At 39.4% G+C, this 72,089-nt stretch overlaps 2 protein-coding genes across 4 annotated transcripts; one reads left to right on the top strand and one right to left on the bottom strand.

Annotated features, from left to right (window-relative positions):
- The first annotated feature begins 36,569 nt into the window (after window positions 1–36,569).
- On the top strand, window positions 36,570–39,643 carry LOC133818123 (nodulation receptor kinase-like). Of its 3 annotated transcripts, XM_062250834.1 has the most exons (8): window positions 36,581–37,555; window positions 37,640–37,684; window positions 37,772–37,882; window positions 37,984–38,097; window positions 38,242–38,460; window positions 38,553–38,668; window positions 38,806–39,066; window positions 39,147–39,643. In XM_062250834.1, the coding sequence occupies exons 1-8, from the start codon at window positions 36,871–36,873 to the stop codon at window positions 39,378–39,380; spliced, it is 1,785 nt and encodes a 594-aa protein (XP_062106818.1). In that variant the 5' UTR covers window positions 36,581–36,870; the 3' UTR covers window positions 39,381–39,643. The 3 variants fall into 3 exon arrangements, with proteins under 3 accessions (XP_062106817.1, XP_062106818.1, XP_062106819.1); XM_062250833.1 differs by having other exon boundaries at window positions 36,570–37,684; XM_062250835.1 differs by lacking the exon at window positions 37,640–37,684 and having other exon boundaries at window positions 36,582–37,555.
- Window positions 39,644–39,771: 128 nt separating this feature from the next.
- On the bottom strand, window positions 39,772–43,172 carry LOC133816149 (cyclic nucleotide-gated ion channel 18). Its single transcript, XM_062248800.1, has 6 exons — window positions 42,506–43,172; window positions 42,198–42,410; window positions 41,807–42,117; window positions 41,567–41,678; window positions 41,169–41,405; window positions 39,772–41,068 (listed from the first exon to the last, which is right to left on the bottom strand). The coding sequence occupies exons 1-6, from the start codon at window positions 42,971–42,973 to the stop codon at window positions 40,295–40,297; spliced, it is 2,115 nt and encodes a 704-aa protein (XP_062104784.1). The 5' UTR covers window positions 42,974–43,172; the 3' UTR covers window positions 39,772–40,294.
- Between the last annotated feature and the right edge of the window lie 28,917 nt (window positions 43,173–72,089).

Genomic DNA, 72,089 nt, shown 5'->3' with positions numbered 1-72,089 from the left:
GAAATTTTAATAGAGTAAAAAAAGCTTGAATCCATCAATGAACAATGGCGATGGGTGCATTGGTCTTCTCTTTTGTTGTCGCTTTGTCCTTAAGTTTGTTGTCTACAATTCAAAAACCAAATTTAAACACTTGTTGAAAATAAAAAACAATAAAGTAAGGACATTATTAAGAAGTCATTTTGTTTTCCTTCTTCAAGAAATTCATAAGCTTGTATATCATCCAAATACTCTCTTGTTTGAATCCCTTCATGACTCCCCTTCAACCAATTTTGAGTGCAAACTAGTGCCTCCACCATTTTTGGGCTCAAAGAACTCCTAAATGAGTCTAAAATACGTCCACTAGTACTAAAGGCAAATTCAGAAGCCACAATAGACACATGTATAGCAAGAACATCTTTAGCAATCATAGACAGAATCTTAAACCTTTGAGAATTATCCTTCCACCAAAGTAGGATATCAAATGAGGAAGTCATTGGATTGATAGTTTCTTCAGCCAAGTACTTATCAACATCATTGATTTTCTCAGTCACAAACATCTGTTATTGTTGCAAATAATTTTCCAATAATCTTCTCCTAATAGTTTATTTGACACCACCCTTTGGTGGTGAGTCACTTTTACTTACCTAAACATATAAACAAAAAGAAACACAAAGTTAGGGTTAGAATACAATAACATATATAAACAAATCGTAATAAATAAAAAACCAGCAGCTAACCTTGTCACCATGGCTCTCACCCTCAACATTATAAGAATTGTACAGTCGTTGAAGGATTTGTTCCACCTTGACAACAATCTTGGCAACAGTTTCAGCATCATAAACAGTCTCAAAACAATACTTCAAATACTTCAACTTGTATCTTGGATCAAGCACAACAGCAAAAAACAATATGGGATTGATGTTCTCTGCACTGCCCCAATATTTGTCATATTTCATTTTCATACTAGCAGCCATGGTGGATAGCAAAGGATCACTACTACTAGCCAAGTCACTCAATTGTGTATGAATCTCACAAATCTCATGATAGAAATTGTTTGATGTTACATGCAATGTGCATCTAAACTTTAGAGTAACTTCATAAAAAGTTAAGAGAAATTTGACAAATATAGTAGCACTCTCCCAATCACTAGAAGTTGGCGGCCCAACCCTCTTCTTCCCATGTTCATTTTCCATGAAGAAACTCACAAATTTGTCATCTTCCTCCTCATATCTTGCAAAAGCTTTTTCAAATTTAAGAGCCACATATAACATCATGAAAGTGGAGTTCCACCTTGTAGGCACATCTAAAACCAATCCCCCCTTGTAATCAATTCTTTCCCTATCCACACAAGCCTTGAATTTTAGCAACCTTGCAGGAGATGACCAGATGTATCTTAAACAGTTGCGAATGGCAGCGATTGAATCCTGCATTTCTTTCAACCCCTCATTCACAATTAGATTGACTATGTGCACACCACACCTTAAATGCATGAACTCGCCATCAAGAACAAATCCATTCCATGCATTCACCCTCCTCTTGACGAAACCAATAGCCACATCATTAGCTGATGCATTATCAACAATCATAGTAAAAACCTTTTCTATTCCCCATCCCAACAAACAAGCCTCAATCACCTTATCGAGTGTCTCTCCTTTGTGATTGGAAATTTGAAAAAAATTTATAATTCTTTTTTGCAAATGCCAATCACTGTGAACATAATGTGCAGTGAGACACATATAAGTCATTTGGGTGGAAGAGGTCCAACAATCAGTGGTAAAGCATACAATTTGCCCAGCTCTAGTTAACTCTTCTTTTAATTTAACCCTCTCATCACAAAATAATTGATATATATCCCTAGTCACAGTCCTTCTACTAGGGATAACAAATTTTGGTTGCAAATCCTGAACAAACTCTTTAAAGCCTTCACCCTCTACAACACTAAAGGCTTGCTCATCCTTGACCACAAACTTAGCTAAGGCTTTCCGACATCTATCCTTATTAAAGGTCACAACCAACAAATTTCCCCTACCATCATTACCACTTTGAAAGCTAAGCAATTTCTATTTTTTATCAGCCACCCTATAAGGATACTTCTTACATTGATTATTCAAATGTACCCATAAAGTACTTGTTCCAACTCTCCTATTATCACAAGCATAGTCTTTCCCACAATAGTTACAAGTGCATCTAGGATCTTTTGGATTCCCATCCTTCACTTTTGTAAAGTGATCCCAAACTGTAGAGTTCCTAGTAGGATTTTTCCTAGTTGTGGGTGGTTCACCGTCAACTTCTTTTTTGGGTGACTTAAGATCAATAGGAGTAGTGTTTGGAATTGTGTTTGGAGTGGGTTTTAGGGTAGTGTTTGGGGTGGTGTCTACGACATCATGCACTTCACCTAGTTGGGTGGAAGTTGGGCTAAGAAACTTTTCCATCACTCCTACATTACACATAGTAAAAACAATTACTTATTTCATCACTAATTTATTTAAGCAAATATCAAAATATTTCAGCACTTGTATAAGTTGTATTGTATGATTTTGAGCAAATATCATAATATTTAACACTTATTTCAGCACTTAACAAATAAACAATTTTAAAATATGACAAATATATGCACAAATAATCACATGTATGTTTAGAACTTACGTTGTGTTTAATAAAAAAAATGAGACTCTGTTTAATTATATGAAAGTCTACTCATCATCATGATATCATTTTATTTGCCTAATATATATGATCTCTATTTAATTATATGAGTTTGAAATTTATTATTAATCAACCAATCTCAGTTTTAGTAAAGGCTTTCTTTACAAAAGAGCTTTGAGACCACAGTAATTAACTTATTATGATTGACACTTTAGGAATTTAATTAAAGAGATCTCATGAGTCAATGTGTCATTTTTACTTTGTCACAGTTCAAAATTTTCACAATAATAATTGAGCTAATAGTGACATGAATAAGCTATATGTATCTTTGAAGTATTCAGAGCTGACAATGTCATATTTGATCGAAATGGGAACTGTAGTTTTTTTTTGTTTGTTTGTTAAAATCTGAGTGTACTTGTATCATCAGTTTCTTCATTCTTGTTCTATTATGGTGCTATGGTATATATTTTCCCAATTATAGTTTGTCTCTCCTTTTATATGTTAACTTATAATAGGGTATAGTGTACCACAGAAAATATGTGAGGATATGTTAGTTTTATATATACTAATAGTAATAAATATATATACTTATAATATATATATTCAGTTAAGATAATACGTTAGTTTATATATACTTATATATAGATAATATATATTCCTTAGTTTTATATATATATATATATTAAGATAATATATTACATAATATATATATACCTGAAGCTGGAGCTGGAGCTTCGCGCCACCGAGGAGCTTCGCCGAGGAGCTTCACCGTGTTAGCTTCACTGACGACATGAGCTTCGCTTCGCCTCGCCTGCTGGACTGGAGCTGACGATGATGTGAGTCGCCTGCTACTGGAATAGAGAACCAGTGGACCGACGACGACGTGAGCTCGCCTGCTAGACTGGAGAACCAATGGACCGACGACTTGAGCTTCACCTACTGGTGGAGCTTTGCCGAGGAGTGGACCGATGTGAACTCTGTTCTGGAGTGCTGGTGGTGTAGCCGTAGAGAAGAGAAGGCAAGGCAGACAGGGGGTAATGTCTAATGTGTTTATCTATTATATGTAATATGTATTATATTTTTAGGGTTTAGTTTACGGTAGGTTGTCGGGCCGAGTTGGGTAGTATGGGTTAGGAATATATTGGGCCGTGGCCGGCCCAATTAAAACCGGGTTGTTATATTAATTGACCGAATGGGCTTCGGCCTGTAATTGTTAGGCTTGGTCGGCCCATTTTCAGGTTGGGTTGGTTGGTTTGGTCGGCCCAATCTCAAAAATGCCCAGCCCTAAAGCACGGGGTGTTGGGCACAGAGATTTCAAAAAAAAAATTATTCAAAAAAACTTTAAATAATCGGATCCATTAACATGCAAAACATTAATCATAGAGAAATAAAAATATGAAAATTTACCAGTTGAAGTACTATCATGAATCATCGCTATCTTTTTGTATTTCCAACGAACATCCAATCCAAAGTAGTCTTTGAAAGATACTCAGACCAAGATCTTTCAAGATGTGTCTCTACACCTCAAGACATGTGTGGGCACATAGAGTAGTGGTAGGAAAATTTCTGATTCACAAGATATTCTCAACACATAAGATCTTGGAATATTAGGTCTGAGAAAAATTTGAGGGATTGGAAAATATTACAATATATTTTCTTTCTCTTTTGAATATTATTAAAATATTACGTCTCTTGTAAAACTATATTCCTGGTAGATTTATAAAAGAATTACTTACATTCAAATTTTAAAATTCAAACTATAAATATATTATTAAATAAACAAATAAATAAAAGAAAAATGTCAAGATCCAATATTGATATTGTTATTGTTGTACAAGCCAACTATAGTCCCTGGACTGTGGTTTGCGTGTAGCATCCCTATTTTTAGGGATGTGTTACAACCAATTTTATTTTAATATATATTTAATAATTTATTTATTCAAAAATACCTAAACTTGATCATTTATCTTATCATATTAATTAAAGAATAAATATTAATTCAAATTCAAGACTAATTTGAATTATCAGAATTATCAAAAATATCTTTTCACAATATTTAAATAGTAAAACTAATTAATTCAAAATTAATTATTTTAGATTATTTAAATTCTATTTTCGAAATTGCCATTTTATTTTTAAAAAAAAATTCAAAAATTACTTTAATTAAAATGTCAATTTTGAAAATTGCCAAATTAATTAAATAATTTGTCTCAATAGCATATTTGACCCCGTAGAACAAATTTATTCCAAATATGTCATTTTCTTGATTTTTCCCAATTAAAACTCTTACCTGAAATAGTGTTGATAGAGCCATCTCGGGGACCTATGGACCTATATTTTCAAGCTCCAATAAATTTAGATTATTAATTAAAACTCTTTAATATAATAACCTTAATTTATTAATCTCAATATTATTCAACTAAAAATATGAGATTGCACTATTGTAATTATAGACATTTATTTATTGAGTACTTTTAAATATATAAAAAGTGTCCATCGATTTAATCACTACATACAATTCAATCCTCTATTAATGGTTCATAATTAAAGTAGGAATTAATCTCCATTTAACATCTTTAATTATGTTTACGCGGTTCTTCGCCAACAGATAAGTATACGAATAAACAGAATGGATTAGTGCTAAATAGTGAACCGTAATATGAAAATATCGTAACTCTAAATTGGCGAAATTAGTATCATGGGAATGTTATCACTCCTTTCCTCTTAGGTGGTTCGAAGGTTAAAATCCCTCTGGTACACCAGTCAATATTATTGATCTCTCTTGACAATTCCTTACAGGGTGTTTCTTTACAAAAAATATGCCAACCCTTTGCAACGCCCAGGGTCTTGGTATTTATAGGGAGAGGATACCTGGGCGTTGGTAAAGGGGGTCATCCCATGACCTTCTTACCCATCATGTCATCTCTGTGACACTGATGATTAATTCCTAAAACCTGACAATGAGGTGTTGTCTAATCAATAGGTAAGGGGGGATAATGGGCCGCATGGCCCAAACCAGTCGTGGGGTGCCTGAACACGCACGTTTATACCGCGTGTCTGAGAATTCAGGAATGGAATAGACACGTCGTGTCTGATATGTGTACGTTTACATTGCATGGTAGCCTTTACAAGGATTCGAGTGTCAGATCTATGGCGCACCTCGAGCTTGATGTAGCGCTAGCTTGTGATATCCATACTGCTGATCCGCTGCCTTCGAGTAGACTGCTAACTCTCTGATCAGCTCGGGCTAGGGAGGCGGAGATGTGACAGCAGCTCCGGGTGGATGATTTACACTTGGCAGACTGAATTATGCCCTTTTCCAGCTCACTAATAACTCGCAGATATTCAGGGCGTACATTTGCCCCCCAAGCCCCTGCTCATGACACATGACGTCATCTATGACCATAGCGGGGGCTTTTAGGTTTCTTTTTTGACTCTTCATGTCCCATCCACTGCGCAGGTATCAGACATGTGGAGCACCGTGGTTGGCGACGGTCTGACTTCCGAGAATAGCATTAAATGGCCTAGCCTATCTTCGGCCGTCGTTTTGTCTCTCGAGTTATGACCCTCGTATCTCGCATTAATGCGATCGAACGGTCCTCATTCCTTTGCCTTTTAAGTATATATAAGGTTGGCCACCTTTTGCATGAGCCACCCTTCATTTGAAAAAAAATTCCTCATCTTTTCTCCTTTTTAATCTCAGAAGTCTTTCTTCTTCTAGTTATCGTCCCAGAGGCCTCTACGTTCCGGCCACAAGAGTTTCTCCGTGACTCCAGTTCTAAAGGCTCCACCAAGACTCCGACCCCTATGCTCCTTGCAACTTTCACACGGCAAAAACACTGTAAGTCCTCTGCCTGTTGCACGTTTTGATGTTTCTCTTGTTAGGTAAACTTCTTTCTTAGTCGCACACTATAGGTTGTTTTTTGGCTGGTGTTTTGTGCGTAGAATTTTATCATAGGGGGATCAATCATATGAGAACATGTTTAGGAATGTGATGTATAGGTCAAGATAATTTCTGGGTAGCTTTTCGGAATGCCTGTTTGGAAAGGGGAAGGCGATAGGTTTTTGGGGTGCAAAACCGGGTAGCTTAGGGGTCACGCTTCCCAGGCGGTTTTGCTTTTTGAAACTTTTCCTCCAAGGCAGGCATTATCCTGACCCTCCTGACACACAGATCTCGAGCAATCGGGGTTCCGTTGGGAACATATGCGTGTGATCACAACATCGCGTGGCCTCATGCACCGCAGGCTGAGATTACCTCAGCTCGTGTACGAACATCATTTCTCGTTCTAGATTCCTTTTTCTATTTTTAGGTTACCTATCTAAACTTTCTTCATATTTGTTCGCCAGGCGACCAAATGGGACCTAGGAAGAACATGCCCAAAAAGAGCGCCGCTGACTCGTCATCCCAGCAGGCCAGGCCAACAAGGGGAAATAGATAGTTGTTGAATCCCCAATCCCCCACTTTGGTCCCACCATGGAGAAAGAGGTCGAGGTGGGACCTGACGCCTTCTTCGAGGCTGAGAGGATAGTCTCGAAGGTTACGACTCAAGGGAAGGTCAACAAGATCTTGCTATCCCATAACATCAAAATTGGGGTAGGCACTCTTGTTGCCTGACCTCCCTTCGAGGGCGAGAGGAGCTGCATGCCCCTCGATGAGGAGTTCGCAGCCTGGAGCGACGAACACCTCAAGGCCGGGGCCTTCCTTCCTTTGGATCAGTACTTCGCGGACTTTCTGAACTATGTGAGGCTGGCTCCTTTCCAACTGCCCCCTAACTCCTATCGTCTACTGGCGGGGCTGAGGTACCTCTTCCTGAAGCCCGAATGAGAGGTCCCTACACCAGCGGACATCCTTTATTTTTTCTGCCTCAAAGCCAGCCCGGACCAATGGGGGTGAGGCGACGGGTTCTACTACTTGACTCGCTTTCCCAACTTTGCCGCAGTCATCGAGCTGCCTAGCCACCCCAACGACTTCAAGGACCAGTTCTTTATGTCGACAGGGTTTCGCAACTGCGATCACCACTACTTCAACCGTTCTTGTAAGTTCTTTCTATCCTCAGTTTGCAAAATAGTCACTGATTTGTTTCTGTCCATGTGTATTAACTTGAATACCATCGTGCAGCCATTTTTGCAAGGACGGCCAAATCAGTGACCCTTGGCAGGGCTCCCACCAAGCGAAAAAGACTACCACCAAATCGTGTCTGATGAGACGATGCTGGCGTGCAAGTTAATTTCTCCGGGCCAGACCCTAGCCTTGAGGAGGCTGCAGGCCATCCCAGCAGCTTGCGAGTTGGTGCCCATTCCCGAGGGGGGTGCTGCGGTGAACGACGAGCAGGACGAGGAAGACGAGGTGTCGCTCGTGCGCCGAAAGCGAGCCCTCGAGGTTGTTCGGGACCCTGACGCAGATCAGATCCAGTCTGGGGCAGCATCTGGCCCCTCCGGCCAAGGTAACCCATACCTGTTTAGGGACCTAGATAGGGCTGCCGTAGACCTTCAGCTCGCTAGGTTTAACCCAAGCCAGCTCGTACATCATCACCAAGATGACCCATAGCTTAACACAACCCTACTCCAGTGTGTAGATCAACTAGTGCTACCCTAGGACATGAGCCGCCCTAGGAGCACTGTAGCAGTAGACAACACCCTGGCATTTATGTAACGCCCTGCATAGCCAAGACCGCTACACTGTGTACTTTTAAAGGTGCAAGACTTGCTAATCAAGTCATTAATTTGAAAACGTGTCATTAACCATGTAAGAACTAGGGTTAAAAAGGTTTTGGTCATAAAAGACTCCTTTTGTATGATTAAACTGTTATATACACGGGATCCCAAAAGAAACAGAGTTGAAAGTTGATTTACGGACTTCCAAAAGTATATAAACAAAAGTAAGCCATACTAAGGCAAAATAGACAATCTCTGGGTTTCGCGTCCCTGCCTAAACCTCAACCATGGCGGCTGAGCAGCTGGTCATGTACATTCCGCCCGCTGAGCTCTCCTATCAAGGCTGATCCAACTTGCCCTTGCCTTTACCTGCACCACGTAGCACCCGTGAGCCAAGGCCCAACAAGAAAACATTTGCAACACAAACAGTAGAAACAGATAACAAACTCACTAAGCATGAACTCTCATCAAATAATCCACAATATCAACATATATATTCAGAGTCATGGATGCAATCAAACACTTATAACATTTATATCACATAATAATAATCAGGGCCGACAACTTAGGCCGCACCCTCTGTTTACCCCACTGACTCCGGCCTGCTTAAACCGAGCTCAGTGCATGTTAAGTTGTCCTTGGCTACCAGTGGCTAAGCCGTGCCCTGTGCGCTAGTGTAACCCTTGGCACCCTTAGGCCGTTGGTTCACTAATTAGCTTGCATGGCATAATACCATCTTTTCAAGCATACATAATAGGGAACCCTTAGTCCCATCACAGATGTTCAACCAGGTGCAATTTTCTTACCTTTAGTCTTTACGGTTATTGTTTATGAGCAACACTCCTCAAGCACGATCCGTTCCCGAGCCTAAGCTTTTATCACCTAATCACAACCAATGTATAAGGTCCCATTAATATTCAAATAAGGGTTTCCGGTTACAAAACTAACTTCTGAGAATCCGATTTCCACCAAGCACGGTGGTGAAATCAATCTCGAGCATACTAGACCACATTCCCATGCCTAAAATCCCCAAAAGTTCAAGTGCATAACCAAGGGCTGCGGCCCTTGAAGCTTAGCCGCGGCCCTAGCCTCAAAACATAACCAAGGCCACACTGGGCAAAAACACGCACTGCGGCCCTTGATTTGGGCGCCGCGGCGCCCACCCTTGGCCGAGCCTCCTTGGCTTTTCTTCATCCTAGGGCCGCAACGCTCTAGAACAAAGCTGCAACCCTTCCCTTTGTGCCCAGAAAACCCACCATTTCAAAGCTCAAAACCTCAACCAAAACCAACCCTAAGCTCCCTACTTCAACACCCAACATTACCAAAACTCATAGACCAACTTAAGCCACATAACTCAACATAAAATTCAACTCAAAGCTCCTAGAAATCCCACTCTTAATCACTGAAACTTTAAGAACACAACCACTCAAACTAACCAGTCAAAAACCCAAACTCAAACCACTAATTCATAAATTTATGCTTACCTTGTTAATGGAATCCTTCCTCTAACCAAAAACCCAGCTGATTCCCAATGTTTTCCAGCTCAAGTTCCACCCCAAACATCAATTGGACAATTACCTCAACAACCTACTGAAAACTCAAGGTTAAACTTCAAAAAACACAGGGTTTAAATTCTTGCCTTAACCTTGATTTGATTCCCCTGAATAAGTCTTGAACTAAGCCTCAAAAATCCAGCTCAATTCTCATAAATTCCCAGCTTGTTTCCCTTAAGATTTTAGTGTTCCTTTTTCCCTTGTTTTTCCTTGAGAGAGAGAAAAAGAGAAGAGCTGAGAAAGAGTCGGTCTAATATTTCTTTCTACAGGTTTCCTTAAGTCTATCTTACTTGTCAAGTTAATCCCAAGGCTCGGGGTGCCGGAACCGTCCCCGAGGGCAAAACGGTAAAATCCCCCAATATTCCCGCCTAGACTTCCTAACCTCAAATATATCTCCATATATTTATTTTCATAACCCGATAGTCTAAATAGCTACCTAATACCTAAAATACTCCTGACTTATCCAAAGTCAACTGCTAAGCCCCATTGTGACTTTCCCCCGCTAACTAGCTCTAGGATCGCCTTGAGTCGTGCTCTGCTGATCTATCCACATAATAATGTGGTTCTCATATATATCACATATGTATATCACATTATAATCAATATAATCATACAAGCATTATTAATCATATAATTATGCATTTAAGTCAATATATTCATGAAAACCATATTTAATCCAATTATGCCCTCCCGGCACACTAATCAAGGCCCTTAAGCCTCATTAGAAAATTTGGGTCGTTACAGTTTAGGTCAGCCTTTTTTGAGGAGTACGGAACCAACCTTAGGTCGTGGCGCTCCCTTCTGGAGGGTGTAGTCTCTCTGGGGCTTAGGCAATATGTAGAGGAGTCCAGTCCTGAGGCTGATACGGACCCCAAGACCCTCTCATTCGCGAAGTTATAAACCTAGAGTCCCCCATAGAAGCTGTGGGGCCGGAGGTCGTGGCAATAGATTCCTCCTCCAGCTCGGAGGGTAGGACCTTTTCAATATATCCTTAGATTTTTTTTTATAATCAAATAACCTTACATGTGTCCTAATGCTTCCTTCTTTTTGTTTTAGGTGAAGAGATGGCATAGCCCGGAGACAACGTCCTGCGGTCCATCTTCTAGGGGGGAATCCTCCCTCCGGATCGTCCGAGCCACTGGTCAAGAAGCCTTGGTTTACTAAGAAGACTCCTCCCGGGCCCGTCAACAAGTCTCCCGCCAAGGGGAGCCAGGGCCCTGCAGTATTGGAGAACATGCATCCACCTCCTCCATGACCTCCTGTCCCTGGTCGGGACCAGGAGACATCAAATGGAACCTCGCTAGCTCCCATTCCCACCGTGCGTATACCAGTTAACACTCAGGCTCTGGAGAAACTCCCCGAGGCCTTTTGAGGGACGGTCTACGAGGCCGCGAGCTATACGGTGGAGCATTACTACAACGCCACCCCGAGGGACTTGCAGAAGATCAAGACAAGGAGCCCCGAGAATGTCATGGAGTCTTTGCTGGGGATGAACCTCACGGTAAGGTTACCTAGTTAACTTAGTCGATTTTCTCTGCTCTCTCTTTAGCACATGCCTTACTATATTTTCCTTTGTAGGAAGATTTGGCTATACACCGCAGCATAGCTCGGTCCAGGGCCAGGTTTGACGAGATCAAGGGCGAGTTCTAGACTGCTCAGGCCGCTCTTGCATCTACACTACAGCAAGAGCGAGATGCCAAGGTTGCCCTGACGGCTGTGAAGGAAAGCGAAAAGGCCGCACACGTCGCACTGGACGCTGCGAAGGCCGATCTGGGAGCCGCACAGTGGGCCTTGGCCGCGGCGAAAACCGATCTCGAGGCTGCACAGGCCGCCTTGGCCATTGCGAAGGCCGAGCTTAAGGAGGCCAAGGCTGCCCTTGTTGCAGAGAGGGCATCTTCCAGTTCCTCCATGGAAGCCATGCTCTATCACTGCCGGGCCTTCAACCAGGATGGCGATTTCTCCTTCCTGGCGCTGGAGGTATGGGAGCCCTTCCTCGAGAAGTTCAAGGCTCGTCTTCAACAGGAGGTGCCCTCTGAGACCGGGGAGACTTCCGCTGCAGGCGAGCAGGAGACCGAAGGGGTGACCTCAACAGAACGGCCTGGGGAGGCCTAGAATTTTTATTTGTAATTTTTTACCACGAGGTTTTTCTCCTCGAGACAATCGGTTTTCCCGAGTTTTCATTATAATCTACTTTTACCATTATTGTTATTTACTTTTAGCGCATTTAGTAAAAACTTAGTTTGTGTTAATTTATTATTGATATTTCGTGCTTTTTAAGAAAAACATCGATTAATCAATTTAAATCAACTTCTAAGTTTGGGACCTGGTTGTGTCCAGGAAGTTGATTCTAAAAACTTAGTTTGCGTTAATTCTTTATTGATATCTCGTGCTTTTTCAGAAAACCATCGATTAATCAATTTGAATTAACTTCTAAGTTTAGGACCTGGTTATTTCCAGGATATTGATTCTAAAAACTTAGTTCGCGTTAATTCTTTATTGATATCTCGTGCTTTTTAAGAAAAACATCGATTAATCAATTTGAATCAACTTCTAAGTTTAGGACCTAGTTATTTCCAAGATATTGATTCTAAAAACTTAGTTCGCATCAATTCTTTATTCCTCTAGTAGTGACCTGATCTTATCGGGGTTCGCCTCTATTCCTCTGGTGTTGACAATGAAACCCAGAAATTTTCCTGATGCAACCCCGAAAGTACACTTTTGGGGATTTAGCCTCATGTCGTATTCTCTTAAAATCTTAAAGCATTCCTTTAGATCAGAGACATGGTTATCGACAGTTTTTTACTTGACCAACGTGTCGTCAACATACACTTCCATATTTTTCCCAATCTGATTGGTAAACATCCTATTTACCAACCTCTGGTATGTAGCTCCTGCGTTTTTCAGCCCGGAAGGCATGACCTTGTAGTAATAAACGTTAGTTGGGGTCATGAAGCTAATGTGCTCCTGGTCCGCCGGATTCATGGCGATTTGGTTATAGCCCGAGTATGCATCCATAAAAGACATGAGCTCGTGCCCCGCCATGGCATCCACCAAGTGGTCAATCCTTGGCAAAGGGAAGCAATATTTGGGGCAGGCTTTATTTAGATCGGAAAAGTCGATGCAAGTCTGCCACTTCCCGTTGGGCTTCGGGACCAAAACGGGATTGGTGACCTAGATCGGGTACTTTTCCTCGCGGATAAAGCCGCACTTTAAGAGTCGGGCTACTTCCTCCTCTAGGGCCTCAGCTCGGGTCATGCCCAGGCGCCTTTGTTTCTGGGACTTCATAGGCACGTTCTTGTCCAAGTTGAGGGTGTGCATGATGACGGTTGGGCTGATCCCTACTATGTCCCCATGAGACCAGGCGAACACATCTAGATTTTCTTGTAGAAATCTAATCAGCTCCGCCTTCCTTTTGCTACACAGGTTTTTCCCGAGCTTTACCACCTTCGAGGGGTCTTGTGGGTCGATATTCACCTCCTCGAGCTCTTTGATGGCCTGGAGCTTGGATCTATCCTCACCTATTCTGGGGTCGATATCATTATTCAAGATGATACTCTCCCCCCTGGCATTCTGAGGTTTTTCTATCTCCGGAGTAAATCCTACTTCCTAAGATTCCTCGTCCCCACCCTGGATGGTCATCATCTGTTGCCCGGGTCGTGGCTTTCCCTTCATGGAAATGCTATAGCATTCCCTGGCAGTGAGCTGATCACCTCAGACCGTGCATATCTCCATGGAAGAGGGGAATTTGATTGCGAGGTGGCGGATGGAGGTTACGACCTCAAATGCTATCAACGTAGGTTGACCCAGAATGGAGTTGTAGGCGGCAGGACAATCGATGACCATGAATTCAAGGAGTTTAGAGATAGTCCGGGGCCCCTCTCCCAAGGTAATTACCAGCTCGATTGTACCTATCGCCGCTGATCCTTCTTCGGAAAATCCATACAGCATCATGGAGGTGGCTTTCAACTCGGTGACAGATAAACCTATCTTTTCCAGCATAGACCAGAATAGCAGGTTCACCGAACTCCCATTATCAACCAGTATCCTCCTAACTCTCCAGTTGGCGAGTTGGGCGGTTATGACCAGAGGATCGTTATGGGGGAACTGGACGTGACCAGCATCTTCCTTGGTGAATATGATTGGTTGCCTCTCCAGCCGTTGCTGTTTGGGTAGATGTTGCTCTGGGATGAACTCCACTCCGTTGTGAGCCTTCAACTCATTGACATATCTCTTCTGGGCACCCTTGCTTGTGCTGGCCAAATGGGGGCCTCCGGAGATTGTGGATATCTCTCCTCCTATCACAGGAGGAGGGGTGTCCTGATTTATCTGGGGCCCGAGCTGACTCACCGGAGCTTCCGGAGCTGGTTGACTTGTGGGAACTCTGTTTTGCGCATACTGAGCCAAAGGTCCAGCTCTGATGAGAGTCTCGATCTCATCCTTCAGATGTCTGCAATCGTCAGTGTTGTGGCCAATGTCGTTGAGGAATCGACAGAACTTGGAAGGGTCTCTCTTGGCCTTCTGGTGCTTCAAAGGCTCCGGTTTCTTCCAGGGAAGGCGGGCAGAGTTGGCTAGGAAAATGTGTTCCCTAGTGTTTGTGAGCTCGGTGTAAGTCGCGTAAACTGGCTTAAATTTTTCCATGAGCTTGTTCTTCTTCGGACCGTGCTGACCGCCCTCGCTGCTCCCTTTTCTCTTGCCTCCACCCACTTGGTTATTCGGTGTAACGGTTTGAGTCATTTTCACGACATCCGTTCCCACTCCAACGGGCTGATTAGGGGCTTGGCTGGTTCCTGCGACCGATGCTCGCGCCTCTTCCAAGTTTATCCATCCCTGGGCCTTGTTTAGGAATTCATCCACGGTGCTAACACCTTTTCTCTGTATCTCTTTCCATAGCCCGGCTCCAACAAGGATTCTAGTCCTCAAGGCCATAAGCTTGGAACTATTGCCCGCGTCCTTGGCTCGAGCCGCGACGTTTGCGAACCTGCTCAGGTAAGCTTTCAAAGGTTCCTCGGGCTGCTGCTTCATGTTTGCCAGGGTGTCGGCTTTGATGCGGGCAGCTTGAGAAGCTCGGAATGCCCTCTTGAAGTCAGCAAAAAATGTCTTCCACGAGCTGATGGCTGCTTTTTACTCTGCTTGAACCATTGCCTGGCCAGTCCAGTCAAGGTGGAAGGAAATATCAAACACCTTAGCTCGGGGCCGATGTTGTGGGCCATCATCAGGGTGTTGAACATACCCAAATGATCCAATGGGTCTCCGTCTCCATCGAACTTGGACAAGTGGGGCATCCGGAAACCCGGTGGATACGCCGTAGCCGCTATGCTAGGGGCGAAGAGCTCGAGTTCGTCCCCTGAGTCGTACTCGTCTTTTTCCTTGTCTGACAAGAGCTTCTTCATCAGCTTCTCCATCTGAGCCAAACGCTCTAGGGTTTGGTCTTTACTTCCTTGGTTGTTATGGGGTTGTTCAACAGCTCCAGTTCCATTGTAAGCGTTAGGCAGGTTATTGTCCCTTCAAGCTTGAGCTTGGTTAGGTGGGACACTCCCGCTGTCACGTACTTCTGAAAGACCATCCCCTCGGCGAGCACGATTACCATTTCTAGCCAGATCTCCCCTCTGTGAATTGAGGTGATCTCGAAGGTTGGCCCTCGGGGTGCCTTAAGGGCTTTGCGCCGAACTCAAACGATTGCGCAGATCTTCACTGGACCTGCCACTTTGGTGGCTCCCAGTCCAATAACTCCTGTTTGAAAAACTCAGAGCCCGATGCTAAGGGTGAGGGTCCGAGACCTCCCTGCGCTCTCGGCTGCGATGGGAGGGACCGACGGAAGGAGGATTTCTCCTGCTGCTCCCATGAGCCACAATGTCCCGAACTGGACAGGGAGGAGATGGGTATCTTATTGGCGACGGGGGATGCCTAACTGGTGACGCGATCCTAGTCCCGTTCGGTCGGATTAAGCTAGGTCGCGGCCGCTCCACTCTACCATTCCCCGCGTCCTGCGCTCGGCGGTCTGACCGTGGTGCAGAATGGCTGGCCGGAGCAGGGTGTCTTCGCGAGCCCTCCCCAGATCTCCAACGCGAGCTGCCTCGGGCCCTTCTGGGTGCGCTCGATGGTGGAATCGAGCTAGGAGTTGAGGTTCAGACTGATCGGCTGAATTGCTGATTGGCCCTAGGAAACTCCTCAAACACAGTTTCCTGGTGGTGGTGTGAGGTGGCGGTAGAACTTGGAGTCGAGGATCTAACCGATCGGCTGGGCCTGGACCAGTTATCCCAGTGGGACTTACGAGTCCCACTATGTCTCTTTCCGACGTTAGCATCGGTTGTAAGAGGGGGTAACTGGGCCAAGACCTCTTAGATTTGCTTGTTTGCTCTTGACAGCTGACTCATCAACTGTATGTTCTCCATCTCTATCGCCGTTAGGAAATCCGGGTTCGGATTTGGCGGCCGGGATGCCGAACTCCCGGTGTCGCCCTGGCCCAAAGGCTGATTTCCCGATCGCTGCTGGACCTCAGGGTTTTGTTCATTGGATATGGCGGCATGGTGGGCCTCCTGCCCATCATGCTGATCCGCTTCATTACCATGTCTTGAACGAGTAACCACCATGGTCAGGTTTCTGCAATAGCACCAATCTAAATCCTCTCAATGAAAGCACCAAACTGTTGACACGGTTCTTCGACAATAGATAATTATACGAATAAACAGAATGGATTAGTGCTAAATAGTGAACCATAATATGAAAATATCATAACTCTAAACTGGCGAAATTAGTATCGTGGGAAGGTTATCACTCCTTTCCTTTTAGGTGGTTCGAAGGTTAAAATCCCTCTAGTCCACCATTCAATATTATTGATCTCTCTTGACAATTCCTTATAGGGTGTTTCTTTACAAAAAATATGCCAACCCCTTGCAACGCCCAGGGTCTTGGTATTTATAGGGAGAGGATACCCGGGCGTTGGTAAAGGGGGTCATCCCGTGACCTTCTTACCCATCATGTCATCTCTGTGACACTGATGATTAATTCCTAAAACCTGACAATGAGGTGTTGTCTAATCAATAGGTAAGGGGGGATAATGGGCCGCATGGCCCAAACCAGTCGTGGGGTGCCTGAACACGCACGTTTATACTGCGTGTCCGAGAATTCAGGAATGGAATAGACACGTGATGTCTGATATGTGCACGTTTACATTTCGTGGTAGCCTTTACAAGGATTCGAGTGTCAGATCTATGCCGCACCTCGAGCTTGATGTAGCGCCAGCTTGTGATATCGATACTGTTGATCCGCTGCCTTCGAGTAGACTTCTTACTCTCTGATCAGCTCGGGCTAGGGAGGTGGAGACTCGTGACAGCAGCTCCGGGTGGACGATTTACACATGGCAGACTGAATTATGCCCTTTTCCAGCTCGCTAATAACTCGCGGATATTCAGGGCGTACAAATTATATCTTGTTTCCTTAAGTACCATTAACTTTACTAGTGAAGGTTAATTCTTAAACTGATTTATGAATTTGAGCTTAATAACCTTTTAGTTCCAAAAGTCAACCCTTAAGAGAACCATTATTCAATTCTTCTCGGAAAGGTATAGATTCCATATCTGTATAATATGTCCCCAGCCATCTACATCAATGAGTTCCAAAAACAAAAGTTTTCACCGTGATCATTCTGACAAACCATAACGAGTGAATCAAAGAACTCATATGACAAAAACATGAGTTCATAATTACTCCAGGATTAAGATCGATTTGTATATGATCATCTTATTGATGTGTTAAATTAATACTTATAAAGTAAACAGTATTATTAAGTAATAATAACATTTTGGGTCTCGTTCATGTATAATCACTTTATACAAAGTACCTTCACTAGGATGTCCTACTACATCAGTAATCCAGATCTAGATTACATGTATTCATAATACTAGTGAACCGTACTTACAGTATTTAATCCAAAGATTCCATATATCTTTTTTTTACTGAGAACTGTTTAAGTTCGTTTCCTACAATCTTAATCCTATCGTACCAATACAAGATTGCAGTCACAATAACGAATTTGGGAATTTTTTGATATCATATAATATTATTCTAATAATAATAATAAACAAACAATATATGCAAACATTAATTTAAATTATTTATTTCATAAAAAATTGTTCAAAACATATGCTTTAAAAGGCATTCATCCCAACATCTTAATGATCTTGAGTTTGAGACTTCTTTGAATAATAAAAGTGCAAGTGGACGTAGGTCATTACCAACTCTCGAGGTTGAACCACTATAAAGTTCTTTGTCTCATTTACGTGATTTTAGTGCATTTAATTCTTATTATGTTGTATACATTGACTCAGTGTCATTGACCAAAACATTGTTCAACATTTTGGTGCTTTCATTGAGAGCTGAAATCCAAGATCCTATTTTACTAGATCCATCTGAAGCAATGACTATCACAACTAGAAGCCAGAGTCAAGAGCCACAAGGGGGAACCCTAACGCTGCTCATCCTGACCGCCCCTCGAGTAATCATATCCCTCCTTTGCGCCCTGCTCATCCATTTCCTCCTCTTGGAAACCTGCCTCCACCAGCCACATTTGGGCATGATGAGCCCTATGTGGACTTAGGACAAGATCTGCACCCCGGCCTTCAACAACTAAAAAGGATCGTGGGGCAGATGCATGAGAAATTTGTTGCCATGCATGTTAGGCAGCCGCTCAAGAGGCTATATCTAAAGCCCTCAACAAACAATGGCAATATTTTCAAGCCTGGTTGAATCAAAGACAGCGAACCCTTGAAGCTCTCCAAGAAGAAGCTGACCATTGCAATGCTAAGGCGACAAGGTTGCTTGAGGTCTTCTTGTCACAGAATCAAGCAGTGAGATCCCGACCAGTGGATCCTTAACTTGAGAACATTGGTCAGGCAAATCCTGAAGCCTAGCGACCAATTGGTCAAGCTCCAGGACCTGCCCAGTGATTGCGGTCTCGTGACCTCGTGGTCCTTCCTAGACCTGCTAGGAGTCATTACTCCCATAGGGGAGCTTAGCCAAGGGTCCAGCGATCGCTCCACCAAGATGAACATGTGCTTCCTAATAGAGAGCAAGGTTGTGCCAGACAAGTGTATGGAGCTAGAAGACCTGCTAATGTGCACCCTAGGCAAGCAACCTCGAGAGGTGGGCAATCCTAAAATTCTGAAGCTGACCCTCAGTTCTGACAACTAAGGAATGAGAGACCCGCTAGCTAGAATCAAGGCCAACCACCTCACTTTGTTGGACACAACTGTGGTCATTATCGTAGAAGAAACAGAAGGATAAATGACCAAGAGGCTATCAGTAGTTATAAAAAAAACTTATAGATATGGTTATGATGATGACGAGGGGGATAGTTGGTACTACCAACCCCATGACCATCAACAGTATAATGACCATTGACAAGATGAAAATCCAAGAGGATAGTTTGCTCCGCCAAGGCCCCAAGATATCCCACCTAGGGAGAATGTACAGCCTGAAGGACTGTTTGTCCCACCAAGGTAGCAAGAGCCAGTGAACTGTCCCACAAGACCACCTCCTGGTCCTCCTCGAGAAGATAGTTAAAATGATGGGGGGTGACCAAGAGGGGGAAGTGTTTTTAATAGGTTGAGAAATAGAGAGTCTGACCTCCGAGATGTCCTTAATCAGCATAGGGAAGGCAACACGTCCAATGTTGTTGGACTCATTGCATCGATAATCCTACATGCACCCCAAGTAGGGGCTAATGCAATCCCAGTTGCAGCATCGGTTGTTGTGCCACTAGTTACTCCTGCAATCCAGACACAATTGGATGCTCTTACTTAAATGGTACGAGAGCTAACAACCCCAAATCTTACTAACATCGACCTGGAAAGAAGGAAATGGTTTCATATCTTTGATCAGATCAATGCTCTGATAGTACCAACCAAGTTCAAGATGCCAACTTGGAAGATGTATACTGGAAGGGAAGATGCCGTCTCACATGTTAACAATTTTGAGATACAAATTGTAACATCCCAAAACTCATAATAAGGCTTAGTGTCTCGATTAGGGGGGCAAGAGAGCATTATGGGAATATTATGTGCTTATATGTGAATTAATTGAATATTTATGGGATTGTGTGAATTGCATAGGTTATATTATTATATGACTGATATGTATGTTTAAGTGTATTAAATATGCAAAATAACTTTTATTTAAAGGGGCATATTTGTAATTTTTACTAGTTGAGGGTCTAATTGTGATTATATGATTGAGACCAAACTATTATGTGGATATATTTGAGATATTCGACAGGAGTTGGTCCTTTAGATCAAGATGGCGATTTAGTCACAACAGGGGGACCTATACCCGACTTGGGGTGAGCCAAGGGGTATTTCGGTAATTCGGTGAGCTACCGGGATTCATTAGAGCATGAGTCATTTTTTGGAGAAAAATAGTGATATTCGGGGTTTAGCAGAATTAATTGATTTTATAAGTATAGTGTGAGATGGGAGTGTAAATGACATTTTTTTACCTTTGGGCTTAAAGGAAAGGACTTACTTGGTAGGGGCAGTTTGGTCATTTTGAAGCAACTATGTGAGACATGCCAAGATAACGGGTTTACTCATAAAAATACACACTCTCTCCCCCCTTCTCCTATTTTCTCTCTCTTTCTCTCTCTATTTAGAAGAGAATTTGAATTTTAAAAAGATTTGGGGCAAGTTGGAAGCTGTTAAAGCTTAAGGAGTATAGTTGGATTCGAATCCTATAAGAGGTAACTCAATTATTTTAGTTTTGGTTTTTATAGATTTTGAAAGTTGTATTGAATTGTAAAGTTTAAAAGAGTTTTGATTGAGTTTAAGGTTTTTTTAATGTTTATGAGATGTTGGGACCCTTATTATGGTCGAAATTGGTTAAAATCATGTTTTGGAATGATTTTTGGGAGGTTGGTGATTATGAAAATCACTGTAAATTCAAGTTTGCAGGGTTGCACCACGGCCCTTATGAACTCAAAGAGACAAAGAGGTGCCTCGAACCGCCTTGGCGCCACAACACTAGGTGGGTTGCGTCCCAGCGCATGCCTTGTGGTTTTGGGCTCGGGGCTCTCTAACTTGTTGCATCGTGGCCCTTAATGAGGGGCGCTGTGACTCTAATTGGGGGAAAATTTAGAAATAATGTTTTGGGTTATAGGAACCCAAACCTAGGTGCTCGGGAATGTTTTTACTACCTGGGTTAGTAGAATTCAGGGTGCCAGAGCCCAGGACTCGATCCAGAAGCCTATATTAGTTCGTTTTCCAATAATTATTCCTTGATATGGTTGTGACTAGGGCGAACTGTTAGGCTCAGGAGGAAATGACCGTACTCGGGGACATCATACACTAATTACTCAGGACCAGAGGTAAGAAAATTGCACCTGGTTTGTGTTTAGGGCGTGGCCTGGTCATATAACATGGTTATAACCATGCTTAGAATGTTCTGTTAAACATGTTGATTGTGTTGTGCTTAACTGTGTTAATTAATGAATGTTTATCTGTATATCTGATTGAAAGGCTTGGCTTATAAGTTGAGGCTTATTTGTTATATCTGATCAAAATGATTGACTTATAAGTTGAGGGTTTTCTATGATATATGATTGAAAGGCTCGACTTATGAGTCGAGGGTGGCAATAGCGTGCTGAACGCTGACCGATGTGGTTAAGCTAACCTGGAAGTGTGATATACGCTTGAACGACCCAATGGCCACCTGAAATAATAAGCGCCAAGTACGCTTGGCCAGCCATAAGGCTGGTTATACAGGGAATTGGGAAATATGCCTTGGCGTTGCTTTATAGTCACTTATCTAGAATGATTGCATGCATGAGTAGGTTTGTTGCTGCTAGGCATGTTATTTATAATTGTGTGATGAATTACTGCTTATGAGCATGATTATGTTTTCTTTCTGAGCCTTGGCTCATGGGTGATAAATGGTGCAGGTAAAGGAAAATAAAAGTTGGACTAGCCATGAGTTGGAGAGATTCAAGGGCAGGGTGTACATATGCGGCCTGCTTGACCGCCATGGCCAAGGTTATCAGTTGGAACTAGGGTTGGATCCTGATTTTTGCCGCTTAGGTTGGCTTTTGTATTCATTTTGAGTTTGTAACATTTTGAGTTCAATCAGATAAAGATAGTCAAAATTCGACATCTGGATCAGTTTTCACACTTGGTGAAGGTGGTGTGGTCTAGAGAAGCATTAAACAATCCAACATTGCAGATTCCACCATGGAAGCCAGATATATAGTAGCTTGTGAAGTAGCTAAAGAGGTTGTGTGGCTTAGGAAGTTCTATACTTATCTAGAAGTAGCTCCAGACATGGATAAGCCACTAGTTCTATACTATGATAATAGTGGGGCAGTAGCTAAGTCAAAGGAACCCATAAGTCACAAGAGGGAAAAGCACATCGAGAGGAAATATCACTTAATCCGAGAAATAGTCAATTGTGGAGATGTCACTGTTTTGAAGATAGCCTCTGAGAATAATCTTGCAGGTCCATTTACAAAGACTTTACCTGTTAAATCTCTTCAAGATCATGTAAGAAACATGGGAATGAGAGAGATGCCTTATCTGCTTTAGGAAAATGGGAGAATGTTGGGAATAGTGCCCTGAAAGCATTTGTATTGGACAATATTTTTAATAGAAATAAATAAATGGATTGAATTGTTATGTATATCTTTAATGTCCTATGTTATTCTTGATAATATTATGTAAATATCATAAAATTCCCAAGTTCGTCTAGGTGGTCTCAATCTCATATTGGTATGGGAGGATCGTGATTGAGATAACGAACTTAAAACAGTTCGCAACGAAATAAAGTTATGGAATCTTTAGATTAAATACTGCTAGTATGGTTCACTAGTATTATGAATACATGTGATCTAGATCCGGGTCACTAGTGTAGTAGCACATTTTAGTGGATGTACTTTATATATTGAGAAAATATAGAACTAGAGCAAATGTGTTAATTAATACATAATTAAATAATGTTTCATAGTATTAATTAAACACATCAATCGATGATCATATACAAGCTGATCTTAATCCTGAGGTTGCTATGAACTCCTATATATGTCATTTGATCATTTGATTCATGCGTTAGGGTTTGTCAAAATGACCAGGCTTAAAACTATTGTTTTGGGGATTCAATGATATATGTGGCTGGGGACATAATAAATAGATATGTAATCTATACCTTCTTATAGATTGAATAATGGTTCCTTAATGGGTTGACTTTTGGAATTGAAAGGTTATTGACGTCAAATTCATAAACATGTTATGAATTATCCTTCACTAGTAAAGCCAATGGTATTCTAGGAAACAAGAAATAATTAAAAAGGTAAAGCAGTAATTTTATTCCCGCTTAATTATGAACCAATAATAGAGGATTACTTTGTATGTAATGATTATTTCAATGGACAATTTATGATTACAATAAAGTACTCAGTAAATATATGTTTATAATTGCAAGAGTGAAATCTCATATTTTTAGTGGAATAATCATGAGATTAATAAATTATGATAATTGGATTAAAGATATTTGATCAATAATCTAAATTTATTGGAGCTTGGAATTATAGGTCCATAAGTTCCCAAGGCGGCTCTATCAACACTATTCAAGGGAAGCGTTGATACAAGGATGAAAATGAAAAAGGCTATTTGAGAGAAAATTTGTTCTTCGGGACAAATATACAATCATATGATAATTGAGGTTGAACAATTAATTAAGAATTACTTAGTGTAATTTTGAATAATTAAGTTAAATTAATTTTTGAAATTAATTTATACACTAAATTTCAAAATATATGGTAAATAAATATGGAATTTATTTTTGAAATCAATTATTTTATTTAGTGGGTGTAAATAAATATGGCAAGACAAAATAGTTTTGAATTATTATATTTATTTAATGAATAATAATGTGGTAATAATGAATTCAAAATTGAATTTTGGTTGTTATCTTCTTTTCCTTAAAAAGATAATATCTTAGTTATTTGCATTTACTTTATTTAATTAAATAAAAGTTGAAAAAATCAAATCCCACAAATTAGGGGAATGCTACACGCATAGAACAGTACTAGGATTGCACCATGTGTTAGGCTAAGTTTAGCCTACTTTTTAAGTGTCTTGATCATTGTCTTTTTAATGGTTTATGTGTTTTTGGAGCAGATTTATGCTTGTTTTGCTTGATTTCAGGTTTAAGCATATGTTTTGGGCATTTGGAGTGGATTGTGGAGAAAATATGCTAAACTGAAGGGTTATTCAAGTTTTGCTGAAATTGTATTAGGGCCGCAGCGCTAGTGCAAGTTAGAGCCGCGGCGAGCCCTTTTCCAGAAACTCAAGATTTCACAATTTCCGAGTAGGGCCGCGGCGCAGGAATTGGCGCCGCGGCGCTGACGTCCGTACGCCTCAGAATTTTAAGGGCAATTTCGTCATTTTGGGAAAGATATAGAATGAGGTCTTCATTTTGAAAAGGGGATCGCGATTTTGACAGGGGAGATAGACAAAAAGAGGGGAAAAACAAGAGAAGACGAACCTTGGAGCAAGCGTGGGCGATCTGTGACAATTCCCCATCTAGTTTCATTCTCTTTTTCTTTGATTTCCTATGTTATTGTTTACATTCAGTTTGATTATGGATATGAATATTGAGATTATGAGCTAAACTCCTATTAGGGATTTGATGGATATTGACTGAGATTCATCCCATGGTTAATGCTATTTGATTATTTCTTCTTGCTTGTTTATGAGATTTGTTCATTTTTGTGCTTAATGTATGCTTGAGATTGATCACCTTAAGCATGATTCATGATCCTAATGTGAAATCTGAAAAGTGAATATTAGGAATGCTCTAAATGAATGAACATAGGTTTTGATGCGAAACGAAAGTATTCGCATAGCTTATGTGACTTGTAGATTATTACTTAATGCGAATTGTTTGTTGTGCTATCTCAGAAATGCAATAGTTGACAATGCAATTTAGAACCTAAATGATCTGAAAAGAGTTTAGGTGATTTTATAATCTGTCATCTCATTGAAAGAAGAAGAATAGTTAACTAGTGTTAACAATTGGGTAATCGAAGCAATTGAAATCATATCCCTATCTTCACATCCATTGTTAAACCCTTAATTTCTTATTTGTTGATTTAGCTTGTTGTGTTTTCTGCAATTTAATTTAAAAACCAATTTTTATTGTTGCCAAATAGAAATATAAATCCAATTTGGTTAGTACTTGGCTGCAATTCCCTTGGGTTCGACCTCACCTGTGTGAGTACTACTTGTACGATACGTGCACTTGCGTGTATTAAAATTTAAGCAACACTATGCATGTACCACTACTAACTTAGTCAGTTTTTGGATTATTCATTTTATTTTTTAATAAATTAATAAATCAATTATGTAAGGAAAAATTTGACTTTGTCTTAATTGGTTTCCACCACCACCATCATCATCATCATTATGAGAATAAAATGAACAATTCAGTTTTCCTCCTCACAGTCTCAAATCAAAAAGAAAGAAAAACAAGCTTTTCTCTCTAGCCTAAAATCCAAAATCTCATGAGTTGAGAACATCTTGTGATTTAGAAAATTAATCCTTGTTCGCTATGTGCCCACACACATCTTGAGGTGTAGAGAACATCTCAGAAAATCGTGGTTTGAGTATTCAAAGCAAGGATAGGAATATCATTGATTTTATGTAAAGATTCAAAGACACTTGATAGGCTACAAGAGGTGGGTCCTTTAATCTTGCTTTTATACATATATTCATATATATATATATATATATACTATTTGTTGATTAACATATTGCATATTGATAGATTCGCAAATAAAAGAGTTTATATGAAATCTTTTGTTATATACCCGTGTCACCATTCCGCAATTTTCGTTGCGCACTAGGAACTGTTACTTACACCCTATACTCCTAGACTCTATTGGTGACAAGGAAAGGAGGAGAAGGGTATTCAGGTACGAGAATATGTGGTTCAGGGATCAACATTGAATTTGGGCGGTCCTTAAGGCATGGAATTCAGTGTACCATCAAAATCCAATGCATAGCGTTGAATTGAAATGGCAACAGACTAGCGTGATTTGAGCAAGTGGAACTCTAGTCATTTTAAGAGTTACTAATTAGATTGTTGCAGCAAATTCTAGACTCAAACAAGTTGAACCTGGCTGCATAGCAGACCCGACAAAAGAGAGTGAGGCAAGGGCTTGTCTTAATGAGAGATTGAGAAGGGAAGAAATCCGCAAGCGCTAGAAATCTAGAGTCACGTGGCTTAAGGATGGAGACAAGGGCACTAAGTTTTTCCATGCATCCACCATAGTCAGGCGAAGACGTAATTTCATCCATACCATCAAAAATTTACAAGGAGAGTGATTATGCTTAAGGAATAGCATTGGCAACTAGTTCTTGGATAAATTCAAGGAAACTTTCATAGCTTCAGCAACTCAATTCCCTGCGGATTTAGATGGCTTGATTCTGCTAACTATATCAAGTGCTCAAAATGTTGCATTGGTGAAATTTCCTAGTGAGAATGAGATTCTTGAAACCTTCTAAGAAATACATCCGGACAAGGCTCCGGGACCAAATGGTATGCCAACTTCATTCTATTGGCACCATTGGGATACAGTGGGTGGTGATGTTCTGGCGATGGTCAAGCATTTCTTTCTCAACTCAGAACTCCCAAGGGTCCACAACAAAACAAACTTAGTGTTGTTGCCTAAAAAAGACCATCCAACCTCAGTGAACGACTTTAGGCCAATAGCTCTCTTCAACGTAGCTTACAAGATAATCTCCAAGCTCCTGGCGAATAGATTGAGGCCTATCATCTCTGACTTAGTGCCGCCAATGCAAACAACATTTGTTCAAGGAAGAATCATCTAGGATAACTCAATGTTAGTCCAGGAAATACTCCACTCTATGCAGACAAAATGAAGTAGAGGTGTTCATATGCTAATTAAAGTGGATATGGAAAAGGCCTATGATAGGTTGGATTGGAAATTTTTAGAAACAATGCTACTAAAATGGGGCTTTCACTATACTTTTGTTCAATGGGTAATGAAATGTGTAACCTCCTCGACATTCGATTACTGCTTAATTTTGACTATTTTGGATCTTTGAATCTAACCAGAGGTTTAAGATAGGGTGACCCTCTCTCACCAGTCTTCTTCATCATAGCTATTGATTTACCGTCTCGTTTGCTGTTTCAGGCGGAAGAACAAAAGAAATTATGAGGTATCAAGTTGCTCGGCAAGTACCAACCATTAGCCACTTATTTTTTGTGGATGATATTATTCTTGTGGGGAGGGCATCCAAGAAGGAGGCTAAAACCTTCTTGGATTGCCTTGATAAGTTATGTGGTTGGTCGGGTCATAAGATCAGTAGACAGAGATCTGTAATCCACTTCTCCACAAGATTTACCGCTTTGAAATTGGAGCTTGCTGACATGCTCCAAATGACTAGAGTGAAAAAGGATTCTATCCTCCTTGGTGTACTGATATCGCCCAATAAACTCCTAAGCGGTCGCAGTAGTAATCGGGCTATGTCGTATCCACAGAGAGGTAAAATACAAAATTAAAAGAAAGATTAGTAAATTAAAAATAATAAACTTTGGAAAAATGTGAATTTGAAAAAGAATATAAACATTAAATGAATAAAATCGAGAAATTAGAATCAGAAAGAAAGTATGGAAGGCATAAGTTTCATTCATGCAAACACATATATATTTTAATAAAATTGATTCATTATACTCAACTATAATTCTACACCATTATTTATAGTTGGAAAATATATATAATAAAGCTCACTTTACAATATGTTCTTTAATTAAATTATATTAACTTCTAATTTTAAAAACTTATCATATTATATACTTTAGAGCGACAAAATACCAATGGCAGAATGCAGTAAAAAGCATATAATATAACAAATATTCTAAATTAAATTAAAAACCTAAATTACATAAGAAGAGCATGACTAGACTTATGTAAAAGATAATAATAAATTTAGAATAAAAATTAGAAGAAAATAAATTTAATTGTAACAAATATATAGAAATGAAGAACAAAATAAAAAATCAATATATTAAAAATATAATATTAAACATGAACTCCACTCTAGCCTTTCCACAAGAAAATTTAGCCTAAAATAGGCATTGTTTTCACTCACAAAAATGTAAAAGAAAAATAGACAAACTAAGTGTTTTTCTCTCCAATACTCTCTACTATTCCCTTGCACAATCTGATGATATTTTACCCCATTTGGTCTTCTATTTATAGTGTAAATAGAGCTCAAAAACGTGTAAAACCGTGTATAAAATAGTGGGGAAATGGCTGAAAAATAGGTGCAAAGTGGGGAAAATGGTGCTCAGTCGTGGGAGACAGGGGCTGATTGTGGCAGCTGATAAGTCGGGGCATGGGGGAGCAGCAGGTGATGTGGCGTGCTTGGGTTGGATGATGGGATGGAGGCGTCAGTCGTGGTCGGCCGTGGGGGAACATGGGCTGCCGCAGGGGGACAGGTGTCAGCGAGGCAGGCTGTCGGCGTCAGGTGCGGCGTCAGAATGTCAGAACGTGGCAGATGGCGGCTGGCGGCTTGGCGGCTGGCGACTTGACGGCTGGGAGTCTGCCACGTGGTAGCGTGGAGAACAGCCATAGGCTGAGTTTGGGCTCCATTTTGGGCTTGATTTTGGGCCTATTTCTCCTTCAAAAATACCATTTTCTTCATTATTTCTTCAATTTTAATTCTTTCTTTCTCATTTCTTTTTCTTTGTGTCAAAAATATATTTTATTTCCTGAAAATTAAACACAAATTAAATTAAAATTAATATTTTCAAATATAAAATATATGACAATAAATCCATGAAAATATTAATTAAAACTTAATTAATTTTACACTTTTAAGACTAATAAAATGATATTTTTGAACACTAATCATCTACCATTGCTGACTTCGAGATCTAAGACTCAAGACATGGCGTTTATCTTGAATAGAGTTAATGCTAGAGTTCAAGGGTAGAAGGAACAACTCATCTCTAAAGTAGGCATATCAACTCTAGTCCAAGTCGTGGGTTCCTCTCTAATCTCGTATGTAGCTGCATCAGGGCACATGCCTCAGTAGACTATGGACAAGATTGACAAGTCCCTAAAGACCTTCTAGTGGGGGGATACAGACTCAAAGCGAACAATCCATACTATATCTTGGGGCCATTTATGCAGACCTAAACTCTTTGGAGGCCTGGGTTTTCGAACTACAAGAGCTATTAACAATGCTTTCTTGGTTGAATGAGAATGGGAGATTTTTTTCCAACAAAAAAGGTTTGTGGCATGATGTGATCCGTTCGAAATATCTAAAAAATGGTGATATCATCTCTTATGAATGTAATTCGATCGACTTTTTGACTTGGAAGTCAATAGTCAAAACAGTGGACTTCTTAAAAAAGGTTTCAGTAGGAGGATTGGTGATGGGAGATCAATATCGATATGGTTTGATAAATGACTTCCTACCCCACCCCATATGCCTACTCCACTATTGGACGACACACATGGTATACGATGTGTGAGTCGGTTCATAAAGAACAATGCATGGTGTGTCCCTTATTAGGATTACTGAGATTAACAAAGCTCTACTTAGTGACCATGAGATTAGTAAACATAAATCTCATTGCCATTCTGTTGTAACCACTATCACGTGAAGTTAGTTATCTCTAACTTTCTTGTAACAGAACGGTTGTAACGGTCTATTGAGCTGTGATCTTCTACAGCTACAACCTTGTAATCTTTTTTAGATATATATATATAGATATTATTTGCCAGACTCATCACTGAGTCTTGAGCTTCTCGTATTCATTTCTTACACAGTTTTCATTTTCTCTGTTTTGCTTGCATTCTTTTATGGTATCAAGAGCTATGGCATCCAATACTGGAAGTGCATCGTCTCCCTTAACTCACGTTGAAGCTCAAGTTGATCCTCCTAATGGTGCTGCAGCTCCAGTTACCACTGCTCCAACTGGTGCTCCGGCTGCTCCCCCACCGGCTCCACATGTTGTTCTTCCCAACAACAACCTCCTTCTACTGAATCTCCGTCTTGATCGAACGAATTACACCTACTGGAGATCTTTGTTTCTCTCTGCCATTCATGTGTACAATCTTGAAGGTTACGTGCTCGGCACAATTCCTCCTCCACCTACTACTCTTGCAGGTAGCATTCCTAATCCATAGTACCTCATGTGGATTCTCTTTGATCAATTCCTTATGCACTGGATGATGAACTCTGTTTCTGATTCGATGCTTGGTTATTTGATTCACTATCACACTTCTGCTGACATCTGGACTGTGTTTGCACAACTGTTTGCAACAAATTCCAAGGCCAGTTTACTCTATATCCGAGCTCTACTTCAATCCACAAAGATAGGATCATCCTCCATTGATGAATACATCTTAAAGATGAAGCACTATGTCGATGCTCTTGCTGCTGCAGGTCATCTTGTTTCAGATGGTGATCTTGTTATGTACATTCTTGGTGGGTTAGGTGCTGATTATAAAGCAGTGGTTGTTAATCTCACCTCCCGCATCGAGCCGCTTACACTCTCGAAAGTCCAATACATTTTGCAAAGCCAAGAAATGTGCATTGAAGGTGTTCAAGCAAACTTCGTTGGAATCTCACTGCGTGGTGGACGTGGTGGATCATAAGCTTCGACTGGTCGTGGAAATCGAGGCTCCTCTAGAGCAATCGTGGAAATTACTCAGGCCGTGGTGGTGGTGGTCGTGGAAACAAATCTATATGCCAACTTTGTGGCAGAGCTGGTCACACAATACTTAAATGCTTTCATAGGTTTGACATCACCTATCATGGTTCTCAGACTCAGAATGCTACCACCAATTCATCTGCCTCTGATTCTCCTCATGCTTATATCTTTGAACCTCCTCTGTGTGCTGATAAATCTGGAGCATGGTACCTAGACAGTGGAGCCACACATCACATGACCAATGATTTTCAAAATCTGAACACCAAGTCTGACTACAAAGGCAAATCCAAAGTTATTGTTGGTAATGGATCCTCTTTACCTATATTACATATTGGTTCTAACTCAGTTCACTCTCCTTGTTCTAATGAGTCCTTAATCTTGAAAGATATTCTCCATGTTCCTAATCTCACTAAAAACTTGTTGAGTATATCTCAATTCACTAATGATAAAATTGTCACTCTCGAGTTTGACTCTGTTTGTTGTCTTATTAAGGACAAGATGACAAAGCATGTCCTTCTTCAGGGTACCCTCAGTAACAGTTTGTACCAACTTCGTGTCCCAACACGAAGTTCTTCCGAGTCTCTTGTCCATTCATCAAATTCTGTCAAGTCTCCAAAAGTTGTCTACGCCATCTGGTTTAGTCTCATCATGTATTCCTTTGGTTTTCAATTGTACAACAAATAATAATCATGTACACAATAAAGCTAATACTTTATTTGTATGGCATTGTAGGCTTGGTCATCCTTCCAAGCCCATTCTAGCCAAGGTGTTATCCATTGTTAATCCTTCTGTCAAGTGTACTAATGTTGAATTTTGTGATGCCTGTCAATATGGCAAGTTACATCAATTCAGCTTCAAAAAATCAATAAAACATCTCTAAGGCACCTTTTGATTTGATATATTCAGATGTGTGGGGTCCTTCTTTTTACACCTCAATGGAAGGTTACAAGTATTATGTTAGCTTTGCTGATGATTTTACCAAGTTCACTTGAGTTTTTCAAATGCAAACTAAGTCTGAAGTACCACTCATTTTTAAAACCTTTAATGCATATGTTGAACGTACATTTCAAACCAAAATCAAAAGTGTACAAACTGACTTGGGTGCTAAATATAAACCACTATATACACTTTTCCAGTCTCTAGGTATCTCTAGACGACACTCATGTCCCCACACTCATCAACAACAAGGTTGTGTTGAGAGGAAACACAGACATGTTGTTGACATTGGCCTTACTCTTTTGGCACAGGCCAACATGCCTCTAAAATTTTGGCGTGAGGCATTTGTATTAGCTGCTTATTTGATCAATAGATTGCCAACTCCAACACTCAGTTTCATCTCACCATTTGAGAAATTGTTTAATTAACCTCCTCATTATATTCTTCTCAAAGTCTTTGGATGCTCATGCTTCCCGTTACTTAGACATTACCAAAAAAACAAAGTATCTTTTCATTCTTCTAAGTGCCTCTTCCTTGCATATAGTTCTCACCACAAAGGATATAGGTGTCTTCATACTAATGGTCGGGTCTATGTTGCACGCAGTGTCACATTCAATGAAACTGAGTTTCCTTATCAAACTCTTTTTCAGTCGTCTTCATCTGAGTCAAGTTCCGTCCAACATCGGTATATTGATCCGAACAACTATCGTGTTCCCACTACACGATCTTTTTCCACTCATGTGTCTCCTAGTTTTCCATCACAACAACCAACTAGTGATGTCCATACTCTTTCATTGAGTCCTTCTATCTCTGAGTCACCCACTACTCACATCTCTCCAAATAATCTTGAGTCTGTTTCAGTCACCACACCAATGTCTGTCTCGTCTACCCCACATCTATCTCAAACTAAATCCGTACCTTTAATCCCCATATCTAACTTACCTATTGATCTTCCCATACCCCCTGTCACACAAAACACATATCCAATGGTCACTCGTTCCCAAGTTGGAACTATCAAACCAAAAGCCCACTTTGCTAATGTTATCACTGGGTTAGAACCTACACCAGTAAAACAAGTTTTGTGTGATCCACAATGGAAACAAGTTATGCAAACTGAGTTTGATGCCTTACAAAATAGTGGTACATGGACTTAGTCCCTCCTAATTCAGATATGACTATTGTTAATAACAAATGGATTTTTAGAATAAAATATAATGCAGATGGAATTGTTGACAGATATAAGGCACGCTTGGTGGCAAAGGGGTTTCAACAAACTCCTGGTTTGGACTTCTTTGAAACATATATCCCAGTTGTAAAGTCATCAGCAATTCGGGTAATATTCACTTTAGCCGTTACCTTTGGTTGGGGTATTCAACAAGTGAACATTAATAATGCATTTCTCAAAGGTGAGTTACAAGAATTTGTGTATATGCACCAACCTACTAGTTTTGTTAATTCTTAATTTCCCAATCATGTGTGGAAATTGAATAAGGCTCTATATGGATTGAAGCAAGCTCCTAGAGCATGGTTTGATAAACCCAAACACTCTCTAATACAGTGGGGTTTTTCGAACTCAAAATCTGACTCTAGTCTTTTCTTCACTCGGAAAAATGGCAAACTCATCATTCTACTAGTCTATGTAGATGACATTTTAATCACGGGTGAAGATGCAACTCAAATTCATAAAGTCATTACTCACTTGCACATACAATTTGCACTTAAGGTTCTCGGGTTTATTCACTACTTCTTGGGTTTTGAAGTCTTTCGAAACTCTTCAGTTATTTACTTGTCTCAACAAAAGTACATAAGGGATTTTCTTCTCAAAACTCACATGCATGATGCCAAACCTCAGTCCACGCCTATGTGTTCGAGCACAAAACTCTTTCTAACTTCTGGTATGCCTTTTCAAGATCATAAGGTGTATAGAAGTATCATTGGTGCTCTACAATGTCTAACAATGACTAGGCCAGATATAGCCTTTGCTGTGAATAGGCTAAGCCAGTTTCTCAAAGCTCCGACTACAGACCATTGGACTGCCTCCAAGAGAATACTACGGTATCTAGCTGGAACTTCAACTCTTGGCATTCGTTTTTCACCAGTACCTACTCTTGATCTTCAAAGTTTCACTGATGTTGATTGGGTTGGGTGCTTGGATGATCGGAAATCAACCTCTGGCTATTGTGTTTTCTTTGGAGGAAACCTCATTAGTTGGTGTTCCAAGAAGCAACATGTTGTTGCTCGGTCCAGCACCGAATCAGAATATCGATCCCTTGCACTGGCCACTTCTGAGCTTATTTGGTTACAGTCTCTCTTCAATGAACTTCAAGTTCCTCTGTCTCAATGTCCAATTATATGGTGTGACAATCTTAGTGCTAGCTCCCTTGCCTCAAATCCGGTTTTCCATGCTCGGACCAAACATATCGAAATAGATTTACATTTCGTTCAAGATTGTGTTCTTGCCAAACAATTAGACATTCGGTATGTTGATTCAGCTCATCAACTCGCTGATGTCCTCACCAAGTTGTTAGCTTTACCTCAGTTCTCCAATTTTAGAACCAAGCTGACATTGTGTGTACCACCATGCCACTTGAAGGGGGATATTAGGATTACTGAGATTAGCTTAGTGACCATGAGATTAGTAAACATAAATCTCATTACCATTCTGTTGTAACCACTATCACGTGCAGTTAGTTATCTCTAACTTTCTTGTAACAGAATCAGTTATAACAGTCCATTGAGCTGTGATCTTCTACAGCTGCAACCTTGTAATCTTTTTCAAATGTATATATTCTTTGCCAGACTCATCACTGAGTCTTGAGCTTCTCATATTCATTTCTTACACAGTTTTCATTTTATCTGTTTTGCTTGTATTCTTTTATCCCTAAACTGCAACATTGGTTTGCTCCTTCAGATGTCATGAGGATTACCAACATTCCTATTCCGGATGAGGTCATCGAAGATGGGTGGATATGGCATCCGGACTCTTCTGGATCATTCATTATTCGGTCTGCCTTTACTCTGCCTTTGTTGGAAGAAGCCAAGATCCTATTTGGAAGACTATATGGAAAAGTAAAATCCATGCTAGACTTAAATTGTTGTGGTGGAAAATTCTATCTAATGCTCTAGCCACTAAAGCTACTACAGACAAGGTTTTAGCAATTGAAGATCCTAATTGTTGTTTATACGGCTCTCAGGAGGAGACTTCATTCCATTTATTTTGGAAATGCTAAGTGACTAAAAAATTGTGGTTTGTGAATCTGAATGGGTTGAGAACGGAATTGATTGATGTTGAAAACTGGAAGGATTGGTTCTCTTATTTCTTGGACCCTGGCAGCAGACCACACCAGCTGGGATTCGAGGATTTTTTTCCATCAAGCCTTGCACTCATTGAAGTGATTTGGAGGGAGAGAAACGAAGTTACTCACGGGGCAATATCGAAAGATTTTACAATCTTGTGTAACGTCTTTGCCTCAAGGCTGAGGGATTAGGACAAGGAATTGAGTCTTCAGAACTGCAATTTGCTAGTTGGCTGCCACCCCTCCCGGTAAGGATGGAAAAATGGGGCGGCGGGGCCCTAACTCGATGGGGCATCTTTGCCCCGGTAAAAACGGGGCGGAATTCGGGGCGGGGCAGCCCCGACCCGCTAGGAATTTAAACGGGACGGGGCTGCCCCGCCTCAATTTTTTTTTATACTCTAACTTAATTCTCTCATGCTACGTATATACATAGTACGTAAATTTGACATTTTATATGTGGTTTAGAATATTTTTAATTCTATATAGACTAGAAATAATTATAAATATTGAAAAATATGTTTTATATAATTCATTCTTATTCTTGTATTTATTTTGTAAATGTTAAAATAAAAAAACAAAATATAATATTTGATGGGTAGTTGATACCACGTATAAAATATAAAGATTACAAACTTAGGGAAAATTCTAAAATTATAATTTAATGTTTCTAAAAAAAAAAAAAAAAAAAAAAAGTTAAATGAGGCAAATGGAGCGGGCCAGACCCGCCCCGATTAAGCCGGGGCGGGGCAAAATTTTCGTGGGGCAGGGCGGGGCAGACCCGCCCCATTTACATCCCTACCTCCCGGATGGATTTGTTTTTCTAGTGATGTAGCCATCTCGGAAAACAACTCGGTGGTCGCAGCTGTGGGCAGGGACTCCAACGGGGACATCGTCTCAATGAATGTTCAGACAGTGCCTATCTCAGACCCGACCCTGGCTGAAGGCACTTCTCTTCTGCTAGCTGTCAATTGCGAAGCAGAAGGATCTTAAGGCGATTATCTTCCAAAGTGGCAGTTCTCTTGTTGTTACTGCTCTTTCGAAAAGGTGTCCAAGGACTGTGATCTGCCAGGAGAGCATCAGAAAGAAGTTCCTGCTTCTTCGTAATTCGTTGGAGCATTGGGAAATATCAAAGATCAATAGGAGCAGAATTTCTGAGCTCACAATGTCGCTAGATAAGCACTGCACTACCAGTTAGATGGTGAAATTGGCGTGGAGCAGTGTAGTGATTCCATCCTCAATAATTATAAGTTCCCACCTTAACGTCATCTTGTCTCATGGTAACAGGTCTGGCGGTATTGTAGTTTGTTAAATTTCAGTCCTTTTATCTGTAATGTTTTATCTGTTTTTCCATTGTTACTGTGCTGTTGTAGTATTTGTTGGTTTTGTGAGTCTGGTAGAGTTCTCATTATGCTTACTGATGAGACCTTTCTTTTTTCTTTTCTCGAGTTTTAGAGTGTGTTTTCGGTGTCTGTTTCCATTGGGTTGCTTGTATGGAAGTACCCAGTTTGCATTCTCCTTCATTTCTATTTAAATCAATAATAAAAAAAAAAAACTAAAGAAGAATAATACAGTAAAAAATTTTCTTTTCACCACTAGGCATCAGCAACTGTAATTAACTGTCATAATGGCCTTAACAATAGTCTTGTCCTGGTATCAGCAGCACAAACAGGGAGAAACTTAGAATAAAAATATAATTTTAATCAACATATAAGTTGAGCGTTTTTTAAGGGCCGGCAACTACAACTTTTATTTTTTTTGCTAAAAGAAGAAATTGATGTTGAAATTATTCTTTTATTTTTTATTCATTTCTGGACGATACATCCAAACCTCTCCAATCAAGACTAGGAGCTTTATTTGGATTTTTAAGGAACAAAACTCATACAAAATCTGCATCACCACTAAATGCTTTTCAAACTTTTAAAAGCTATAAAACCATTCGGAACTTCCTGGACAAACATGGCCACCAAAGTTTTCTTTCTTTGTATTGCCAGACAGCCTTATTCTAACTAGGCACCGTTATTGAAAAGCTTATCTGTGGTTAAATTGTTTATTGTTCTTCATAGTAGAACTAGGCCATGGATATGATTATGCTATATTGGCATAACTTTGATAAGACTAGGGCTGTAAAACAACTTAGTGTTATCTTCTTCTTCCTTCTAATCGCTGCAGTTGACTATGTCGCCTCTTCACCTTATTCAGGCAGCTGCAGCCTTGATTTTAAACAATCAACACCTTTATTTAGTTCAAGTTGTGAAGGAGATTGGGGAGGGTTTCTAGAGAAAAGCTGTTGTGGAGCAGCATTTAGTGAGTACCTTTATGTATTAGGCCAAAGAGCAAATCAAACTGGAAAACTATTTCTGAATTCCACTGAGCAAGGAAGTTGTCTCGTTTTGCTTACAAGGTTTCGCGGAAACATCTCTGGTTGTGGGATTGAGAAGCTAGTTAGTGGGAATGGTGGCTGTTCTGACTACTCTCTTGATGATGTTACCAATAAATTGGGAGATAGAGTTAGAAGTTTAAATGAAAACTGTGAACTTACAAGTTCTAAAGGAACCTGGGAGAGTTCTTGTGATTTTTGTGTGAAGAGCTGGGAAGACATTAGGGGAATGGATTCACCATCTGCAAAACATGAGCCTGTTAACATTGAAAATGAAATGTGTAGGTTCGCGGTTTTGGTGTCGATTATTGGTAGCAGGATTGAAGATGTTGGATATATCAGACCCATTTTCACATGCCTTGGGGGACAAACACTCAACTCTGGTATGTTTATCTTGAAACTTTACACAAAAATATTGTTTTCAAATTGTTTTTTTCAGCTGGTCTGTGTTTTTTGCATAATAAAAGAAAGGGAAGACATAAAGCATAGTAAGAAGAATAGCATTAGAAAAGGTGATAATTCCTCTTTGACTGGATAATTGTGCAAATACTCTGTATGGAAATGGAAATTGAAATAAAAACTTTGTTTTATGGATGTAGGTGTATGGATTCTGATTGGTTTCCTAATAGGAGTTGTAATGATGGTATTGGTTGCTGCATGCTTCCTGTATAGAAGATACTTTAAATCAAACCTCCCATCCAAAAACCATGGTATGCTCTAAAATGTTTCACCACTAAACAAGAAGCCATTTTTTCCTAGATGTATGCCATGTGCCATACTTGTACTTATTTTTGTCTAATTCACATGACAGTGTTCAGGGATGTCCTTACAAAAGAGCCTGCTTGCCGAAAAGTACCTGTCAAGGAAGTGTATGCTGCAACAAACAATCTCTGTGAATCAAATGTAATTGGTGAAGGAACTGCAGGTTAGAACTTTGCTAAAACAAAACAAGTCTGTTTACATAAAAAAGTGTAACAGGAAAGATATCCCTATGTCCATATCACCTTATCTAAGCTGTTTTTTGGACCATCCACCATAGCAATCCTAACAGGTGTTATTTTTAAATCAGGAAAGGTCTACAAAGGGATACTGTCAAATAAGCAACCCGTAGCAATTAAGCACATCATTAATGATGAAGATGTTGAAACATTTGTCAGGGAACTTACTAGCTTAGCACATATAAGACACCCGAACCTTGTAGCTTTGCTTGGTTGCTGTGTAAGGAAAGATGATGGCTTCCTTATTTATGAGCTTTGTCCAAATGGGAACCTCTCTGAATGGCTTTTTGGTATTTCCTGACTCCTGTGTAAGGTTATTCTGTTTTTCTAATTCATGTTATCATGTTTGGAGCTCATGAAATATTGACTTTTGACACACTAGGAAGAGATAAGGTCCTGTCATGGATTCAAAGGCTTGAGATTGCAATTGATTGCGCTAGAGCCTTATGGTTCCTCCATTCATGTCCAGAAGGCTGCATTGTCCACCGTGATATCAAGGTTTGTTTAAATGTTATATCTCTCTAGTTCCTCATGCCTATATCGGCTTTAATTGAATGAATAAAGTTTGTGATTTAAATTGCTGATAGCCAAGTCAGTCACCTAAACAGCCTGATACTTTATGTTTCCTCTTCCAGCCAACAAACATTCTTCTGGGGAAACATTTTGAAGCAAAGCTATCGGACTTCGGACTGTCCAAGGTTATGAGCCTCGGAGAAAGCTTTGTGTGTTCTGAAGTGAGAGGAACTTTTGGTTATGTTGATCCTGACTACCAAAGCAACCACCGAGTCAAATCATCAGGAGATGTATACAGTTTTGGAGTTGTACTTCTTCAGATCATCTCAGGCAAGAGAGTTATCAACATGAAACTGCGAAGACCAATGCCATTGAACAAAATGGTATGAACTCACTTACAAGTAACATTCTTTAACGTTCCCATGTTGAGTCTTATATTTGGTATTTTGTTTACAATTGGTAGGCGAAAGTACTAAGCAGAGATGGTAAAATTACTGAATTTGCTGATCCTAAACTAGAAGGAGCATACTCAGCTGAAGCTTTTGTCCTTGTACTTGAGCTGGCTTTGTCATGCACAGCACTCAAAACACAACGTCCCTCCATGGAACAGATTGTTTCAAAGTTAGAAGGGGCCCTTGACAAGTCAACAAGAGCCAAGGTCTCAACTCCTGAAACCACACAACAAAGAAATGCTTGAATTCCTTCTTTTACCCAAAAAGAAGAAGAGAGAAACATGGAGATTTAATGAGTGAATATGGTCTTAAGACCCAGCTACATTTAAAATTTTCCCATAAAGTTTCTCCTGGAATTAGCTCCAACTTTGCCTTAGGTTTTTATTTTCTTATTTATGGTTTGATTTGATTTGATTTGAGCTTTGTCTGAACTTGTTTTCAACTGTGAGAGAGAAATGTACACTGCCAAATATTTTATATAATAAGATAATATATTTTTGGAGGCCTAGTCAACATCAGCCCCACCATACCACATAATACAAACGAAAAATCAGACACGAAACATGTTGATCTAAGCATTAGATTTTTCCAAATTTTGCCAGGGCGGTAATCTTTTTGAACAGCATAGGAAAAGAAGTCACTCAAACGAATTAGACAAAACTTTTAAACATGGCAATACCTAAGAATTACAAGAAGAGTTGAACGAAGTAGTAAATGTTGGAAAAGTATTATTCCTATGAAAAATGGGATGATGTGGGAGCAAGAAAGGGAAGAAACCAGCGTCATCTGTAAGTGCCTGAATTTCTTTTCCTGTACTTTCTGAAGTTGGAGATTGAGACTTTATACTTGATTGAACCATATTATGGGAAGAGAAATGAACTCAGTCTGTTTTGTTAAACATTCAAACGCAGGGTTGTAATTTCCTTCAATTTCTGTCTTTTAGTTTCAGTATTCCATGTTCTTTTTCTTTTTTTCTCTTTGTTTATCTTGTTCAATTCTACTACCCTCACAGAGTGTTTTTTAGCCAGAGTCTCCTGTAAAAACAAAATCAGGGCCCCAAATTGAGATTTAAGTATATTTATCACTAGACTATTGGTATTTATTTACATAAATGTCACAAAAACTCTTTCTAAACTAGTCCCTGGTTAGTTTCACTTCACTACACATCCTCATGATATAAAGAGAAATCAGGTTCGTCTGGCTTAAACAACTTAGGCATCTTTAAGCTGGTGGAAGCAGCAGGGCCAGTGGTTTGAGCTTTCTGGTTAACCCCTCTTTTCGTATTTGCAGCAAATTTGGAAGCCAGAATTGTGGCACTGAGATTCTGGGCATTGCTAGCATTGCCAGCCGAGGCAGTCTCACTTTCACCCATCTCAAATATCTCACCCTCACCCTCACCCTCTTGGCCTGAAATTTGGTTATAGTAGTAAAAGTTCTCCTGCATAGCTAGTTCCTTTGCAATCTTTCTCTTCTTATACCTTCTCCAAGCAGCTTGCATAAAGCAAGCACCCCATGTTCTCCATTGGTGGGAGTAGTACCTGAAAGCATGCTGAAGTTTCTTGCTGTGCATGCGCTTGAACTGACTCGAAACAAACTTAAGATCCTCAGCTCGAAGTGCGAAAGCTTCGACTTCAGTCAGGGCTCGAACTGTTCGAGTGGAAGAAGGCAGGTGCAGACTAGAGCTCGGCATCAAGGCCCAAGTAAGTAACTCTTCACCACAGAAGTCTCCGGGTCTTAGAGTTATGGAGTTGAAGAACCCGGATCTACCACCATTAGTAGTGGAGCTCTCGAGTTGTCCCCTAATAATAAACAACATCTCATTTACCGGATCATCCTCTTGCAATATGTACGTGCCTTGGATACTCAAGGATGAGACTAGACGCTCACATATGGCATCGAGAAGCTGGTCATCCATTTGTGAAAAGAACGGGACCTGTATATGATTGAGAAAACAAGAGCTTTGTTATCATAGTTTGGTTGGTTTTCTTCAACTTTATGTGTAAACTTGTTCATATGGAATGAAAGAAACGTACTCGGCGAACAAGTGCAAGACATAGATGGCGTTGAATTTCACGGCGGAGGTCCAAAGGTAGTGAACGAAGTATGAATTCCTCGTTAACTCCTCGTGTGGCAAGCCATTGATACTGCACGAATCGACGAACACGCTCCTGCAAATCTGGGGGTAACTGGCGATGCCTCATCCATTCCTCAGTATCTCTTCGCTTCACTCTCCATTCTTCAAGTCTCACCGTCATTGATTGCAAGTAGGTCTTCAACCATTCAAAAATATGCATTCATTAACACGGTTAATCCAGTATTTTCATCATGAAAATACCAAATATTGTGAAATTTTCAGACTTATGACAGTATACATCAAAATATCATTTCAACAAAAGGATCACTAAAGTCAGAGAAAATTACAATATAATACCTGCATGTTTCCAATCAAATGTGAGAAGAGAATCAAACCAATCATGCATAGAAGAATGCAAAAGATTGTCTCGCCAAGAAATCTGCTCGTATCCAAATTCGTTCCATATGAACTGCAGAGAGAAATAACATTAGCACTAGAAAAAGAAAAAAGAATAGGAGCTTTTCTGTTATTTTCACGAAATCATTTACAAAAGTTGTGGGATGCATCCATCAAATTAATTAAACATTGGAATCGTACCTTAAGTTCCTCAAACCCCACCAAAGACAATACAAGTACTTCTCAAGAAACCTTGAGGAGGCAACATCACTGAGAAAAGCATCTTCAAATATTCCAAACTTGAAGGCAACGTTATCATTTGTTGCATCACATTTGGCCGTGAGACGGGTGACGTTCAACCAAAACTTCCGATCAGAGTGTTGTAAGCTGTTACAATCCAGAAAAGAGGAGAGACAAGGGACGAGTTTTGAGGTACTCTCTTTAGTACACTCGGTTTGCCAACATGAGAACTGCCTTCCTATAGATAACAAGTACCACGAAGCTCCTAACACCTATACCAAAGCGACAACATTTTGTGAATTATTGGAATGTGAAAATAGAAAAGAGAAAAGTTAGTGAGTTGCAAACATACATGACTCGCTAGCATGTAAAGAACAAGATTATATGCCGCGCCTGCCCAAGCTGTCTTGGTTACAACACCAGTAGTTTTGATAATACGCTGATTCAAAGGGAACATGAGAAACAGTCTAGGGATGTATTGAATGAGAACGAACAGAGCCAGAGTGTTGTTTGCATGATCTGCTCTTGAGTTTCTAGTCGCCGGAATCACCAACCATATAACTATCTGAAAAAAGACACAAAAACCTTGTCACATAGAACATATATAATTAACCAAGAAACATGCCATTTAATGAATAAAAAACTCAAAAGGATATATGCCTGGGGCAATGGAAGCGTGGCTGCGAGATCAATAAGAAAATCGGACTTCAAATAGCGCATGGCTATCTCTCTGGCGTCCATAACGAGCTCGCCGCGGCCGAAAACTCTAGAGCTGGGAGCGACGAAGGCGGTGCGGAACTTCATGACCATGTGGAGGACGAAGAAGAGGTCGGAGACGGTGCGGAAGTAGGTGATGGTGATTCCCAAATCGACGTCGGTGGACAAGCAAGCGGGGCCTCCTACGTAGGGGAGGAAGAAGTAGAGAGGGTCTATGAAGAGAGCCACGAGGCTGGTGAAGAGGAAGAGGTGGTTCCAATGGGCAACAATGTCGCTGTCCGGGGCTAAAATTTGGTACCGCCATAGAATGTGTGTTGGGTGCTCGTCCACAGTCGCTGTCGCGGATGGTTTCGCGAGATGGCGCCGGAAATGGCGGAATTTGGACGCCGGCGTGGAGATTATTCTATTCATCTTCCATGGCGGATTCCGGGGTAATCGGATTCCGCAAAGACCATAGAAAAATGTGGAAGCTAGCTTACTGGGTATAGATATAAGATGTGTATCAATGGAACCTCAATTGTTGTTATGAAAAAAGGGGTTAAGCAAAAATATTAGAAGAAAAAAGAAGACGACGATGACGACGGTTCTTTTGGCGATGAATCAGAGTTACAGACAGAGAAATGGAAATGAAAGTGAAAAGTTGTTATTTGACAGTTGAGATTTTCGCGGGAAACTGAAGAAAGCGCACGTACGTCGGAATATTAGCTAGTCAATTTGAAACATGATTGACTGCCAACATTTGTTTATTTTTTAATTTTTAATTATAAATATGTTTTTATTTTAGAATAAATAACATTTTTCTCTAGCGATATTAAAAATTATGTCAACAATGCACGTGAAATATGATACTTGTGTTAGATTTTGTCCTAAGTGACTAATGGATTGATGATATAACATTTTGTGTATTCATGTAACTATGTCATATGTAGAATAATAATTTTGCTCCCAAACTTTGACCACTACTAAATAATACACATTTTATTACAAATTTTTTTTTTCTTAAAAATGATAAATAAATTCTGAAAAGCTAAAAATTGAATTAAAGACAAATAGCTCCTTTTTTTTTTACTTTTTCTTTTACAATATAAAGTAAATTTATTTTAGAATGAAAATTAAAAAAAAAACTAAAACAAAGAAAAAACTTTTAATTAAATAGAAAGATGAATGGCGAATGATTTAAATAAATAAAATAAACTTTTAATTTAAGAGAAGAAGGACGACAGAGAAATTTTTTTGTTTTATGATTTATTTTTAATTTTTTATTTTAAGATATATTTATTTTATATTGTAGAAGAAAAAAAAAGTAGAAAAAAGTTATTTGTTATTAATTAGATTTTTCATTTTTGAGTATTTGAAAATTTATTTAATTAATTTGAAACTTTAGTATTGCTTATTTTCTTAATCTTTTAAAATGATTTTTTTAAAAATTTTTTAAGGATTTAATTATTATTTTTAAGAAAATAATTACATTTTCTTTTAAAAAAAATAATTAAATTAATTTTAATAAAAATGACATAATTTGGTAGTGGTAAAAGTTCGGGGAGCAAAATTGCTAATTATTCTACACATGACATTGCCACATCAACAGATAAAATACCACATCATCAATCTGTTAGCCACCTAGGACGAAATCTAACAGAAGTCTCATATTTTAGCAACGTGCACATGAGAATTTTTAACATCGCGAATCATTCCAAGGACACAATCATACAATGATCATAGTTCGCGAGGCAAAAATGCTATTTATTCTTTATTTTATGTGTAAATTTTATCAGTATTAGTAGAGAGTTTTTTTTCCTTTCTTGTTCTTCTTTTATATGTAAAATGATTTTATTGTGATTTCTCTTTTGAAAAAACAAATTAATGTGTATATAAATGACTCAAGAACCCTAATTAAAGAAAGAGGTGTCGACAATCAAAGTTGATGAATATTTCTAATCCCCATGATCGGTTCATCTATTTTTTTTTTTTGCAAGACACTACAAGAAAAATTGTTATTTGTGGCGAGCTCATTTGCAGCGAAGCCATTTCGCGCGCAACTAATATCATTATTTGCAGCGAAACATGACTTTTATTGCAAATAATAATGCTTGATATTTAAAAGGAGTCGAGATATTTATTTGAGATGAATTAGGACTATTTGCAGTGAATGGTTCGCAGAAAAAATATTAGTAATTTGGCGCGTGTTTTTCTTGTGGGGTATGCTAGGTTTATTTGCGGCGCCTGTTGAAGTATTTACGACAAACATTTCCTCACAAATAATGTGAAAAAATAGTAAATAACATTGGAGGAAAAATTTCACGGTCATATTTTCAACAAAGTATTTGCATCGAAATATTTCGCCACAAATACTTTTAGGGTTTATAAATAACTAATCGGGACGATGTTGTGTTGTTATTTAGGGCGCATATGGAGGTTATTTGCGGCGAATCCATTCTCCGCAAAAAAAAATTACTTCATTATATAATTAATTAAATTATACTTTGAAAAATATAATTATTTACTATAATTAATAAAATTATACATTAAAAAATAAAATTATCACTAAATATTTTTATTAAAAAATATTAGTAAACATTAATTCATAATCAATATATAATTAAACTTTAACAAATAAAATAATTAATAAAAATAAACTACAGGTAACAATATTAGACTATAAGAAATAATATAATTATTTAATAAATTATACTTAAACAAATAAAAATCAATAGTAAATTTAGTATTTAATAATATTTAAACCTACACATTTTAGAATATATAAGAGATAAAAAAAATTATCATAAAACTAGAGAAATCATAAGACATCATAAAATTAAAGAAATAATAATTTGTCATTAATTAGTCTTTCTATGTGTTTCATATTATAACGAAATAATGTTGTCATATTTCAATAAATAGTTTTGTTATAAAGATATTAGCAGATGACGCACGCGCCCACGGTGGAAATGCTGGTGGTTATCCTTCGCTCGATCCTACTAGGATCCTTTCATCTCATCAATTAGGTAATGAATCTTTATGTTAATGTTATTTTTAATTTTAGATGATTAACTGGTGTGTTTTCTGTTATTTATCCATGTGTTTGCTTTGTTCTATAAATTAAAGGCTATTTAGGATTTTTGCCCCCGCCAAACTATTACCATTACCGTATTGTGCCCCTCAAATTTTTCAGCCCGTTAAAAATTATCCCCGAACTATTCACAGTGATGTAAAGTGAGACTTTTGTTTAATATTACTAACGAAAAGCTGACATTCTCTTTAGCAACTGAAGTATCATGCTTCGTCACCAATAGAAATGACAGATGTCACGCAACCATTGATCCACCTCATATTTTAATAATATATATTTATTTATTTTGAAATATTAAAAAAATAATTAATGATAAATTTGATTATTAAACAAATAAAAAAAATGAAGATTAAAATCCTATTTTTATCGTTCTCTCTTCTGTATCGATCTTCTTCTTCTTTCTCTCTCTTCTTCACCCATCTTCTTCTTTCTTCAATCTCTATTCTTTCTCTAATGGGAAAATGCTTGGATTTTGGGCACACAAAGGGCAAAAAAAATGTCCAGATCTGAGATTTGGATCCGATGGGTTTGCAAGGGTGAGACGGGGTGAACAAGCTTGATGGGACTGTGGGTGTTTGGGGCTGGAAGTCCGGTGGGGGAAGGGGGCTTCGCTGGTTTCTTGGGGAGGTTGTGGGATTTGACATGGGTTGATGTTTGGGGGATCCGACAGGGGTTGTTGGCTTGACTTTTGAGAGGTTAGGCTTGAAGTTGTGGTAATTATCCATAGAAAATCATAGATTTATCTATCCAATTTTTTTGAGAAAAACTACTTTTAATCTTGATTTGAGATTGTTCATTGTATTTTATATTGTTAAATTGTTTTGTGTAGTTTTTTTAATCTGAATTTATTTAGCTGTTTGTAAGTTGTATTAATGTGAGATGTTGATGTTATGGTTGAAGAATAAATGGTTGAGAAGAATAAGAACAGGCTGAGAGGCTGAGAGAAGTTAGGAAGAAAGAAGAAGAAAAATAGATTAAAAAATATATAAAAGGAGGTTAAATATACATTTCTTTTTTAAAAAAAAATATAGAGTTTAAAGGTTTCAATCTTTTTATTAAAATTTGATTTTTAATTTATTAATTTTAGTATATTTTTTCAAAATTTTTAATCTTTTAAAATGATTTTTCTATTTTTAAATTAATTTTTAATACAAAAATATATATTTTTAATTTTAAATTATACATGTGGCTAACGTGGTAATGACACATCAGTGACCAAAGAACCACGTCAGCATTTCGTTAGCCACATGGCATGAAACTTAACAGATGTATCACTTTCGAGGAGCATAATATAGTAGTGGTAATAGTTCGGGAGGTAAAAATCCTAAATAGCCTAAATTAAATACAATACCACAATGTAATGGGTGTGGAGAAGGAATGGGTAGGATCTCGAGAGGGGGAGAAGGGAAGCTAGCAAGCCACATCCAATACAAGTTGACCCAAACACCCATAAGGCAGTAGGGACTTGTGGAACAAGGTTCATGCATTGTATCAGGAACACAGTTACTCACAAATTACCACCTTATTAAAGGATTGGAAATTAGTGTTGGAGCAATACAAGCAAGTGCTTTACAACACTATGAAGGTAATATAGTTAAAATTTATTTCTAAAAAGTATGTCGGCAAGAGTATGTTTAGATTATTAAAGTTGTCGATACTGAGGCTGAAATAAAATATTGTGATAGGAAAACTAGTTGGAATGCACACTTCAAAAGTTATTTGGAGAAGATAAGAACTTGGAACGGCCTTCAGTAACCCTTACACCGATATTAACGTTGATGACTAGAAAAAGTGTGTCGACTTATGAATGGATAAGTAATTAATGCTAAAAAATATCATTTTATTAGTCTTAAAGTTTAAAATAAATTAATTTTTAATTAATATTTTCATGGATTTATTAATATATTTTATAAATTGAAAATATTAATTTTGATTTAATTTTTGTTTAATTTTCAGGAACTAAAATGTATTTTGGCATAAAGAAAAAGAAAGGATTATAATTGAGGAAACAATTGAAAAAATGGCATTATTGAAGTCTAAATTTCATTTTGATGGTTTTCCAACCCATCAAGCCTAGCTTAAAAGACCTCATGCCCGCTAGCCTCAGCCCTGACGCCATTGGCGGAGGCATGTGGGGGCATATGGGGGCACATGCCCCTAGTCTCTATTTATAACTTTTGTTAATGTTAACATTTTGACATTTTTTTTATATTGTTGAGATTCATTTTATTGATGGATTTTTTCTGTTCTGATCATCAAATATATAATAATAGTAATTTTAATAATTTTCATCAAGCTCTTGCTGAAAAAATATAAATTACATTAATACAACTCCTAAGAGTTAAACTTGTGCCTCTGAGAAAGCATATGAAGTAGCTCAACCATCAAATCCAATATTTTTTATTATTAGTTAATAGCTTTAAATAATATTTAATAACAAATAAACACAAGAAATACATAGTCCCACATTGCTTAAATAAAATCTTAGGTCTAACTATTAAATTAATAGTTAAAATATTTAATAAACACTAAAATTTTAATTGAATTTAAAATTTTATACATTTTATGATCTTTAACACTATCAAAAAGTTTTGGTCAAAAAATAAAATCAAAATTTTATATGTTGCCATGGTGGTGCCCCCTTTGAGTTGAACAACTCGCTCTGCCATTGCCTGACACGTCGACACTTGGCAGCCTCTACGCCTGGCGCGTGTCCACCGTCCCACATATCGACCTGGATCTGCGCCCTGCTCAACCTGCCTCTGTCTCCCCTTACCAGCCCACGCGACCCAGGCCATCTTTTCCTCTCTCCCCAATTCGGCCCAGCCCGCTTGTTGGAACCATTTATTCGGTAGCTTGCCATTCCGCCAAGTGTCACCTCCTGATTGGCTCCGTCTACCAGTCAAGACAAATGTAATTTTTTCTCTACTCATTTTAGTCAAAATGAAATCCCATCATCTCTATTTCCCAATTTTCAGCACACTCCATCCCCATGTAAGGGGAAAATGTCAAAAAATAGCTATGATAGCAATCTAAATATTAATATTAATAAAAACAAATTTGGTTTTAAATAATCAGATTATATTATTTATATTTTATTTATTTGCAAACCCAAAGTTTGTTTAATTGCATTTCAAGTCCCTTTTAGGCTCTATAAATAAGAACTCTTTTTTATTAGTTTCATATGTAATTTTTAGTATAGAAAAATTTCCTTTAACTTTTCTTCTCATATTTCTCTATAGAATTTTTATAAGAATGACGTGCATAATTGTGACAATCATAATCCCGTGATCCATAAGGGGAAAGATCGGGTAAGCCATGCAATCCCACACCGCCTGGGGAAGGTCAAGTGTGATGATTCTAAGACTGTGTAGGTATGGGACTATATAGTTGAAGATGGCTTAAATTGATTGATGGGTACTACCTATAACAACAAAATGCATCTTCTTTTCGGTAGCCCATCACCTGAGAACTCCAAAGTTAAGCGTGCTTGACCTGGGGTAATCTAGGGATGGGTGACCTCCTGGGAAGTTTTCCTAGGAAGCATGTGAGTGAGGACAAAGCACGCTGAAAAGACTCGTGTTGGTTTGTAGGGATAGTCGTCATTCCAGAAAGCAACCATAGTGACGCGGGGCGTTACAATAATGGCCTAATCTTCCTTGGAAGGTTAGGGATGATCCCATATGCAAAGTGATGTTATTTATATTTTTTTATTCAACTTTTGTGTCTTTAAAGTTTATACATTTGAGTAATTTATGTTCTTCTATCATCTTCTTTATCTTTATTTATTTTTGATAATATTATATATAGAATTAGTCATGCTCTTTCTATGTATTTAAAGTTAATATAAATAATATTGATGCCTAGTTTTATGCTCAATCTTGTATTGCATTATGGCCTAATGGTATAGTTTCATCCTTAGATTTTTCATGAGATTAATATATTGCTTACAAAGTAAGAACATAAGTACTCAAATATATTTTGTGAAACATGCATGTACTTTAATGTTAAATCTTCCAAATGAGTAGTTGGGGCGTGAACTATTTGTTTGTGTAATTTTGTGATTTAAAAATATAAATAACTAAATAATGGATATGGGTGACTCTTGATACCTTTCTATTCTCACATTTGATTACATCTTTTTATTTGCTTATTTTACTATTAAGTCATTAGAAATAAATATCAAAGATCTATTTCTATTCCTTTTTACTAACTTTTTATGTTTACTTTCCTACTAATCATTTTGTTTATAGTTACCTCCTTGTAGAATCAACCACCCATCTATGCTACAATTTCCGCTAGAGAATGTCACATTTTGGGCATTAAACAATGAGAAAAACTTTGCTTGGGTCGAAAAGAATCAAGCCATTAGGAGGATTGATGAAGTATCATTCTACTCAGGGATCGAAGTCGTTTGTGGCTGCCTGTTACGATAGAGTAAGAAAGAAAATAAATATAATTTATTTTTATTGGTTTTTTTACTTATCTAACATTTTGTTTCTATTTTTCAGGGGACCTGAAAACTGGCTAGTTACCAAGTTTCATTGAAAGCTGGAAGGAGTTTTACACGAACAAGGAGAAAAAAAACTTCGTCAATAATTAGGGAAGAACAAACTATGTAAGAATATAATTAATTGATTGTTTTACCTTCAAGTCACTATGAGTTGGTTGTATTACTAATATTATTCTGTAAAACAAGAAATGATGCATAGCGATTTCGAAGCACAGAGCCAGTACACCCCTAGCTTCCTCTTCTGATGCAGGATGCGTAGTCGATGAAAGGACGATCATGAGAAAAGTATTGGGTGAATGTCTCAGCCATGAATGAGGAGTGGGGCGTAGATTGAAATGGAAAGGGCCTCCAACAATCAATCTCAAACTTAGGCGCAGTGTCAGTCATCTGCATACACCTAGTCCAAAAGATCTAATCAATAAAACATGTTTGCGAATGGTTCTCAACATCTTCCTCTCAAAGCATGTCCACTACCTAACTGTTGTGAAATTAATAGTGTGTGCAAGTGTACACAATCGTCAAACAAGTAATAAAGTGATAAGTTAAGTATCGTCTCCACTGGGATTGAAAATTGGAAATTAATTCTCAAAGCTAATTACTCACAAATTGGTTTCAATGAAAATAAAGCAATGAGATAAAACTAAATTAATGAAATGTAAATAAAACTAACAAACAAAAACTAAGAGAAGAAACAAGCTAGAATTATTAAATTGTCCTAAAAATGCAATTATGGTAACAATGCTGTAGAAGATTGCTATAACAACTGGGCAGAGTTGACTAGGAATTTAAATGTCATAATCCTTTTTCCAAAGTGTTTATGGTTTGGTTCTTTAATTAGTTAACATATTCCTATGCCCAATTAATTTTAAGAACACCAATATAAGTACAATTCCTCTAAGTCATACAAGGTTATAATATATCCCTATACAATCACAAATCCAAATCTAAGAAATCAAGAACTTGCATCATTCAAGTTTGTGTCCATTAACATTAACCTTTCCAGAATTAATATTAATTCATCAACCCACGATTGGTGATCAAACAAAAGTAAGCATTAGACAATATACACACTTGTATGAACAAAACTCATCCACCAAAACATTCATGCAACAAAGTACCAAATCACAATTTCAAGTCAAGAAAATAAAACTAGCAAAATAGAAATTAACTCATAAATAGATGTGCAAAAATACAAATTTCTAAATTATATAAAGATAAAAAGAAAAACCCATATGGAGTTTTTCACAAGACTCCAAGCTTTTCCCCCAAAATCCTCTTCTTCTTCCTCTTGATTTTTGCCAAATCTCTAAATAAAATTGCTAAAGAAAATACCAAAACCTAAAACTAACACTCAAATAAAATATTTTTTCTTTTTCTTTTTCTTCATTTTCTGTGTGTTTTTTCTCTCTACAATGGCAGCTCCCTCTCTAATGGTGGCTACACCAAGGTTTAAGAAGATAAAATTATGATTTTTAGGGCTAAAAAATGGGTGGAAACCCTCTCCATTTTCTCTCCACGTGGGGACCACACTTTTTTCCTCAAAATATCAGCTCCTTTCCACCTTATCATCCAAATCTGCATGTCACTCCACCTCATTTAATGACTTGCCAAGTATGCATAACTTATGTTGTTGGTTGTGCACACTTTGTTGCAGCAAAGTTGAAATGACGCTACAGCAAAGTACCCGAATTTTAGCTTCAAGATGCCTTCTTTGCACATTTTTCACCAAGCTGTCCAAGCATCCTTTCTTTTTTCCTTCAAAAATAGATATCACATGTTTAGATCATAATCTCATTATTTTCCCACAAGATTTACCATTAATTAAAACAAAATACACAAACAAAAATTAAAAGACGAAATGACTAAAACCACACAATAACAACACAAACACTCTATTTCACTTAGATTTTTAAGTTCAAAAGCTCAATTAATAAGTCTAAAATATAGAGTTATCACTAACCCAATGAGAACGGCAGAAGCGGCTGAATGGAGGGAGATGTATGCGGCTGCACCTTCATAAGCTCTGCCATAGCCTAATATATGTTAAACAATTATGTAGATGCTGTTAGGAGTGTGTCCTAAAAGCATGTAAAGACATTGTTTTTCTGTGAATAAATAAATACAATGGTTTATTATTATTGTTATATTTAGATTGTTAAATTATTGTTTGAATAATTTTGTAAATATCAGAAAAATTCCATATTCATTATTGAGGATGTGATCTTGTATTAGTACGAGAGAATTAAGATCACATGAATGAATAAAAATAGTCAACAACAACAAATTAAAGTTATGGAATTCTTTAATTGGAGTTGTAAGTACGGTTTACTGAGTATCATAATGATACAAATAATCTAGATTCAGATTATTGATGTGGAAAGACATCTCGGTAAATGTGCTTTATATAATATGAGTATATATGACATGGACCGATATGAATTAAAGTCTTTATCCAAAAACCATTTAACAATAAAGACTTGTAATTCATATCATAACTGATGATCATTTATAGATCAACCTAAATCCTGAATGTTCATGAACTCCTGTTTATGTTTATTAAATCTTTTGATTCATTCATTAAGGTCTCTTCAAAGAATGAGGCTAATGACTTTTGTTTTGGAGATTTAATATCATGGATGGCTGGGAACATGTATCAACAATACAGAATCTAATCTTTCCTAACAGATCGTATATTAGTTCCCTTAAGGGTTAATTCTGGAACTGGATGATTTTGAGCTCAAATCTATAATTAGATTATAGATTAATTATTCACTAGCGAATTAATGGTACTTAAGGAATAAGAAGTAAATTAGAAAGGTGAAATTGTAATTCTTCCATTCTAATTTATGAACTAATTAATTAGAGGTTTGAACTATTGTAAGATGGTTATATCAACGGACGACTTAAGAAAAGATTTCTGTAAAAGTATATCTATAACATAAAGAGTGCAATTCTGAATTTATAGTGGAGTAATATCAGAATTAATAAATTAACTATTCTAATTAAAGAGTTTAACTATTTAGTTTATTTATTGGAGCTTAATGTTATAAGTCCATGGTTCCCGAAATGGCTCAAACAATCACTGAGAAAGGTAAATACAAAAATGGGCAAAAATGACTTATGTGATAAGTAAAATATTTTTCTATGTATCAAACATAATTATTGTTTAATTATGTGTAATTAATAAATTATTTGATTTAACAAAAATATAATTAATTTTGAATTAATTTATTTTTGGGATTTTTGGTATTTAAATAATAATAAAAATTGGGAAAAATCACATGCTATCACTGGCAGGTGGTACACGTGTAGCACAGTGCACAGTCACCGTGCTACACGCATAAGAGACTGTGATAAGTTTCTAGGTTCCACGATTTTAGTTATTTAAATATTAAATAAATAATGAGATATTGTAATTTGATTAAAATATTATTATTTAAACAAAAATCTGATAACTGATTAGTTATTTTCAAATTGTTTAAAATAACTAAGATTTTATTTTAATATATTGGCTATATAAAATATAGGATGTCTGTTTTTCAGAACGTAACTTTTCAGGGATAGAAAATTATCTAGAAATCTCTCTCAGAGAAAGAGAACAGTGATACAAACAAAAGTCATTTTTCTTCACAAAACCTAGGTCCAAAATTTATCAGATCTCATGTGTTGAGAACATCTGATAAATAGTTTTTTGCCTATTGTTTGTATAGCTAGCCCACACTCGTTCTTTGTGTGCTGAGAACATTTTGGAAGATCTTGGTGTGAGATCTCAAGGATTTAGCCATACAAAAAGATAGCAGTAAGGAAGGATCCGAGGTAATTTTTATATTCATGTCTTTGATTCAATATATATATGCATGTGAAGAAGTATATCTACAAATCTTATGGGATTAAACTAACAATTTGATTGTTGTTCCGCTGCGCATAATCTCTGATTTGATCAATAAAAACCAACATATGCACCATCACAAGCTCCCACATTATCGCCTCAATATATGTTCGGAGATATGTGGAAATCTCGTCCCCAACCACCTCAGCAATCTGCATTCGGATATGGGTCATCGTTAACATCTTCGCCACAATCTCAATTTCCCCCTATCATTCACTTTCTCGATGACGATAATGATGCTGCCCACTTAGGATAGATTATGGTTGTCAATTAAGTTTAGTATTTATTAAACTATTATGTAATTAATTAAGATAATTACTAATTTTAGATTTTAACAACTACTATGTAGTCAATTGAGACTATTTTGTACTTCAAATTTTATTATATATTTAATTTTTAATTAATTAATATTTCTTATTTCTTTAAATTTATAATGCACTATTTGTGACAATTTATTTAAATAATTCACTGCAAATGATGATAAAACTACTAGAAGTACATTTTTTTTGTGGCAATCTGGTGGACATTTGCAGCAAATGTTTCGCCGCAAATAAAATAGGTATTTGCAGTGAAACTTTTTTTTGACTCAAAAAAGGGTATTAATGATGATGCTTTTGCAACAAATTATTGGGTTATTTGGGATGACTTCGTGCACTGCAAATACCTCTTTTTCTTGTAGTGAGAGGACTAACTCTAAAAAAACACTTTCCTATATAATTTAAAAAAATATAATTGATTCATCCAATGTCTCACTCTTTTATTATTTGTCTCTAAATTTTATTAGTAAAAGAATATTTGCGGCAAAACCTCTTGTTCTTTTATAAAAGTTATACCCAATCTTCCAATAAAAAGTTTTGTTAGAAAGCTCTCTTCCGTCAATAGTTTGTTTCAACCGAGCCCTTTTGGTTCTTAAATGCAAGATAATCTCATTAAGTGCCTACTAAAACACACGAGGCAACACTCTATTGGGCCACGAGTGTGCTAACATGTCAAAATTAAATGACTTGTAAAAAATGAATTTCTTTTTCCCCAAAAATTATTTATACTAATTTAAATAAATTTAAACAAAACTTAAAATTGAATTTTTTTGATTTATTGTTCTTGACTTTATCTTTATTCAACCCAAGTTACAAAATACAAATTGTAACACCCTAATTTTCTTATAAGCATAATGCCGAGAACCAACGTTGAAACATAAAACATAAATGTTGCCTTTTTTTATTGAAAAATAACATAAAGTAGAGGGGATCCCAGTTTTACAATAAACATATGTTTTTAAACTAAAAATATAACAACATTTAATTAAAGAAATAAAAACGCTAATAAATAAATGAAAACATGAGCTTTAGATCTTTCCAGCAGCTACATGGTCCTCACAAATACACCAACAACTATCTAGGTCCAACTCGCCACTGACTATTGTATCTCTTTAATTATCTTGATCTGCACAAGTATATTATAAGGAGTGAGTTTCTAAGCCCAGTAAGGAAAATACATTCATAACAAACATACAATCAATATCAAACATATCACAAATAGTTCATAAAATCATAAAACTACATAATTCCTTAATAACACTATTTTATCAAAAAGTACTACTATCATATAAAACAATAAGATTATTAATCACAACATAAACTAATAATCATAAACTAATATGGGTCATAATCATAATAACTATAAACAAATCAAACAAGTATAGATAAAGTACTTATAAAGGTTTCGGGCATCCGAGCCATCCGGACATCGCTTAGGTCCGTCATACAGTTTTTGGACGTCACTTAGGTCCATCATAAAGTTTTGGACATCACTTAGATCTAGCCACACTTATCTTCTTATACCTGAAATGTTACGGTCACACTTAAGATCATAATCTAATTCTACCTAATTTTCCTTACCTTGAGTGTGGAGAAAGAGAGTAGAGAGATTGCTTGTAAATATTAGTGGATTGCGCCCAAACCTCATACATAAAAATTAAAGACTAATTTAGAATCTATAATAATAACTAAATTCCAAAATCTAAAGCCTCATCGAAACCACACCTTCACCCTAGAATCAATATATCGCGATCTTAATATCCCGAGCCTCCAAGCACAACGACTATCTTCAAAACAACTAGAGTTTGAATTATATATGCTTATGATATTTTTGGCTATAGAATAGTGAGTTAGGCTTGGTATATTTCTACTAAGTGGGGATTTTATAATGTTGATGGTGTCGAGGCTGGTTTCAACTTATAAGAAAATATAAGAAGAAGAGTTTGAACACTACTAGTGCTCTTTGGAGATTTCGGCTATAAGGGAAATAATGAGTTCAAATGGTAGAACTTTTTCAGAGCAATTTTAGAAAATGAGAGAGTGTTTTAAGCTTCGAGTGTGTGAAAAATGAAGAGGTATAAGGCTCTATATATAGGCTCTAGGTCTGAACTCCTTTCCTTCATTTTCTCCACTATCCTTCAACAAAAATTTTAAATTTCAAACTTCCCTATCTAATGTAGTTTCAGCTAGCCCAATCTTCTCCCTATTCAAATGCTACAACTACTCTCTAAATGACATAGCCTCCAACGCATCAAGATGAAGTCAAGGTCCAAGTCCTTTCTCCTACTTAGCCTCCATGCCTATGAATACTCTATTCAATTTCAAATTTTGGTTATTTCAAGTGCAACCAACACACTACTTTCTCCACTTGGTTTTTGATTCCTTTAAGCATATTTTTCTAGTCTCCTCTTAGCAAGCTTACATTGACACATAGTCACTTAGTTTGAACTAGTCCCCATGCTACCTATGCTTGGTCTCAACCAAGTAAACTTGATTCCTCAATACAAGCTTTTCATGTCACCTATTATTTATTTTTTGTAAAAAAATTCAACTAGTTAAACCATAGAGAATTTTGGTCATGCATATTGTTGACCCTTGATTTGGCCAATGACATGGAGTCAAGAATACGACAAGAAATGTGATAATAATAAAAAAATGTAATCTAATGGTAAAGAATAAACACAAATGATTTATAGTGGTTCGACCCCAATGAATGGTAATGACCTACGTCCACTTAGTGTTATTATTAATATTGAATCCCAATGCCGTGATCAAAGAACTAGGGTTCTTGAGTTTCACAAGCCTTAGGGTAAATACAACTATTTGGAGGATAATCGCACTGTATGCTCTTTCTCTCAGTATTCTGGAAAAAGATTAAAAAAAAAAGCCAAAAGTCCATTCCTTGAGCTATTTCATGCATATTTATAGGCTCAAGGGGGTTATATGGGCCAACTTTTCCTTAATATCTGTGTATCAAGGCAATAAAGAGGAAATAATCAACGTAGTTATTACAAGATTACAATTTTTTAAGGAAATAAACCGAATCATACGACCAGCCTGGTCGTATCTAATCGTGAGGTTTGACAAAGAAATGTGTAGCTTGTCGATAATCGAACAACACCTCCTTGTCTTGACTCTGCCACACGTCAACCACGTGTGAGAAATCCTTGCCACGTCATCAACAACCATTTTTGGGTAAACATTTGCCCCCCAAGTTTACTTTATTGTGACCAGCATAAAGTAAACTTAGGAAACTGACCCTTCGCTTACCCCACCAAATCTGTCAGAGCCGCCCATGCCTTCTCGAAAAAGGTAACCAATCATGTCCACTCAAGTCTTTTCGGTTCCCCAAAAAATTATTTGACGGCTATTGTACTTCCCCATACTTTGAAAAAAGTAATTCCATGATGGCCTCTTTTACGGCGCCACGATCACTATAAATAATACCCCAAGATCACATTTTTACTTTTTACCTTTCACTCGCCTTCTCTTCTTCAAGAACTTTAAAGAACTTCGACCTTCAGAGCTTAGAAAACCCAGAAGCTTTCATCACTGATCTAAGGAAATTTTGCTCAGACGTTCAAAACGTTCGTGTTCATACTCCAACTTTCATCCAAGTAAGTTCCCCGAATCTTTCTGTTGTTTGGGATGCCATGCAAAACCTTCCTATATCTGTTTTATCTCTGAGCTTTTGAACGTTCTTGGTTGAAGTTGCTTTTGGGTAAGTGGGTATATTGATCGATATTTGATACGGTAGTGAAATAATGTTTTATAGGTGATAGGAGTTAGTTTGGTAGTTAAGATTGTAGATTTAGGGCGTAAAATCGAAGTAAAAATTCGATTTTTAAGCTAGTTGAAAAACTAGGTTCTTCCCGCCCTTTCAGAGTTGAAGAGTTTTTCCTGGAAAACTTTTCACTTCTGCTTTTTAATCTATTTCTCAAACTGCCCGTACAAAACTTAGTGTTTTTGCTAGAATGATGCTGGCCGTATAAAGGCTTAGCTTTTATACACGAGCAGCGCTATTCCAACTCTCAACACGAGCTTTTAGGCTTTAAGTTCTCATCTCCCTTTTTTCTGTTTGCAGCTTTTCATGCAATATCTGTGGGGAGGTGAGAGACCTATCGACAATGACTTGCTAGCCCAATTACTTGAGGACGAGGAGCAACCGTCGTTGTTGATACTAGAAATCCCCTTTTCTCGCGTCACCCCAAACACTCCATTGACCCCACTTCAAAATATGGGTCGAGTAAAATCCAAAGCCCAGAAAAGGAAATCGTCCGCTTCCCCTTTAAATCAGCCTGCTCCTCAGGCTAAAACTCCTTCGACCAGTGGTCAGGAAGAGAACACCCCCGACCCTGCTATCCAATCTCAAGACCAACTTCGAAATGCCATTCAACCAGATGTTGAATGGTACCTCCTAGCCGAGTAACAGTTAGGATGATTGCCAATTACATTAAAAAATACAGACTTTCTGGGGTGACCCTAGTCCCACCTACCAAAGACCAACGAGAGAATCTTCCTAGAGGCACCTATAGTGCCTGGTCGAGATATCACATCGAGGCAGGAGCGATCCTGCCTCTCCATCCTTTTTTTCCAGGGAGTGACCAACTACTTTGGGGTTGCTCCTTTCCAAATAACTCCAAATGGGTATAGAATGCTCTCTGCACTCTATATCCTTTATAGCCATAAGAAATGGCATGTCCCCACACCACATGAGGTCAACTATCTGTTCGACCTAAAATCCAACCTCAATCAAGAAACACACGGGGTTCTTCCACTTCTGTCACCAAGAAACGTCCCGCACTTTCCTGAGTGACACAACCTTCATATCCAATGTGGGGAAATACCATCTGGAGTACTTTCTGACTACAGACATGGTTGCCAACCACCTGGCCTTCACCCAAGGAGGTAATATTTTAACTCCTCTGGTCGTTTATTTTCTTTATTTCTCTATGCATTTCCCTTAGATTTTTAGTGCCTTTCAGGCCCATGGCTGCGACCGGCTCCGACTCTAGACATGGAAGTCTGATTAGCACTCTTGGCTAGCATGAATGACGTAGAGAAGAGCGTCAAGCATCTGGTCATAGAGGCTAACCTGAGGCTGGTCGGGCTTTTGGCATCTCACAAGATGTGAGGGAGTCAACAGCGGGGAGTGCCACTGGCGAGGAGATTCTCGAGCAGCACCCAGACGTGTTGCAACCTTAAAGGAGGAGGACGACTGGAGTGACAATCAGGGAACCCTCCAGCACCCTACGAGCTGCTGCTCCCCCAGCTCCACTGGGAAAGGGAAAAAAGAAAGCTACCGAACCCTCTACCCCCATCAACGAGTCCTCGGATGAGAACGATACTGTTTTCTCATTCTTAGATAGTTTGCCAATTCCATGTCACTTATTTGATGGGGATGGCAACTTTAAGTATACTCCAAACTTAAATTCAGATTTCTTCCAGGCAGTAAGTAGTTCAGTAAGTAATGTAGCAACCAGTAGTTGTAGAACGGGTACTTTACTTATAATCTTCTTACTTTCTTTTTTAGTTCCATCTATATATATTGTTTCCTTTTGTGCAGATATGTCATCTGAAGACGTATTCGAACATTACAAGGCCGCTGCTGCTTCCTCAGGTAGGAAGAAAGATAGTAAGAGGACTCGGGGAGAGAACAGCAAAACTGCCTCAAAGAAGGCCCGGACCGAGGGTCCTTCAGAAGTTGTTCCTTCAAAGGAAAACACGCCACTTCCATCTCTACTTGAGCAGCCGGCCTCAAAGCCTCCGGCCGACCAGTGTTCCACTCCTCCAGCACCGGTCGATCAGCATCCCACTCCTCCGGCACCTACTAGCCAGACACGCCACACTCAGCCCGAAGGCTCCCTATACATCTCCGTGGTCAGTTCAGCCAGGGAGAGAATATACAAGCTCTCCAAACACAAACGCAATCAAGAGGCCATCGATGACACCATATCCATGGAGACCGACCAAATATTAAATCGAGGGCTGAATGAGATAGTCAGTGTAAGTTGCTTTCTATTGCTGAGTAATTTACTTTTGATTTTTTGCCCTCGCCTTATTCTTTTCATCTGGTTGCAGGGATTGCTGACCATGACTGCTGGCTAGCGCCGTGTGGGTGCAATGGTTTCCCATACCATAAACTTTGACACCAGGCTCGTTGAGGCCATGAAAACGCTCGAGGGTAAAAATGCTAACCTGCTCGAGAAGAACACTGAGCTGACCAAGAAGAACGGTGAACTGCTTGAGAAAAATGCGGAGCTGACCAAGCTGAATGATGAATTACTCGAGCAAAAGGCCATGCTAACCGAGGAGCTGTTGGAAAGCCGAGATGCCCTGAAGAAATCTAATGAAGGTAAAGAAAAATTCAAGGAGAGTGCCAAGCTCAATTACCAACAATCCAAATAGCTTGAGCTTGATCTGATTGCGAGCAGGCAGGAGACGGAGGAGTTGAAAAGGAGCGTGAAGGAGCTCGAGGAAACTGAAGCCAAAAACTTGGAGAAGTACAAGGAAGCCATCCACCTTTGCTTCTACGAGTTTTGGAAGCACAACCGGAAGGCCAACTTCAGCTACCTATCTGAGCGCTTGAGACATACTCTAATGTCTCAGTGCGCCATTCGCCTGGTGGAAGAAGAAAGAGCTAGAATTCCTGCTTCCCCAGAGATTTCCCTAGCAACGGGGATAGATGGCGCAGACAATGAAGCTGGCGCTGATGTCGACCAAGACGCTCCTCAAGACCCTCCAGCCTCGTAGTCTTTTTTCTTTTTTCTTTCTATCTTTTGACTACACGACCTACGGGTCATGATGTAAAGACAATTACTTTTTTAATTATAAAATTTTATTGTTGCATGGGCAGCTTTTACTTTTAACAAACAATTACATCTGAGCAGCGACTGCTCGTGGTGTAAAGGAATTCCTCTAGATATTATAATATTTGCATTTTATCATAACATCTGTTTGCATGACCGAACCTAGCATAGTACTTTGGTTTGATTTAACAAAATACAAAATTTTGAAAAATACTCTAAGTACCTTAGCATGCTTTCACTTATTATGCTCATGTGTTTACATACCTTTTGATATGCTTTGCTTACTAGATGCCTTATATGCCCCCCAAGTGTTTAAGGAGCTTTAGGTCCTTGGTCACTTGCCTTGACCATAACCTATTTGAACATTACTGCTCGGAGTAAAGGAATTTAAATGATAATACAGCAAAACAACACACATAATGAGCAAATACTTATAATATATACAATAATTGGCAAGAATGGCTAGCTGCACACAGTCCCTTATATTTCTCGTAATAAATGGACAAAACGTGTTTGTACAAATGATCAATAAGATCTTACACTTTTAAGCGATTAGTCACATAAAATGACCAACCCTTTTTCACAACTTGTAAAAAATAAGATTAATACAAGCCAATTCTTTAAGAAGAACTATTTATTGATAGTACTTGCGCAGGTGTTCTCCATTCCAATAGCGAGGAATGAGATCTACATTTAAGCGAGCAAGTTTGTAGGTGCCTGGATGGAGGACTTCTTCAATCTGGTACGGTCCTTCCCAATTAGGTCCGAGTACTCCAGCAGCCTGGTCACGGGTGTTTAAGAAAACTCTTCTCTCCGACATTGAATTTCCTTTCACGCACTTTAGAATTGAAATACCGAGCGACTTTTTGCTGGTAAGCAGCTACTCGGAGCTGGGCTTGCTCACGCTTCTCATCGATTAATTCCAGGGATTCCATCAATAGTTGGGTGTTAGAGCCTTGATTGTACGTTATTCTGCGATGCGAGGGCGGATCTAACTCAACAGGAAACATAGCCTCATACCCATAAGCCAAGGAAAATGGGGGGCCTGTTGCTGTTCGGTGGGAAGTTCTGTACGACCAAAGGACTTCATGCAATTGTTCTGGCCATGCACCCTTAGCTTCTTCAAGTCTTTTCTTTAGAGTATTCTTTAGCATTTTATTGACTGCTTCGACTTGTCCATTTTCTTGGGGATGAGCGACTGAGGAAAAGCTCTTGATAATTCCATGTCGTTCGCAAAAATCTGTGAACAGATCACTATCAAACTGCGTGCCGTTATCTGAGACGATTTTCCTTGGAAATCCATAGCGACATATGATGTTTTTTTTTTCACAAAATCCAGCACTTTCTTGGTCGTTATGGTTGCGAGTGGCTCGGCTTCGGCTCATTTAGTGAAGTAATCAACAGCAACCACAACATACTTGACGCTGCCCTTTCCTGTGGGTAGAGATCCAATCAAGTCTATACCCCAGACTGCGAATGGCCACAGACTTTGCATCTGTTTCAGCTCATTAGGGGCTGCTCGTGGGATTTTGGAGAACCTCTGGCACTTGTCGCACCTCCGCATAAATTCCATCGAGTCTTCATTCATTGTTGGCTAGAAGTACCCTTGCCTCAGGATCTTTTTTTATAAACTTTTCCTCCCAGCGTGGTCCCCACAAAAAGCCTTCGTGTACCTCTTTCATCAATTCTCTGGCCTTCTCTTTTGAAATACATCTGAGGAGTGGCATTGAGTATCCCATTCGGTACAAGATTCCATCGACCAGGATATACCTAGCGGCCTGCCGCTGAAGGGTCTTAGCTTTGTTTCTGTCCATTGGTAACATGCCCTGTGTTGACGCCATTTTTCGTCAAACAGTGAAAGAAGAGCACATAAACAAGAACTGATAATGGCCAATTGAAATAAAACAATACAGACACACAATTTTTACGTGGTTCAGCAGTTAAATCTGCCTAGTCCACGAGTCTCTGTTATTAAACTCAAGATTATCTCTGAGAATTCTTCAGGAATGAATTCTTCAGAGTTTTCTCTCAAGGTTCAGAATTTCGGTCCTTTACAATGGTGCATGACCTCTCTATTTATAGAGAAGGCTGCAGAATACTATCCCACATATTTTGGGTAGTTACTCTTTTTGTATAAATAAAATAAATGGCTTTAAATGCCTATAATCAGATATAAAAAGAAACGTCCCCTGAAGATCAGGAGACGTATAACTGACCAAATAATATCCCACGATTCTAGGGGATTTACAATAATAAATGAGGATTACATCTCGTATTTATAACACTTGTAGATATTCAAGGTGGTTATCACGTATCTCTAAGGCTTTAGCTTCCCAGGTTTCCCGTCATCTATCGAGCTAGAAACATCTCCCGAGGCCACATGGCTTTCGAGATCGTATGTGCGTCGAGCTTGGGACCCCTAATCTGAGGTTATCCTTGAAGATGAGAGCGTCCCCGGAGCTATCTTTCGAGATCATGAATATTTCGAGGTCACCATACTCGAGGTCGTCTATGTCCTGCAGGCTCGACATTCAATCCTGGAGCATGTTTCCAACCTTATGAATCCACTTATTTGCGAATCCAACTTTCGAGGTCATATTTAACATAGCTCGAAATCTGGGTGTAACATCTTGCCCCCTCAAAAGTATTTGTTCGAATCCTAAGAGAAGGAAACTTTTGAACTACTTCCTTTGAGAACTGTACCGTCACACTTTTGAAAATGGACACGCGTCAGCTGGGTATTGCTCCTTTTTGGTACTTGAGTACCTTGGAAACATGCCCACGATCATCCGTCTGCCACCTTTTCGGCGCCATCTTGTCATTGATTCCCATCCGTTCGATCTAGTAGGGATTTCATTCAACACCCCAAATTAATCCCCCTTTTTCCATCTATATATACGAGACCCCAATCTTCATCTTCATTTTTACCTTCGTTTACCAAAAGCAAGAAAAGAAGAAAAAAAAGAAACCAGAGACCTCCTCATAAAAAGTTTCCATTCTGTGCATGTTTTCTCGGCCAAAGAAACAAAGAAACCCCGGTCTGTTCGAGTCCGTGAGTTCGTATTTGCAACCTCTTCTTCAATCGACAATCTCTCTGCAATCGCCATTATTGTGTAAGTATGCAATCTTTGTTTCCCATTTTGTCAGTTTTTAGTCAAACTGTTCTTGCTGTGTATGTGTATATACTAGTTTACATCCTTAGCATAATATGATAGGAGGTTTTGATCCGATAGGCTCTTATGCTTTTTAGACTTCCATACTGGATTTTCATCACTGGCTTATACCCAGTTTTCATATTTGAGTGAGGTTCCAATTTTCTGGGTTTTGAAATTTTTAGGCGACGTTTCTTGTACACCAAGTTTTTGGGTAAAAAACATGGGCCTTGATAAATGCACGAAACCCAAGGCTGCCTTTCCTGGTTAACCGCCACTTTCTTTTCCCTTGATTTTCGGGATTTTCAAAAAATTATCCACGCTCCTTTCTTTTTCGTGGAACGCACGCCCTGCCTCTTCAATAAGGGTTTTAATATTTAGCTTGTTTTGCTCCTAAATCCCCGAGCTCATAAGTTCGAGCTCGGAACTCTTGCATGCATGGCCCTCACCATTTTTTCTTTCTCGCTAGATGTCACAGAATCTAGAAAGACGGTGGGGGTCGTTGCTGGCAATCCCTTACAAGCCAAAATCTCCGAGCCCAGAATCGCTGTTCGCTCGGAATCAACGTTGGATAAGAGAATACGAGCTTGCGCGCGAGTAAGAAGACATTCGCGCTCACTACCACCGCCAGATAGACGAGGTCATAGAGGGGAAAAGGAGAGTTCTTCGGGAGGCCCTCTACCCGGAACCCTATTCAGGGCCTAGGCCGATTCCTCTCGATCCTGCATTAAAGGTTACTGTTGCGTTCCCTCCGGGAGAGCTCAAATTTTCACTAATGGGGGAACCTTCTTCCTCGCAGCCGAGGAGAGAGATGTTTGAGGCCGAGCACTACTGGAGCTTGGTTACCACAACTAGTCAGATAACTGACATCCTGGCCTTCCACGGCCTTAGCCTGTCAGGCTCCTTGAAGTGTCGATCTCCGGCCAACCATGAACGAAGCTGCTTCGCCCCTGGGGGCCGCGACGCCAGTGTGAAATACGCGGCCTGGAGCCAGGAACACATGAGGGCAGGAGCTCTGTTGCCCTTGAAGTCTTTTTTCAAGGACTTCACGGATTTCGTTGGGTTGGCCTCATTCCAACTCAACACCAACTCTTACAGGGTACTGTCTACCCTGAGGTCCTTATACCACGAGATGGAGTGGAAAGGACCTTCGACTCAAGAGATCTTGTATCTCTTTTGTCTGAAAAGTAACCCCTCCCGAGCTCGGGGAGGGGATGGCTTTTATTACCTCTCGATCTATCCCAAGGAGAAGAAGGTCTTTGAAGATCTTCCCAATCATCCGCCCGATTTCAAAAGGGCCTTCTTCTGGACAGACGGTCTGTCCCCGTCTCAACACTATTCGTTCAGGCGGATTCGTAAGTATTCTTGTTATCTTTATTTCTGTGCTCGTGACTTTAGCTCTTAGATCCGTACTTAGTAGAAATATGTTGTCTTTCAGCCAATTTTTAGTGTCCCACTCCTGACGATACAATGAAGGAGCATAGAGAGACCCTGCTCCAACTCCCACACGGCAGGAGGTCTCTCTTATACCTTTTACACGAGGATAAGCTTCGAAAGTGCGGGCTTCTGGGGGAGGGCCAGTCCACCTTTGACTGGTCCAATATAAAATATGAACACTGGGAGTAGGTGCCCCTGCCCACAGGCGCCCTTCCTCCGAGGAGAGAAACGAGGCCGCCACCTCCAGTTCGCCCGAGGAGTCCGCTGTCTGGGAATGAGGCTAATGATGAAGCCTCGAGCTCGGATCTGGATGAAGGTAAAGTCCTTCCTACCTCGAGAATGTGGTCCCCCACTTTACTAAAACACAGGCCCAATAGGTTAGTCTCGTGCCCACATGATAGATACCACTTCTACATATGGAGTTGGGTAGATGACTGTGTCCATAGGTTTGATAGTGGGCTCGGGAAATACGACACCATGTACACCACTGACGAGATGTGGAACGGGATAGCCGTTCAGTATGGGACCAACGATTATAGGGACCTTTCGAGGTTATCGCCCACATATAGGGAAGGCACTCCCCCCGCCTCCTCCAAAGACGGGGGAATTTCATGGTCCCCAAGCTCGAGCTCGGGGGAGAGTTCCAGTTAGGTTTCCTCTATCATCACCTTATATGTCTGTGATACTGAAAAAGCTTGTATGCTTCTCTTTTATTAACTCGCTCTGTGTTGTGACATGTGCAGGCAAGATGGACTCTGACCTCGACAACATCATCGACGGCGCCGCCGCCAAGAGGAGCAAGCGCCCCAGAGCGGGGGCGCAGAAGACTGACCTGCTGGGCAAAGGCCCCAAGAGGTCTAAGAAAACACCTCCCCTTGCTCCGCCGGTTTCGAGTTCCATCGCTGTGGCGACTTCCCAGGCCGGTGCTTCCACAACGGCGCCGTCCTCGCAGGTCGTCGCCTCGGCAGTGGCGCCGACTTCGCTGGTTGGTCCCTCCGCTATGGCTGAGTCCCAACCCCCCATGGCAGTTCAGTCCTCCTTAGGTCCGCCTTCTAGAAGGCCTTCTACTTCTCGAGCACAGAAGCTATCAGTCTCCACCCACATGGATGCATATGTGGTTGATAATGTTGCTGGGTCCCATGGATCTACGCTGGTCTCGGATGTTATGTCCTGGATCGGCCAGAGCTATGACAGTCTCGAAGCTCCCCAATGGCAGTGCTTAAATGACACCCGAGACTGCACTTTTCTCTACGAGAAGAGTATCGAGCATACTGCCGCGGTGAGTATCCTTCTATAGTCCTTCCTTTTTTGCTTATAATCACACTGACCTGGAGCTAATGGTGGTTTTTTCCTTTTTCAGGCTCTTGCCTTCACTGCCCAGCTTAACTATAAGCTGAACAATGAGATCCACTCGAGCAAGTCTCATGCTCAGGAAGCGAAGGATCTCCAGCTCAAAGCATGCGATGATCTGAAGGCAGCGAATGCGAAGCTTGAGGCAGGAGCCAAGGAACGTGAGGACATGGCCATCGAGCTCGGGAAGCTGAAAGTTGAGCTCGAGGAGCATAAGAAGGAGATCACCCAGCTTCAGGAGACCAACAAGAAGCTTGAAGAGGATAAGGCTGCCACCTTCGAGATCATGGAGGATGAAAAAACTCGCCTCCTTGCTGAATACAAAGAGAAGAAGGATCAAGCGGTTGACTCTGCTATGTACCGAATGTGGGCCTACAATGAAGATCTGGACACCAGCTTCTTAGGTCCTCACGAGGCGCCGCTTCTTGAAAGGTGGAATGCTCGGCTCGAGAAGGAAGAGGCTGAGCAGCTCGAGAAGGAGAAGGCTGAGCAGCTCGAGAAGGAAAAGGCTGCTCGGGACACCGTTTCGGAGGGAGCCCAGGAGGATAGCCATGCTATTCGTCCTGAGGAATCCGGTGCTGTAGATGCTGAGAAGGCCAAGGAGACTCTTCTTCCTTGACTCTGATCTCGGGGGGACCATTTATTAGGGCTGCGTCCCCTTATTTCTGTAATTATTTTAATTTATGCCCTCGGGGCTGATACAATTTCTTTAAATATTATTTATATATGCTTTACATTTCTTGGCTCGAAATATTTGGCACATTTTATATTGATGAATCAGTTATGTTTATTTAGTCATACAAACATATTGTGGATTTAGGTTTGAAGCTCAATGCATTCATGCACAGTTTGTTCAAATTATCCGCTTCCGACCTCGTTATTTTTCAAAGTCGGATATTACTTCAACCATGAACCCAAAAGTACTTATATGGTATGTAATGTGGATGGTTTGGTTATATCTTTTTTGTTTAGTCACTTTTTCTCATCCTCGGTTTTTGCTCCAAGGTTAGGAGTTCGAAACTATTTTCTTTAAGATATTCCAGCCTCGATTTCGAAATAGGTTTAGGTTCCTACTTACCATCGATTAGTTTTTTTTTTTCTTTTGGCTGATTTGTTCCAAACCTGTTAAGTTTGCACATCTGGTTAACTCCAAACGTTTTCGATTTTTGATAATTCGGTTCTGTCCGAACTATCTCAGCTCGCGTAATTGGTTATATCCAAGTACTTTATATATTTTTTGATAATTCGGTTATGTCCGAACTATCTTAGCTCGCGTAATTGGTTATATCCAAATACTTTATATGTTTTTGATAATTCGGTTATATCCGAACTATCTAGGCTTGCGTATTTGGTTACATCCAAATACTTTATATATTTTTTGTATATGTTATTTTATTTTTTAAACTGATGGTATATGTACCAATGATGCCCCCTTAATATCCTATGAGTCTGACCATAGGTTATTAAATTAAGAGAGATTGCAAAAATAAAAAGAAATGACATATTTGAATGAAATGGATCTTTTATTTGATGACATTCAAAAACAAACAAGCTAATACAAATAGAAACTCATGGTTATAGGCAACACTTTTCCTACACTTCTGATAGTAAGGTCTAAGGTGTTCGCATTCCATGCTCGCGGTACTAGGCTCCCATCCAATCTCGCAAGTTTGTACACACCAGGTCAGATGACTGGCTCTATCTGGTATGGTCCTTCCCAGTTCGGCCCGAGCACTCCAGCTGCCGGATCTCGAGTTGCCAAGAATACGCGTCTTAACACCAGATCTCCCATTCCGAATTTTTGATCTCGAACCCTCTTGTTGAAATATCTGGTAGTTCGTTGCTGGTAAGCAGCATTTCTCAACTGAGCCTCTTCTCTTTTTTCTTCGATCAAGTCTAAGGTTTCCTCGAGCTGAGTATGGTTTGAACTTTGGTCGTAAATCTGAGTTCGGATCGTTGGGATTTCGACTTCTATGGGCAACATTGCCTCGCAGCCGTATGCTAAAGAGAACGGGGTAGGTTCGAGCCGTTGTCCTGTATCCCCAAAGGACTTGGGGCAATTCTTCGGGCCACCGTCCCTTTGCTTCCTCCAACTTTTTCTTTAGAGAACTCTTGAGAGTTTTGTTCACAGCTTCGACCTGGCCATTCGCTTGAGGGTGGGCCACTGATGAAAAACTCTTTATTATACTGTTCTTTTCACAAAAATTGGTGAATAGGTCGCAATCGAACTGAGTTCCGTTGTCGGATACGATCTTCCTCGGCACTCCGTATCGGCACACGATGCTCTTTACAACGAAATCAAGGATTTTCTTTGAAGTTATAGTTGCCAATGGTTCAGCCTCCGTCCATTTTGTGAAGTAATCCACGGTGACTACAGCATATTTCACTCCGCCTTTGCCAGTCGGGAGAGAGCCTATGAGGTCGATGCCCCATACAGCGAAGGGCCATGGGGATGTCAACATGGTCAGCTCGGATGGTGGGGCTCGAGGTATCATGGCGAATCTCTGGCATTTTTCGCACTTCTTCACATACTCGAAAGAATCCGCTTTAATGGTTGGCCAGAAATATCCCTGGCGTATGATCTTCTTGGACAGGCTGTGCCCCCCAGTGTGATCTCCGCAGAACCCTTCATGAATTTCTTCAATGATTTTCTTAGCTTCAGGAGGGGTTACGCACCTGAGTAACGGCATGGAATATCCCCTTCGGTACATCCTTCCATCCAAGATTGTGTAACAGGGAAGTTGATACATCAACTTTCGAGCTTGGTTCCGATCTTTTGGAAGAACTCCATTTTTGAGATAATAAACTATCGGGGTCATCCAAGTCGGCTCTGTTTCGATCATACACACATCTTCCTCTTCTGGCTCGTTAATGCTAGGCGCTGATAGGTGTTCTATGGGTACGACATTCAGCTCTTCATTTTCGGCGGACGTTGCGAGTCGAGCTAAGGCATCTGCATTTGAATTCTGCTCGCGGGGAACCTGTTCGATTGCATAAAATTCGAAACACTCTAACGCTGATTTTGCCTTCTCCAAATAAGCTGCCATTCTCGTGCCGCGAGCCGGGTATTCACCCAAGATTTGATTAACCACTAGCTGGGAGTCACTGTAGCAATGTATAGCTTTAGCTTTGAGCTCCTTAGCTATACGAAGTCCCGCGAGTAAAGCCTCGTATTTGGCCTCATTATTCGATGCTTTAAAGCCAAATCTTAGGGCAGAATGAAATCTGCTTCCTTCGGGGGTAACCAAAATGATCCCTGCCCCTGCTCCATTTTCATTTGACGAGCCGTCGACGTAAAGTTTCCACAGCTCGTGGGCCGTTGGCTATACCCGTACATTCCACTATAAAGTCCTCCAATTCCTGTGCCTTAATGGTCGTTCTTGGGTGGTAGGTGATCTCGAACTGTCTGAGCTCAACAACCCATTTAAGGAGTCGACCTGAAGCCTCTGGTTTAGATAGGACTTGTCTAAGTGGTTGATCAGTCAGCACATGGATGGGATGTGCCTGAAAGTAGGGGTGGAGCTTACGGGATGAATGAATCAGGCTGAGCGCGAGTTTCTCCATCAGTGGATATCTTGACTCTGCCCCCAGCAATCTTTTACTGATGTAGTAAACGAGTCTTTGCACCCTTTCTTCTTCTCAGACGAGCACTGCACTTATCGCGTGTTCGGTAGTTGAAAGGTATAGGTACAGTATTTCCCCCGTTTCAGGTTTTGACAGGATGGGTGGTTCCGCAAGGTGCTTTTTGAGCTCCTGAAAGGCTTGCTCGCATTCCTTTGTCCATTCAAATTTCTTACCTCCTCTCAGTAAGTTGAAAAATGGAAGACCACGATCCGTAGATTTCGAGATGAATCTGCTTAGGGCCGCCATCCTGCCAGTCAGACTTTGGACATCCTTGTGCCTTCGAGGCGAGGGCATGTCAATTAGGGCCTTGATCTTGTCGGGGTTAGCCTCGATTCCACGGGAGTTCACAATAAAGCCCAGAAATTTTCCTGAAGATACCCCAAAAGTGCACTTCTGAGGATTTAGCTTCATGTTATACTTTCTGAGCACGCCAAAGCACTCTTCTAGGTCATCAACATGGTTCTTGTTGAGTTGAGACTTTACAAGCATGTCATCAACATAAACCTCCATGTTGTTCCCTATTTGCTCTGAAAACATCATGTTTACGAGCCGCTGGTATGTGGCTCCAGCATTCTTGAGCCTGAATGGCATGACATTATAACAATATAGCCCTTTATCCATGATGAAGCTCGTATGTTCTTGGTCGGGGGCATGCATGGGAATCTGGTTATATCCAGAATAGGCATCCATGAACGACATCAGGCCATGCCCCGCCGTGGCATCTACGAGCTGGTCAATCCTTGGTAACGGAAAACAGTCTTTTGGGCAAGCTTTGTTGAGATCTAAGTAGTCAATACAGGTTCTACACGTCCCATTGGGCTTTGGGACCAACACCGGATTGGCTACCCAGTCAGGGTAAAAGGCGTCCCTAATGAAATGGTTTGCCTTTAACCTGTCAACCTCCTCCTTCAGTGCTTTCTTTCTGTTTTCGTCCAGTTGTCTTTGCTTTTGTTGCTTTGGGGGAAAGCTTTTGTCTATGTTTAGAGCGTGGCTTGCTACATTCGAGCTTATTCCTTCCATGTCTGAGTGCGACCACGCGAAGACATCCTAGTTTTTCTTCAGAAAGCAAATTAATTGCTATTTTGCCTCATCTTGGAGGTGTTTTCCGACCTTCACTTTCTTCGAGGTATCAGCTTCTTGGAGCTGAATTTCTTCGAGCTCCTCCAAAGGTTCGAGGTCAGCTTTCTCCTCAATCCTTGGGTCAATCTCCTCGTCAATTTCTAAAACTTTTCCGTCTTTGTTTTGTATGATAACGAGTGCTTGAGCGTTTGTTTGTTTCTTTCCCCTCAAGGAGATGCTATAGCATTCTCTCCCTGCCAACTAGTCTCCTTTTAATGTCCCGACTCTGCTAGGGGTCGGGAACTTA

Source organism: Humulus lupulus, chromosome 2 (assembly GCF_963169125.1).
Source record: "Humulus lupulus chromosome 2, drHumLupu1.1, whole genome shotgun sequence".
In the NCBI taxonomy this organism is placed as follows: Eukaryota; Viridiplantae; Streptophyta; class Magnoliopsida; order Rosales; family Cannabaceae; genus Humulus; species Humulus lupulus.
The sequence above is the reverse complement of the archived record's forward strand: the minus strand, read 5'-3'. Positions and strand labels throughout refer to the sequence as shown.

Coding starts and splice junctions, on each gene's coding strand:
- LOC133818123 (XM_062250833.1), top strand. CDS start 36,871: ATGGATATGATTATGCTATATTGGCATAACTTTGATAAGACTAGGGCT. Junction 37,685..37,771: donor GAAGAATAGCATTAGAAAAG/GTGATAATTCCT, acceptor TTATGGATGTAG/GTGTATGGATTCTGATTGGT. Junction 37,883..37,983: donor CCTCCCATCCAAAAACCATG/GTATGCTCTAAA, acceptor TTCACATGACAG/TGTTCAGGGATGTCCTTACA.
- LOC133816149 (XM_062248800.1), bottom strand. CDS start 42,973: ATGAATAGAATAATCTCCACGCCGGCGTCCAAATTCCGCCATTTCCGG. Junction 42,118..42,197: donor TTTACATGCTAGCGAGTCAT/GTATGTTTGCAA, acceptor GCTTTGGTATAG/GTGTTAGGAGCTTCGTGGTA. Junction 41,679..41,806: donor TGGGGTTTGAGGAACTTAAG/GTACGATTCCAA, acceptor TTCTCTCTGCAG/TTCATATGGAACGAATTTGG.